Below are 60346 nucleotides of genomic sequence, written 5' to 3' on the forward strand. Positions count from 1 at the left end.
CCAAGCTCAAGTTTGAATGCATGGATGCTATGAGCGTCCCCTGAATAACAGGGCGGTGACAAGTGTGCCATCAGGCTCGATTAAAAAAAAATGTTTGCCTTTTCTCTTCTTTTAGATGCGAAGCAGCTCTTTGACTAGCCTGTGTAACGCTGTCCCTCCGTGCGTCCGTACGAACGCGCCGCAACGCGCTCCCCTCGCCGCAGGTGTTGGAGCTGTGCCAAGTAGGTCACGCCGCAGCTGCGCGTTGACGTCACGCTCCCATCGCAGTGCGGACGTCACTCTCTCCCTCGCCTGCCGCGCGCTCGCCGCAGCGCCCGTAGCTGCCGCCTCTTCCGTTCGCCCGCAACACCTGCCGCTGTACCTCGCTCCCAATCTGCCGAAGGAACAGGTTCAGCGCTGTCTGGAGGAGACGTTGACTGATTGCGGCGAGGCGTGTCGATGCGCGCCTCTTATAGTCGAGTCGAGGGTATAGTGAACTAGAATATACTCTAGTGGCACGACCGGCCGGGCTCCCGCGTCCTCTTTTTACACGAATGCCGCGAGATGGCGCCACTGCTACATTTCCTAGCAGCTTTGACTGCGTTGTCGGGCCGTCGGAGGCCCCTTGGGAGTTGCAGCTGCGGTTAATTCTGACGCGTGTGTTTGCTTTCTGGTTCTTGCAAACATCAAACAGCCAGCTTGCTCACTGCAAGGCTCAGCGGCTTTATTTTGGCCAAGTACACATTTTTTTTTCATATTTACGCACGCGCTCAGAACATTCGCTACACAGCGATCGGATCGAAAATAAAAAAAGGCACCTCTTTAATAATTGTGATGATTAAAAAGATGACTAAAAGATTACAGCTAGGATATATGCAGGAGGAGGTCCCGAAGTCAAAGACTGAAATGGGACATCATTTTCAAAGTATACGTAAAAACTATGCTACAGCAGTGTATATACGCCGAGTACAAAGAACAATAGCTGGTTTTTAGCATGAATAACATAATTAAGGAATATAAAATGTAAAATAATAAAGATACAGGAAGCGTTGCGCGATAGTGAAGATTTATAAACAGTGACATGGAAGTACAAAGGATAACTTGAAAATGCATATGCATGACGCATAAAATACCAGCATAAATCATGTGGCATACATATACTGGAAGGGTCATTTCCATGAAAAGGATTGTAAACAATATAAAGTGTTACAAAACAAACAGGTTAAATCAGACTAGAATAAATTATAGGACACTGAAAGTATAGTGATGACTATATGGGTTACACATTAGTATTGGACAAAAGACATTTTTTTAGCCTAATGGCGTCGGCAGTGAGGTGCAAAAGGGGCACTTGCTTGCCACCCCCCCCCCCCCCCTGCAAGCCACACCAGCCCTTCCCCTCCCCCACCCCGTTACAACACGGGTTTCCACTCCCCATGACAAAATCATTCCGACGTCTATGCTTTTAGGTGTTTCTTGAATTCGTGAATTATAAGTGCTTTGATGTCTACAAGAAATGCGTTCCAGAAAGCGACAGGGGAGAAATGGGTGCTCTGAAGAGAAATGAAGAGATGAGAAATGGACGGATGCGACCGGGAGTGATAACGCGATAGCAACATTATTAGAACTGGCGAAAAGGGTACCTGCGGATCATTGGTGTCAAGAACAGCAAACCGGTCAGCATTATAGATACAGGTTCTAACAATGATTTGTTATACAAACCAGAGTGTAAACGCTGGAATAAGAATAGTGGGCAGATACGTAGTGCGCGCAATGACGGGGAAGTGGTCAGTGATGTCAATTTGTAAAGACTCGTATACGTGAGATGGACAACAAAAGATTAGGCAATGCATGATCGATTACAGTGCTGGAGCGGCCAAGAACTGAGCAAGCAGGGGTATTAATAAGACATTCGTAACTAAAACCATGAAAACAAGATGAATAACTCACAGAGTTCAGGGATGAGTCCATTAACTTATGTATATAACCCATGCTTAAAATATTTTTTTTGTTATCTGAAGATAACCTTGCCGTTATTTATTCGCTAAAAACATAAAAATCTGAACCTGAGGAAGAAATTGATCGGCAGAGGCAACCAAACATGAAATTTCTGTTATCGATGTTGAGAAAGTTAGATTATATAAAATACCAACCAAACTGATTCGCAGTTTTGGATATTTAACGTGAGGTCGCGTCTTTGTTTGAGCGGGATACCTGACAAAATTGACAGCTGCTCCACCATGGTCCGTACGAGAAAATGTAAAGTAATCAAATTGTAGCCGCCGACGAAGTGATTTGCGAGATTCGGGCAGCCGCGCTGTACACGTGCCGCGCGCCCGCTCCACCGCGCCTAGGAAAAGGCGCAGTGGCGCCACGAGAAATCCTAGCGGCCGTCCGTGGCGTTTCGGACCGCCAAGAGAGGCGGCGCGGCCTGCCGGTCGTGCCACTAGAGTATATTCTAGTTCACTATTGGCCTGGTGTGCGACCGATGGCGGCGCTGCGAACGGCGCCTGTATGACGTCAGAGTGGGGATTCGCGCGCTTTCGTCTGCTACGTAGGCCCAGCGCCGTGTTGAAACCACCGTTGTGGTAAATCTCAACAAAAAAGCAGTTCAGTTCCCAGTTGAAAAACCCACCAGAGTGTGTTTGGTGTGTTCTGGTGTGATCTGGTGTTACCACCAGAACACACTGGTGTGTTCTGGTGGATACACCAGCCTGGTGTGCTGTGTTCTGGTGGGAAAACCGACCCGTCGTGGTGTGTTCTGGTGGGACGTGTTCTGGTGGGATGTGTTCTGGTGTGAAAATCGACCCAGTGTGGTGTGTCCTGGTGGGAACGCGGACCCAGTGTGGTGTGTTCTGGTGGGATGTGTTCTGGTGGGAAGACTACACTGGTGTGGTGTGTTCTGGTGGGATGTGTTCTGGTGGGCTCAAGAAATATATTTTGTGCTTGGGGCTTACTTCGACTAAGAATTTTTTTCAAAAAAATGCACTCTGACTCGCACTCCCTCATATTTTCCTCAACCAGACTCACTCGGACTCAAACTCACCGAAATATTACTGAGCCAGACGCACTCACACTCGTGGCTCAGTCTGAGTGAGTCAACTCCTCAGTACGTTCACTTATAATTAGCTTTTCCAACCATGCTGTCAATGCTCTTTAGCTTCTTTGGCATTTAGTGTTAGTATACACACTGGAGCCAGGAATCATGTACAACATATTTTAGTTTAATTTTAAACTTTTTGTCGCCCAGCATCTGCAAGACAACCCCGTAAAAGATCTTATCAAGATGAGATAGCCCAGCTCACTAGATTTGCAAACTGTGCGTCTGGGATGCAACCAACATTGCTGTTGGAGTCATTCGCTGCATGTCGATTCACCCTTCATTGTTTACATGTAACACGTACAACCTACAGCAACCTACACTGTTCTGCAAGAACATCAAGTGTTACTGTCCCCTCGCGACTTGATATGTACGTCACACTGTTTACATATAACGATATTAATATTGAAACCAAAAATGTTTTTTTAGGGAAGCGGTATTAAAATATATTAAATGCGCTCCAAACTATACATTATTTTATTGTTCTTGACACCAGACCTTTTATTAGAAGCAACATTATAAAAACTGCTGAAATTCGTAGTACTCCTTCAACGCCAATATTGAACATAATCTGGCCGTTCCCTCTGTGGTCCCTTCTGATCTCGCACCTTCAAATAAGAGTTATCAGTGCCAATCCAGTAAGCACATTTACATTGAAAGGCAACTCGCATAAGATATTTTCATCAATAACATCCCATGAAAGAGATTTCGGGTTGAGGTCAAAGCAACCCACTTCCGTAACTTATGCTTCTGATCAATAAGACAAGGCGGTTAGACAAGCAAGGTGAAGTTGAAGTTTATTTCAGGAAAAAAGCAAGACAAAGACAGGTACAATTTGCCTAGGGGACCAGCGAAAAGGTATAAAAGCCTGACAAGGCGCCTGCCCCCTGAAAACCTAAAATCCCACCAAAATGACAAAATGCTCAGAGTAAAAAATTAAGTCAATAAGGAAAGAAGCATAAATTAGTTGCTACATGCAAAGAAGATGACTTTTAAGGGCTCGTCTTTTTTTCTTTGTTAGACACAATATCATAGAGAACTAACAGACAATAATGCCAAGGATAGTAAGGGGGTGTTATTTGTAGCAATTAGGATCAAATGTGAAGAAAGTAAAGCGGACGAGATCTTTTCGTCCACTTTACTTTCTTCACATTTTATCCTAATTGCTACAAATAACACCCCCTATACTTTCCTTGGCATTATTGTCTGTTAGTTCTCATTAATACTGCTACATGCAAGTCACATGTGTATAAGAAAACAAATAGATGAGCGAATTGGCCCAGGCAATGACATCAGTAAGGCATATATGTGACCAACAAATGAAACAAAGTTTGAGAACATAAACAAACGTGAATGTGACTTGCATGACGAAACGTAAGATTTCAATACATAACGTTTCAAAAATTGAAAAAAAAGATACTTTAGGGAATACAAAACAATGATTTGATCATGGTGATTATGTTTATGTAGATAGTAAGTGTGAGTGAATCTTCCTTTAAAAAATCCTGTATAAGTCTATATCGTCAATCAGAGTAGTTACATTCAGGTGTCAGATCAAGGTTAAACGAAAAAGATTTCTGCAATAGTCTCTGCCTTACTATCACAAGACCTTCGCCAAGTAATGAGTAATTATTTGACACATAAGGCACTTGAGTAATTAATAAAAAGCAGAAACACTCTGCTGCATGCGGCAGGGGGATTAATAACAAGTGCACTGAAAAAAAGGAGACATGCTCACCAATGAAAGAAAGAAAAGGAAAACTGTACATTCTAACCTATCATATCAACAGTTGTACAAGGTGCACCATATGAACTTTTGGAGAAACACGTCTCGTACACTAGAAAAATATGGCACACATCATTTAGTCACCTTCAAAAACATTCGGCATTTTGCTACAACGAATGTTCCCCCTCGATTTACAAGAACACATGGTGAAGCCATGCTGCTTTCACGCAGCAAACACTGCCCTACATGTGCTGGTGGATGCTCGATGCTGTACATGAAGGGTAAAGAATACTGCTGACAGATAATTTACTGGCATAACAATAATGTGGTCTGAGCGGCTGCACCATACAGTATGGAAACCTCTTGAACAAACCTCTTTAACAATCTCTCAGCAATAAATGTCTCAGACTCCTCGACAGTTTCCTTGAGCAGCATGAAGACACTGTTTGAAAGCAACATGAAATGCCTGATGTATCTCAGGCAGAATGTCATAGAGACATGGGACACTGTAATACAAAAGCCAGAATTTGTATTCCGTTGCCTTCCAAAATGCCCTTTCCGAAACTACAGAGTGTTGCAAGAACATCAAGTGTTGCTGTCCTCACGTGACTTAGACCTACGTCACACTGTGTTTACACGTAACCACCAGCTCGATATGAAAGCCACAAATGTTTTTTTAAGGAAGTGGCATTGAAAATATACTAAATGCGTTCCGAGCAACCCCAACAAACTTGTTAGTGTTCTTGACACCAATTTTATTAAGCGCAAGAATATGGAAACCTCTAAAATCTGAGTCAGTACTCCATCACCAGTATCTCACATAATCGGTGCTTTACACGGAGCCGTTTGATCTCATACCTTCAAATATGAGCTATCAGTGGTTGTAATCCAGTAAGCACATTTTTATTGAAATACGACTCACACAAGCACAAGCCTGCAATCTACTTACAGAGAGGCCAGGAAGCATTACTGCTGAATTTCTTGCCACACAATCAGAGAGGTCAGCATCTGGGTTGTCGACTTCAACATCCTCAGGAGCCCTCAGGATTATGTCGGTGCTTGACTACATTCCGAATTACCATGGACCTTGCTGGCTGTTATAGGAAATTCATCCTGCAGATTTCGTTCATCTTCGAGCCCAACATTATCCTCAGTAAGCTCATCTGAACTTGCCTGCATAGAAAAGAGAAACAAAACAGAAGTGAGACGATATTCAGGAGTTATGCATTCATGTTAGATCATGAAGTATAAAAGCCACATAAGCAATAAGTGACATGATGGAGTTAGCTCTTGCCTAGAAGTTCAATCGCATGAGAGTGACAGCTGTTCAATGCTGCCAGTATGACGGCCGCAAATATGCACCGAAGCTGGCATGACAGGTGCTCTAACAATTTAAGCTTTTTTTTTTTTGCCGTTCGCTCCTTCTGTGTGACAACCAGTAGTATGTTACTGATGTACTATTCCAGCTTGGTGCTACTGACTGGTATCTCCTAGAAATTCTGGGCAATGAGGGACGTATTATAGATTTCTCCAATTGAGCAATCTAGCAAGAGAAATGAGTGATCTGGTCATGCGACCATCCATTTCGTTGCTTGTCACTTTGACATGCCAAATAGCTCCAATGGGATTTCGGCTTCAAGCACTCGCAATATGATGACAGGTACGAAACTGCAATGCTTACAGAAAAGTGGTGCAAGCATAAAGAGATGATAGATGCTGCAATACTGGATAAGTCATAGGAATCATTCATGGTTCTGGCAAGAAAGGCGTATTAATAAATCTCATCTCCCCCAGTTTAATCTCATTACCACCGTCCTTTTGACAGCAGCTCAGCATTTTGAAATTAACAGGCAAGACTGTACGAAATGGTTGATATGGGATTTGTAATTGGGATAGCTTTCTAGATGTGAAGACGTACACAGCAGCCCAAACTGAAACAATGCAGGCCAGGAATCTTTCTTCCTGTCTCTGCTTGCACTACCGAGCACTACTTCATTCATTTCATTGAATCAGGGACATTTACTCAATGTGGATAAAATGCAGTTTGTATTAGTAGCCACTGCATAGCACTAGTGCGTTAATTTTTGTATGAAGACAGGCAGTAACTGATTTTCTTTGTGGAAATGTGAGCCTCATTCAAAACTCATTTCTTTTGTTGCAAACTGCAAGTACATGGGACATTCCTCAAGCACCTTGACACCATTTGGGTCCTAGATTTGCTGTTCATAAATAATACATGTGCCACACGGGCACTTTTGAAAGGCCATGCAGTCGATGGCCATCAAAAAGCCACAACTCTATTGACTCTGCAGTTGTCATGCTGCTGCTACACGGCAGTTTTGAACGACCATTGAGGGTTTGAGGCTTTTCTGGAACAGATTGTGTGGCACTGTGGATCTTCATTTTCATTTTCACGTCACCGAAAGTTCAATAATATAAGTCCTCATAAAAGGACAAACATGTCATTCACTTTTGTTTAAACGATTCAATAAATTGTTTATACGTAGGGCTCCGTGTTTTCGGTTTTATCCGAAAAAATCCGATAAACATTCGCCGGTACAACTTTTGACAATTCGGATTTATCCGATAAACTCCGATTTCAAGGGCCAATATGACCTGGATCCATTCTTTATTGAAAGGGCAAGTTCTAAGTGCTCATTGATACATCTTCTGGTTTGACCGATTTAAAGTTTACTGTGCTTAGCTGTATTAGGCGACGTAGCTGTATTGTGCTCCGACTCAGCTTCCTACATGCAGAAGCTTCACAAGGACATGCAACCCCGAATTCAAGGGATGAAGCCAAGGGAAAGAAGTGTGAGAAGCTCAAGAGTCTTCTTTTACTGCCTGAAGCTGTGCATGACTTGCTCGTTAAGATGAGGTTTCTGAAGACCCATTCGTGTACCTTGCTCTCAATCATTAAGGAACTTGAGGAAGAGAGTACCCTGGTGCACCAAGTTTATCCCATACTGGGGGTTTGTTTGCACGCACTCATCAGTCAGTGGCGTGATGCAACCTAGGTCTTCGCATCAGATGTCACAAGTCTCTTGTACCTCCTTGACGAGACTGACCACTTAACGACTGTCGCAGACTTTCACGGATACTACACTGCTGTCACCGAAAAGTGGAGACAGACATCTGAGAGGAATCTGTGCGATCAACTCCAGTGCACCAAAGAATCGTTTTGGTACTGTGTTCAAATTGTGAATCCAAATGTGAAGAATGAGCTGCCCTGCGCGTTCGAAAGCTATGCGCCTATTTTTCAATTAGTGTTCTTGGAACTGACGTCATGAGCCAGCTCCTGAGTGATTTTGCGAACTATGAAATATGTAACATTGTTGAACCACTGTCGTGTTGGAGAAGTGTCCAGTGGCCAGTGCTTTCTCGCTGCGCGCTGTGTCTTCTGGTGCTTCCTGGGTCTAGCGCTAGCGTTGAAAGGGCATTTTCAAAGCTGAGAGTCGTGAATTGAAAGGAGCAAGCTTCGATCACAGACAGCAACCTCGCAAAGTATGCTTGCGTGTTTTACGATAAGCTTTAAGCATAAGGTTGTTATACGCACAAATACAGGTGCTATATGTTCAAGTATTTTGCTTGTGCGTATATGTTTTTGTGCATTCAGACATTCTAGAAAAAAAAAATGTGCTTCGTGTGTTTTGATGTTTTAGTTTTCAGATATGAATTGATCTAAGATTTTGGGGTTTCAAGAATAATACATAACTCCGAATTTCGGAGAATTGGGGATTTACGAGAAGTAAACTCCGATAAACGCCGAATTTCCGCCAAAAATATAAACTCCGAAAAAAACCCGCCGATTTTCAAGAAATATAAACACCGAAAACACGGAGCTCTATTTATACGTAGTTATGAATGCATATTTAGTGTACCTACTGACAGCCCCCTAAGCATTATTCCCCACCAATCCAACCGCTCCCTCTCCTCTTACATATACAGGCACCTACCACCCCGACCCCGCGTTGTTTTAGCAACCCCCCCCCCCCTCAGTCGCTTCGAAATTATGGGTAAAACACTGGCACCGCGCGCCCCGCTTCTACATCGACGTGAAACAAGTTAAACGAGGACTGCATCGCCCCACGGTGGAAAGCTGTCGTATCAGTCATTTACGGCAAAAGAAGCTGATGCCTCACATAAGCACGAACAGAACGGCTCCATGTGCGAATCGACATTGATAACGCCGGGCTCTGACAGTCATTTCAAAATATCACAACTCACCTGTGAAGCATCTTGAGCAGCAGACGATTCTTTCTTCTGGCTCCACACAATCTGTAGGGGAACTTTGACGATGTAGTCGGTTCCAAATAGAACCGAAAGCGCCGTTTCTGAGGCGGAACCGACCACCACAACGGGCCCATGCGTGCACGGGGGCCCGGGGCCGTCACTTCAACAGCTGCGCTGTAGTGAAAGAACTACGATCTACGATCATCACATTGTAATTCACCACGTCGTACACATGTCGTTGTTAAACCCCGCCGCCGAGCTGCTTTGGTGGCAAGGTCGGTTAGCACTCAGCGCGGAAGTTCGTGGTGTGCGGAACGTCGTGGGTTCGAAACCGCGCATTGTAGCTTTTTTTTTTCGTGTTTTCGTTTCTAGTTTTGAAACATTGCGTCAAGATTAACATGACTTCTCCGAAGGAACCGTAACTTTACTTTTTAAAAGAAAATCAAGCGGAAGGCTGCTGCAGCAGTACACTGCAGCTGCAACCGTACTCAAGACACAATACATTGTTTCATTGCATCGCATATGAACGGGACGCTGACATGACATTTCCGACCACTGATTTATTACGTTGAGAACGCACTCTAGCAATAAACACTTGAAAAAATAGCGACAATCCTGAGTACGCCGTTGATATAGCATGTTTTATAGAAACAGTTTCGGTTTCGATCGAAACCGGGAGTGGTAGTATAAAAGCTGTGATAATATAATAAATTATTAGCAGCGATTTGAGGTTTGTGATCACTTTATTTGTGAATTAGAGCTCCTAAACTTTCAACTAAAGCAACAAAGTTAATGGTTGAAGAAGATATCATGCCACTACGCCTTTAGTTAGCGGCAAAACATTCATTTTGACGCCACTGCTAGCAACACTGGCATTGTTTTTTTTTTTTATTCCGTGGAGGATTTTTCGTGCGTGAACGATGGCCACTTGTGAAAAGTTAGTGCGATGCCGTGTTTCGTCTACGTAAGATACCACTTTCACAAGAACAAGAAGGTTATAAGTGCGAAGAGCGTGCCGTGCGGTCGTTTAACTGCAAGGACGTTGACGACTTCACCCCTGGGGATGTCTTCAGTGCTTACTGGGAGCGGCGATGAGAAGACCAAGTCGGCTCTACGACACCGTGCTTCTGCATATGACAGGTGATGTAAATTCTTCAATTACATGGGGCACACATTCTGTGCGTATGTTTAAAATCTCTTCTTGCACGTGCGGAGTCGAAGAAGAGCCTAAACTTCAATCTGGCGGCGCATGTTCAACTTTTTTCCCCCACACTCGCCTTTGTGCTGAACCACGCCGTTATAACTCCATGTCATGTCCCAGCGCTGGCCGACCGCTATCTAACATGTAGCCTATTTACTATTCTGTAGTATGTAGTACTTTACGCCGAGCTGCCGTCGCCGCGTGGGTGTGTACCAGCGAATGCTATGCCTTGCACAGTGTTGAAATCCTGAGTTACGGCAATATTATAGATTTAACGTTAATTGCCACCGTGGAACCATGATTTGCACAGATTTTTTTAAAATCCACGATGTGAATCTGTGATAGTATACAGGTGACTACCGCAGTTCTTTGCCACGTGGTATTTTCGAAATGCATGGATCTAGACGGGTGCGAGCAAGTGATGCTCTCTTATGCGCTGCAGCATAGTGCTCAGGCTTCAGGAAGAGGTTGAAACAAGCGTGCGGCCTGCGAAGCTCGAAGCTTACCAGCTTATACATTTTTTTAGCGAAATCTTTGTCAACATGGCATTACACCCATCTTCACTAACCAGAGGTCGTGCTCTTGAATTCGTGTATTCTTCATGATGCTGGTTGTATTGCTGTGGGGCCTTGCTCAGTGCTTTAAGATTGGTCTTCAGGGCATAGCTTGACGGTGGTCCTGGTGCAAGCTTTCCCACATGTATTTATGCAAATGTGTGCTAATCATCATAATTACTTTCTGATAAGTGTGACTTAATTGTAATATTGCACTACTGCTAGTTGGAATCATAAGTGTATAAACAAAATTGTTTATTTTTCTGTCACAATTGTCACATAGTGCATGGTTCCCATTGCATGTTTGCATAGTTTTGTGTGACTGTGTTGGCTTGTATTGTCAACTGACTTATTTATCGATTATGACGTGTCACTTTTATTCACAGTCCAAACAAGAAATGGACCAATGTTTCAATGCATACGGAACAAAAAAAAAAAAAAAGATACGCCGACCAGCCCAAACAAACATTTGACGTCTCGGCTTTCAGCACGCAAGCCTTGATCACAATGAATGCATCACCAGAAGTGCTTCGTTTAAATGGGCTTGAGTAAGTCACTGCAAAGGCTGTGCGTAGATGGGGTTTCGATTTCCGTCGTTAAGATTAACTCTCTTGCAAGTGGTCTGTATGATAAGTGATTCTATACGTCGCCGAGATGCTGCCATATTTTCTATTGTGACGATTTTTGCGTTGTCTCAATCAATCTTGTGGTCATTCATCACGGCGTGTTCAGCTAAAGCGTTGTTGTGGACGCTCTTATCTTTTGTCAAGAGTGTGCTGCTGCAGACGCTTCTTGTAGTTTCCTGACACTCCGATGTAAACATTCTTGCAGTCTGCTCAAGGTATCTAGTAAACTACACTGGGGAAACGCCCCTGGGCAGGCAGTCCTTCACTCGCACAAGTTGATGGCACATCTTTTTGGGTGAAATGTGTGTCCACATACATGTCATACTCACGTCGGACATGTGCCAAACATCCGCTTGTTCCAGAAATATGCGGTACAGGGGCTCGCTTCGTGGAAGCGGGGGCCAGCAGGAAGGAGATGTGTCAAGGTGTCATTGTCATGACAGTTGAATTTCACCTCTGCGCACCCCGCTTCCCACAAGAGGGTTGTTGTCAGCACGCTACTGCAGCGTGCCAAAGATTGGGCTCGAAGCCACATGATGCAGGCATGGCAAAGGTACGGGACGACCTCACTCACTGTGATACCCTAGGCACTTTATCAGTGCAATAGACTGTCAACTGTCATAACGGGTACACATTTACGCGCCTGCTTCCTGCTGGCTCCCTCCTCTATGGAGCAAGCCCCTGTACCCTATATTTCTTGAACAAGTGAATGTTTGGTGCATGTCCTACGTGAGTATGACATGCACATGGCACAGATTCCACCCAAAAAATCGCGCCATCAACTTATGAGAGTGAAGGATCGCCTGCCCAGGGAGCATTTCCCCATGGTAGTTTACTATATACCTTGAGCAGAGTGCAAGAGTGTTTACATCGGAGAGTCAGGAAACTACAAGAAGCGTCTGCAGCAGCACACTCTTGACAAAAGATAAGAGCGTCCACAACAACGCTTTAGCTGAACGCGCCGTGATGAATGACCACAAGATTGATTGAGACAACGCAAGGAGCGTCACAACAGAAAATATGACAGCATCTCGGCTACATATGGAATCGCTTATCATACAGACCACTTGTAAAAGAGTTAATCTCAACAACAAAAATCTGAATGTGATCAATGCGAGGTCTTTGTAGCGATTTCTCAAACCTATTTAAATGAACCGCTTCTGCTGATGCATTCATTGTCAACAAGGCTTCCTTGCTGGACGCTGAGACGTGATAAACATTTGTTTGGTCTGGTCGGCATCTCTTTTTTTTTCGAATGCACGGTGCCGGCCACACGGGATTCCTTCATGCTGTCGACTTCCATGTCAACACATAGCGCATGTGCTACACAAATCAAGAAAAAAGAGTGCACAAACTGCAACGGAAGGTGAGGTAATGGGAAAGCTGTATGTTTTTTTTTGCTCAAAAGCTTTTCTGTGTGATTCCACGAGAGATCGAACATGCATGTCCGGTCGATATTTTTGTTTTGTCGGGGTTTTTTATATGTTATGTGGGCATATTCAAAGTGCACGGGACCGAAAATATTATTTCCGAAAAACGTTCCCTGCGCGCTTAAAAATATTTGTAGGTGGCGGCATGGTCGTCCTCTTTTTGCTCACTGCAATATTTTTGGATTTCACGGCCGAATTTAACGCGAGTATAAACGCTGTGACGAAAACTTTTTGCTGCTGGTTTTAATACGCATTACTGTGAATTACATCCATGCTTTTTTTATACCGTCGTCAAAAGGGAAAAAATGTGAAAAAACGACAAACGCAGCCCAAACCAAAAAAGTTTGCTAAGTTTGATGCGCCTTGGCGCCTTTCGTATTTCGCACACGAACTTCAAAACAGTATCATATATAGAAAGGAGCCTTAGAACATTTCTGCGGAAGGTCATTTTCCTACGGGCAGCGCAAAAGAACAAAAAAATATTTAAAAGAGAGAGCTTTTTCAAAAAAGCTCACTTTCAAAAAATAAAATTAAAAAAACTCCGGTCTCAATTTTGACGACAATTTTTTATCGAAGAGTGCTCATGTAAATGAAAAACACAGTTTCATATCATATGTCCTCATTTGCTTTGTTCACGAGATACAACGGGCCAAATGACCCTTGCTGTATGTGCTCACTTCAGTGCGCTTGATGGTTGTTATCAGCTTGCAATGTGCGTAAATCTACAGTTTTAATTATTTTGCTGCAGAAAAACTTTGCTATGGTGGCTTGTTAACAAGAAAAATGTATTCTCAGATTTTATTTGCGTCTAGCATGTGCGGGGGTGGGCTGCTGCCGCTCTCTAAAGGGCTAATGAGTACGCAGTTTGCAGCCCACAACCTCAACTTACCCCGCCATTATTCACTAATCAAGAGCACGTGAGATGCCGTGAGCATATGGTTTAGGTGACTTTGCCAAAACTCGCCTTGCACAGCAAACAAAGCATCTGTATGCATGGACAGGCCAGCTTAATCTGTAACTAAATGCCACAGTCAGCAGGTGCGATGTTATGGAGTTGCTTTCTCACTGCCTGCTTGCTGAGCCGTTTATTTCGCTTCCCGCTATCACATGTTTTCGGTGTCACAGATAACGTCTTCCGCATAGGCGTGCGCAGGGTTCCTCTACAGGGGGGGGGGGGGAAGGTTCTTCGCGGCACCCCCCTCCCTATTAAGTCAATGTATGGGGCAGGCTTTGTGCCCCCATCTGCTTAGGTGACTAGGGAGGCCCCCCCCCCCATGCGCAGGGCTATTCTCTTTCTGTATCATTTTGACCTTTACCTCACCATTTCAGCAGCCAGAAAACATTCGGTGTGGCATAAGTGGCCGAAGCTGCCCAATGTATGAAGTGCTTTTCCACGTTGAGAACAGCAGAGGTCACTGGTGGCGCCAGACGGAGATTAGCCTTAATTTTGACGAGTGTGGCCCACAAATTAATTATGACAGCACAAAGCATTTACACACCCTTGGTCATAAAAATGTGAAAACCGTTAGCAGTTCTGGAAGCTCATTCATGACACCAGCGCAGAAGTGAGAGAATGTGTGCGGCGCTGCTCAGTATACACGCTTCGACTTGGTCTAGCTGCTCTACACGCGATGTGCGCGGCCCATGGCTAGGTTCGTGTATTCTGTGGTGATGATTTACGCATTCACAAAAAGGAAGATTGTTGAGAAAATAATTTTTGTTGCGTCAATTTGTTTTCGTTGCTGTTTTTGTAATTGCCTACCTCCAGAAGCTACTGCCATAGGTTGAGGATATTCGCGACACCTGCGAGGTCTGCTAGAATTGCTTTACGCGCCTAAAGAAAAACCTGTCTACATCAGTGAGAACCGCGATGAGGCAGACCAGGCATTTCTTCAGAAAGAAAAAGCGATTGATATCTTGAACAGGTGCGCCCACTTTCCCTTTGATGCTTGTAGGCGAGGTTGTAGGCTGCAAACTGTGTACACGTTAGCCCTTTAGAGAGCGGCAGCAGCCCACCCCCGCACACGCTCGACACAAATACAATCTGAGAATACATTTTTCTTGATGACAAGCCACCAGAGGAAAGTTTTGCTCCAGCAAAATAATTAAAACTGTAGCTTTTTGAAAATGTCCTTTTTTGAAAAAGCTCGCTTCTTTAACTATTTTTTTCTTTTTTTGCACTGCCCGTAGGAAAACGACCTTCCGCAGAAATGTTGCAAAGGCTCTTTTCTATATTTGACACTGTTTTGAAGTTCCTGTGTGAAATACGAAAGGCACCAAGGCGCATCAAACTTAGCAAACTTTTTTGGTATGGGCCGTGTTTGCCATAAATACACTTTCACAGATGTGCTCCGTGAAAGAGCAGCACGATGGCAGGGCGCAAGCACTGTAACATGGCTTAGTTTTTTCATATTTCATGGGCTTTTTTCTTTGTAGCACAGTAAAATGAATGTAAGAAGTATTATCCAAGAAACAATTCACTCATTGGTTTCTAAAGGTGCTGTACAACTCTGGGATCATACTTTGTGTCTTATTCAATAACTAAGATGTTGAGTATCTAAACATAATGAATGAGTTAATTAAGAGGAAATTAAAAAATCGTCTGAGTAACTAAATATAGGCTAGTGTGAATATATGTGTTCACTTCAATTTAATTCTGATGTGCCTCTCATTTTTAAAGTCTTGGTAAAAGTTACAAAGGACAGGCTGTATATAGGGTCTCTGGATGAAATCAAGGCTTCGACAGACACCTGTCTGGTCGGGAAAAAATCATCTAATAAAAAGACGAGGACGCCGACCACAAGATGATAAACTATGTATTGACGTTTCGGCACCCAGAACGGGAGCCTTGTTCACAATCTCCATTGTGAACAAGGCTCCTGTTCTGGGTGCTGAAACGTCAGTACATAGTTTATCATCTTCATTGTGAACAAGTCTTCCGTTCTGGGTGCTGAAACGTCAGTGTCAGTACATAGTTTATGATCTTCATTGTGAACAAGTCTTCCGTTGTGGGTGCTGAAATGTCAATGCATAGTTTGCCATCTTGTGGTCGACGTCCTCGTCTTTTTATTCAATAGGGTCTGTGGAGTAGTGCAGTAGGTAAGTATGTGTAATAGACCTTTTTCAAACACACGAGCACCACCAACGCGTGTGCAAGCGCTCGTTGTATAGTCTTGTATATATGATATGTATAGTCATGAGCAATATGAGGCGGAACTCTGCAATTACCTACCTTTCAAAGGTCATAGTGGCTAAGCGCAATTGGCAAGCACAAGAGTGTTCATAACACCAAATGCTCTAGTGGAAAGGTATCTCTTGCAATTCAGTACGTCACGTTCATATCAGTACATAAAAAGTAATCATTGAATAAATGTGAATTCGGTGTTCCGGTACATATTGCTCATGATAGTACGTCGTATACAACACAATAACGCATGCCGATACTGTCGTGCCGTACTCTTGTACTGTGCCGCTAAACTGCTACATCTGATATGCATCCACATGGTAATACTTATGCTGACTGTGTTATTCCTTTCACATTTCATGCGTAGAGATACATGCAGGGGTGTTTGGATATATGTAGTATTTATGATTTAAGAATGGTCAACAAGCGGTTGTATGTTCTTTTCGAGTCATGCTCCCACGGCACCAATGAGCAGCGGGCGACCAAACAGCCGACTTGCTAGATGCTTACACACTTTTCCCATAGTGCCTGCGAGGCATTCTGGGATTGCTTGAAAAGGTCTATTGAGCAGCTCTGAAAAATTAATTCAGTGGCCTTCCTGTATCATAACAGCACTTTTTTTTCTGTGTCCATTTGTAGGTGTGAAGTGTCCTTGAACTGTAACATATAAATGGGTGCAGACATCCTATCCTATTGCATGCTTTCACAGTAATGCAGCAGCTTGGTCTTGAAGTAGTGCGTGTGTGCAGCTGTGGCAAAATTTTGTTTTGGTTACAGTTCAGTACCACTAATGATGTGCATATTCGCTGCTCTGACCACTTATGTCACAAGCAGTCTATGCTGTAATGTCTCTGCCAAAGTGGTCATCTTTAACAGTATGCGGCACAGTGCACAGTTATTGAACGTAAATTTGATGTAGAAGTGTTTGAATTCATTCAAAGCTCACTGTCGTGCTTTTTCTTTCATCTCACTTGCCTCAGTCTGGCAAAAGCACGTGTATCAACGGCGCCTAAAGACTCTAAACAAATGTTTGGAACATAGGTACAACACTGAGCAAACATTGGCATCATTATTTTCTGAACAGTTGCTGACGTTGCAAAATATTTTCTTTGCACTCTTACATTTACAGGTATAATAATAACTTTTCTAGCTTACGGAACAGTGGAGCTTGAATTCTAACAGTTTAGCATTTGTTGATTTTGCTCCATGAACAGGTTCAGCACAAAGTGTTGCTACAGCAGCAACAACTGCGCCTGCTACTGAGTCTGCTGCCACCTCATATCCTGCAGCCAGACCAACTAAATGTGCTGCCTCTTCTGGTCCTGCAGCCTTAGCAGTCACACTGCCTTCTGCCTCTGATGCTGACATGTCGCAGTGTTCGTTCAGCAAGGATGAACAGCTAAGATAATCAAGGATCCACAAGGAGTATTATAGGTGCGTAGCCTATCATGACAATAACTAGTAACAAGGGTGCTTATTTGGGCCAGTCTGTACATGTCTATAAGAAACGAGAAACAGCATGAACCACAGGATGACAGGACAGAGATGGACTAAGCGCTGTTCTATTCGGACTACCTTTACGGTGTAAGTATGACAGTGCTAAGTCCCCATATCTATGCTTTTGTCCTGTGGTTCGCGCTGTTGCTTGTTTTCTGTGAGCTAGTAACAAGGTGTGGACTTGAGCTAATTGCTAAATAGCCGCGCGAAGACGTAGGATGTCTTTGCATCTTGTTTCTTTTGCAATAACTAGCCTTGTGCCGTGTTTCTGCTTACCTAACCAAGCAGAAATGAATGTGTGGGTGCAGAGTGTGTTAATTGCCAGTTCTTGCACAGTCAGTCTGCATGTGGCCTGATAATCACGTTGTCTCGACAGAAGCCAAAAAAATAATGCTGTTGTAGGAGCGACAACAATGCTACCATCTATTAAAGCTAAAAAAATTGTAGGAGGTGCTGGTAGTTACCTTTGCTCGCTAGTGCTGCATGAGTTATGCTGATAAACTGTGCCCAGCCTTTACCGAAAGGCATACTTCAGCTTTCAGAAGCTGAACTTACTTTTAGAGGATGGCTTATCTTACTATTCAAAAGGAACATCATGTGAGCTACTGCATTCACAGTGCCTGTGGCGATCTGGGTCAACACAAGCTAGATTGTGCTGCCACTGTGGTCATCATTCACCGTGGTCATAAAGTGATACAGTGCTGAATTGTAGCTTAAAATCTGGCCAGAGGCTTCGATACTCATTCGGTAACTGATCAGCACTTGCTGGAATGCGGGCATTGTGTCATCATTCAAAGTGCAGCTGCAGCACGGCACCCTGAAATATTTCTTAATCCACAGCAGCTTCTGCCACGCTTGTGACGTAGCGTGAACGTTACAAGGAGTCGAAATGAAATTACTGCTCGCCGCAACCGATGCAGACAAACCGCATTGTTGCTATTGACGCACTCATTATGGTGATTACTCTTTGTGAATGCATGCGCCAATAGGTACCGAATAAGAATGAAGCTACTGTTTGCCACAAGAGATGATACTACTTACGCAATTGTAGATGGTCATTACCCAATTTTGAAGACGCGCAGTCTGTACATACAACAGGCATAAAAAATTTTCAGGTGGTGGCCTTCAAACCTCCAAGCAACCCCTGTAAATCCCTTGTTGGGCCAGTGAACGCAGCCGATCATGTTTTCTTTCGTGTATTTTGCCAATTATGAAAGCTGTACTTGTGTTTTTCAAACTTTAACACTTTCCCAATTACATTTATAGATAGCAATTCTGTGAGCCCATTATCACTTCTTAGCAAAAGAAAAGCATTTTTTCCTGTTCCAAAGCTGGCTACAGAAACGGCGAGGCCTTTAGCGATACTGAGTGCATCACTTTGCAGTTTTTATAATTATGTGCTATTTGACAACTTTTAATTGCACAAGCCATTTTGATAATAATTTTCTCACAGCACTTGAAGCACAAAAATCTTAGAATATACCGTATTTATTTGAATCTAAGCTGATGTTTTTTTTCGAAAAAACAATGTGCGAAAGTGGGGGGGTCGGCTTAGGTTCGAGTACAATGACTAAGGCTTTTTTTTTTCTGGCCTTGCGAATTTCGGAGATCGGCTTAGAATCGGGGCCGGCCTAGATTCGAGTAAATACGGTATATACATAATGGGACTGCATATTTTGACTGTTGACTAATATGTATCTTGCCTTCAGTATTCACCAAACACTGAAATGTGCAGTCTGATAAAGTATAAAGTGTACCTCGCAAGACATTGTTAACTGGTGAATTACAATAAAGAGCTGAAACCTGGGAAAATATGCAAGTGAAACTTAAGAAATTATACGATTTAGGAGAACAAATAATAATTATGTGGCTAATGCTGCACTGTTATCATTTACTACTTCCATGTTGACATAGAGGCAGTTTCAATATTATTTTCAAGCTTGTACTTGGCACAGTAAAGCCTCGCTGTTATGTTACTCGCTGCGTTTTCCTGGCTGGTACATCGTTTTCTGCTGGTCCCGGCATAGCTTCCATAGGGTCCAATATACAGTAGACTCTCGATAATTCAAACTTGAGGGGACCTCGGGATTTCATTTGAATTATCAGAAGTTCTCATAAATATGACTCAGGGCAGCACACCAACTAACACTGCGATGTTTATTGTTTCTCAGTGCCGGAGGATTGTCATAGACAGCTCTGCATGATTACCAGTAAAATTTTTAGACACCAGCAATAATACTGGTACTCGTAATTATACAAGGGGTGTACGGGTGTGTAATCAAGGGACGAAATGTGTTGCATCCCAGGACAGTTGCTAGCCCCTTCTAATTCTTAGGAAGCTTTCTCGCATGGCATACTGCGGAGAAAGTGACTTTAAGAAATGTTTGGCACACGATAGATCAAGGCCAGACCGTACCGTCTTTTTTTTTCTCGGTCAGCACGCGATTATTGGTGCGCAAGGTTCGGCTAGTTTGGCCATTTTGAAGGAAGGCAATCAGCTTTATTTGTGCCTGTTAGTAACAGAAAAATGTGAATGTTCAGCTAGAAGCAACAAAGGCAGCAGATATTTCAAGACATGGACAAGCGAAAAGTTTGAATTAACCAAATTTGTGCAGTGAGGTAGTTTGAATTAAGCAGCTTTAAAATACATTGAAAACATAGTGGGCCAACCTCAAATTTAAGATTTGTTTGAATTAACCGAAAGTTTGAATTATCAGAGTTTGAATTATGAAGAGTCTACTGTATTTGGAATCCCATAACATCGCGAAGTACGCTCAGAGCTGGCCGAAAGAGAGCAGCCATGTTAACTTTCCGGACGGCTTGGCTTGGCTTGACCGTAAGATTAGCTAGCTGCATGAGTTGTTGAAGGGACACTCATGAAGTACTTCTGGTTCTCACGACCAAAACAGCCTTTGAAATTCGTACTGCAAAGATGATGTCTGTGACATAATTGGATGTAAACTTGTTTTTGGCGCTCGCGAAAGTGAGGCCTTAGAGCAGGGGTCTCAAACTCATCTCAGCTTGTGGGCCACAGTCCCGAAATTTAGTGCAACAAGGGCCGGAACAGTGAAAAAAGTCGGAGCGGGGAGAGATTTGAGCAAAATGTCACATAGTGTTGCCATTTGGAAGAATGCCTGTCTCATATCTTATGTATGGGTCATATCCACAGGGGATTTGACGTTGGTTGCAAGAAAGATATCAATACTGGTCTGCAGAATGACTAAAATTCTGAAAGAGCTTTTGTTCAATGGTGATATTTCAACATAGTGACCGTATGGGGTGCCTCAGCAAAAAGATGCTTGAGATCAGTCGCGTGTCTGGAACTCCGCCGAACAAAGCATTGTTAATCGCTATACACTCCGTTCACTGTGACTGGTGCGCCACCACGAGGCCGTCAGAGAAGGCAGTTCGTGAGAGCCCGAGCAGAAGCGAACGTTTTCCCGCGCCCGCTAGCACGCAGTTGTAGGTGTTCTGTGACGCAGTCATGAACTGCTGCGTCGTCGGTTGTACGAACAGGTGCACGTCGTGCCCTGCGGGAACAACGTTTCACCGTTTCTCAACTCGTCCGTGCTTATTGGGCAGCGGCAGAAGTGGATCACAGCTGTGCGACGAAAAAGTTCGCTTGGTTCTCGCTCCCTGTGCCATCTCGCATTCTGCAGTTTTGTTTTTCTTTTGCCGCTAGCATCAGTACATTTCAGCCATGACGGAATAAACTAGGAGCCCTCTCGGCACTCGAAGAGATGCAGTGCACATTTCGTTGGGGGTGTGCCGTCCAAGGATGTGTCGTCCCCATCGTAGTGCCAACGATATTTCCTGATGAGTATCGTAAGCGGTCCAAGCTTGCAGAAGATAAGTTGATAGTCAGCACTTGTGTCGTCGTATGTGTTTCTTCTACGTCCCGTGCTTTACGTTCGCGCTGTTCCTGCAGTCATGATTTTAGTGCTGGCGGAAGCGCAGCTGTTCAAGTAGAGATGCGCTAACTGGGAGTCGATCCCCTTCCCCCGAGATGTTGAGGGACAAAAATGTCAGGTGGTCATGGCTCTTTGGAAAGATCCTAGGATTAAAGCAGAAACACGACTGGGGTAGCCCTACGGCACTCGGAAGCTTCGAGAGGTCGTGGTCCCGAAAATGCTAAAATGGATAAAAAAAAGAACAGTGGTAAACACAGGACACAGTGAGAAGAAACGACAGGACACTCACTGTGTCCTTTGTTTAGCGCTGGTTTTTTTAATCGATTTTGACAATGTACCAACTAGGCCAGTCCGCCTTGGTACCGAAAATGTTTGCGCATCTCTGTTCTAGAGCGTAGCTTCGGTTATACCAGAGTTTGTGCAAATTATAAAAGCGTAGTGAGCTCGCGCAGACGAGAGAGCCAAGTGCGCAAGTGGTTGATACTTGTAGTAAACAGCTGACCCTGTAATCATTCGGCGTTGATGAAACGAACAAAGTGTGCAGCATGTAGACAAATGTGCACACGGAACTAAAATCGAGGCTGTTTATTTTCATCTTAGATCTGGCCGTCGTTGCAGTTTTCTGCGAACGCTGTTGCGACGGAAGCGCAATGTTTGTTTCGGAAAGAAGTATAAACAACGAAAGAGGTTGTAGTGAATGAGGGAGACTGATGGTGGCCGAAGTGACCGTGCCGTCGTCGGCGCCACATCCTTTGAAGCGAAAGACAAAGCGGGGCCGATCGTAACACGTTTATTTCTCGCCCGCACCTCAAGCTCTTGGCATCAGCCGCACGATCGGCGAGGTAGAAACGATCCTGATGAGTGATGATGATGCTGCAATAAGGTCGTTGCTACGCGCGACAATTTCAAGCAAAATACTTGGTGGCTGCGAATTGACATGACACGAAGCCGCCAACAAATAACCACGCCGCCCGGCCACTCGCCGAAGTTTCCACGGCGAGTGTCCGTGGATAATTCTAAATGTTCTGAGGAAGTACACGGGTAGCGGGCATGCACCAATAATATTCTAAGCATGAAAGAATGACAGCTTGCTCGATAGCTATGGAGTAAGCCTCTTGTGTGACGCACGCATTTAGCCGTCAGTACTGACGACGCCGTCAGTACTCACGTCAAAAACGTGGCCGCTCTCGTGTAGGTTTTCCCCTTTTTAACGGTGGCATCGCGGAAGAACTATCCCACTACGATATCTTTAAATCAAGCTCGAAGCACTAACGGGCCAGCGACAGGCGCTTGCGCCGCCATAGCTGTCAAAGCAATGAGGCACTGTTGTCTGCTAAGGCTCTCACCGTTGCATGCTCGCCGCACTGCAAGTGGCGCTGCGTGCGTCTTTCAAGGCGCCCTCTATAGGTCCCGAACGGAGTGTATAGGCGAGAAAATATTTTGAATACCATTTAACAAACTCACAAAAGTTTATTATTTGTGAATTCACGGGCCACTAGCACAGCGACATTGACACATCTGGGGACGATCTCACAAAGGTATTGGCAAAAGTGATCGCTTGTGAGGCTTTGGCCATGGTGGCACTAAATTTTTTAGAGGATATGATACTGAAGGTGCTCGAAAAGCTTTTCAGCTTATCTGCAAGGAGTAAATCCAGAAACGCACAGTGTTTTCATGCATAAGAATTCAAATTAAATTCTGTGCAGTTGAGCACTAATTAATTTTTTTTAGTTTTTCCTGTTTTCAGCTCTTAAGTTTATTGCTTAGTACAGTCCCTTCAAAAATGTATCAGCAGATTTCTCTGTATGTGTTGCAGTTCAATGTGTAGTTCAGGCTTTTGAAATTCAGCTCGTCGTTATTGTGATTGGGATGAAATAAACAGTGCTGTTTCCTAAAGAAATAATCTTTTGTTTGTATCTGTGTAGGTTGACCAGCCTAACGGTTGGATGCTCTCAAGGGCCGCCTCAAAAAAGGACTTTCATTTGGTTCAGCGGTCCACCATCGCAATATGGTGGACAGATGCCCGCGTGCATAGGAGCTTCCTGGGAACGAACCATTTTGCAGCAGAAGGTGGCCAGAAGCCTGCACAGCAGCCATTGTCCCCACACAAAGTGGAAGCATAGAGAGGTCAGCGAGAAAGCTTGCACATTTCAGTAGCGTGCATGTTTTCTGTCATGCATGCATGTCGTTTTATAACCCAATACCAGTTCGGCGACTTCGGTGCCCTATTTCTGAGCACAACTGCAAGTTATATTTCTAGCCACAGAATGTACATGCCGAATGGTTGAAATGCTGAAGTACTTGTCCACTTCAAGTAATACTGCAAGTCGGCCTAGTTGGAACATATTCATCTTCACGGATTCGCGCAAGCACATGGAGACAAAGAAGAGATGCCCAACGACGAGCGCAATCTAACAACTTGTTTATTTTTTGAAAACCTTCACTTAACAACCCTCCGATCGGCGCGATCTGGTAAAAAAAGCTTGTCAAAAGCACACATGGCACAGCTCGTGATCACATGCCTTAATGTACAGATGACAACAGCAAAATTTCTTTCTCAAGCAAGGCAACAGAAGGGCGCCAAACACACTTAGGCCTCCACTATCTCCCTCGAAGTTTGATTGCGATGCCTGTATTCACTGGTGGTGCTACTAAAACAAGGCGTGCATGCGCACTCATTGCAATGCTGTGCTAAATGTGTGTTAGGGCGACCTTTCAGAATAGACATATGATCCCCTAGCCTCGTGTTTATACATCTGCCAGTCTGCCCTATGTACACATGACCACACGTCACAGGAATATTGTACACTACATTGTTTACACATTTAACAAACTGGTGCTTCTTGGTACACATTTAACAAACTAGCAGTGATTCTTTACGTACATGGGCTACCTCACAGAATAAAAAAGGTAGCTCGAAATTACGAAGTTAAGGTGGTGTTTTTGGCCAAGACCAAAATCGGAGGTTTGTGTGCTTTGGTTGACCAGACATGTGAGAAACTGAAATGTGTACAGGAAGGACTACTGTGGTGTTAATTGTGCAAACAATGTAGTGTACAATATTCCTTTGACGTGTGGTCAGCTGTACGTAGGGCAGACTGGCAGATGTATAAACACGAGGCTAAGAGAACATATGTCGATTCTGAAAGGTCGCCCTAACACACATTTAGCACTGCATTCCAATGAGTGCGCGTGCACGCCTTGTTTTAGTAGCACCACCATTGAATACAGGCATCACAATCAAACTTTAAAGAAGATAGTGGAGGCCTTATACATTGACAAGCAGAAAGAAAAATGTGCTAGCCACCTTTCCGTTGCTTTGCTTGAGAAAGAAATTTTGCTGTTGTCATCTGTCCGGCGTGTGATTACGAGCTGTGCCATGTGTGCTTTGAGGAGTTCTTTTGGCGAGATCACGCAGATCGGATGGGTTGTCAAGTGAAGGTTTTCGAAAAAATGAACCAGTTGGTAGATTGCGCTCGTCGTTGTGTATCTCTCAAATTCAAATTAGGGAAATCCTGTAATGAATTGTTCTTGCAGTCTCTTCCAGGCACTACAGTGCTGCCCAAAGCCCTTCGGAAGAGGAAGCGAAACAGGCCGCCCAGAACACCAGGCTTTTGGCTGTCCCAGAAGACATCCAAGTTGAGGCGAGGGCAGAAAAAATAAACAGAGAAGTCATTTTCATTTCCAAACTACTGTGCAAAGCCTTGTGTTTTTGCCTGCGGCCATGTAAAGATGCATGTTTTCATTCACAATGCATTTAAGGACATAAAAAGGCGGATTACACCTGTACCCGTCGTGCAAAAACACACCAGCCCGGTTCTTGCCAAAACACGCCAGTCCGGGTCTCAACAAAACACACCAGCCCGGTTCTTGCCAAAACACACCAGTCCGGTTCACACCAAAAACCGGTCGTATACACCAGACCCGGGACACCCGCCAGAAACCGTGTCTGAATTCCCGCTCTGGTGGGAACGGGAAAAACACACCAGACACGGCCTGGTGGATTTTTCGACTGGGTTGGTTATCTTGCGTATGGTGGCTACTGACGCTGTTCCAACAACAGTTGGTCTGCTTTTAACGTTCATTCAGAACTACAGCTCTTTGTTTCGTAGAACTGCGGCCGCTTGTCTCGGCGGCGAGTGCTGCGCAATGGTGAAGTACTGCTCTCAGTGTACTCCGTCCGATCGTGAAAAAGGCGTTAGCTTTCACAACTATCCTAAGGACCCGAAGCTGAAGAAGAAGTGGATAGTCAAGTTCAGAATGGGAAAGCGCCCCACGCCTTCATCGACAGTGTGCAGCAAGCACTTCGCGGACAGTGACTTCTGCTACCCACCGTATACGCCCAACTCTTAGGTAAGCTTGTGACCGCGTTTAAGCGCCTCGCCAATACTTGAGCCGTTTATGGCACGCAGGCTATAAGCATAGGCGACGTACACCAGGTGCGGTGCCGTCCCACAACCTGCCGCGAAGGCCCCTAGAAAAGGAGCCGACGACGCGGCCTTCGAATCGCCTAGCAGGAAAGCGCGCCTCGTGAGCTCAGCTGAGCGTCGCAGGATATGAGACTACGGCTGCATTTGGATGGTGTACATACGTATTTTACTTATGAAGGCAAGCAAGCGCCTAGCGGACTGCTTATCATAAATTCATAAGCGAAACCTGTTGCCGCTGTTTGGTGCACATTCTCTAGAAGTCTTCACCTGAGGCAACACAGACGCTTTTTTAAAAGCGGAGCTCTTTAAGCTTTTCGTTAGGCTGCGTGGCGTGAAACTCGACCCAGTTTGCTTTTGCCACGTTAATATCTGTGGCCCTCTGAGTGGTATAATAAGCGATTAACTATTTGTTATATTCTAATACCCATGTGACAGCCCTGTGCGGTGTTAATATAAACTACGACGTAACATCGTTCTCCCTGAACCAACATTACGGGACAAACTGCGATCATGGGCATCGGCAGTGAGGTGTGCAACAACGCGGCACTTGCGCACTTGTTTGCAAGACGAGAGCTGCGACGGTGATGCGATCTCCGTTGACGGCCTCGACCGCGCATTCAACAACGTGGCCTGCGTCGTACACCGCTTCGCCCTCGATGAGGCACCGCGACCTTTTACAAGCTTTATCTACATACTTGTAGATGCTGGAGAACGGCACGCTTACTGAAATACCGAAAGAAACACTTAAACTAATTAGTATCGTACGGCGGAAACAAGATAACGAGCGAGAACACTCACACATAGTTTCCCTTTCTTACCAGCAATGCGGTCGGTGGCATCGACGCACTACTCGGCCATCCTGGGGATTTCTCGGCCCTGTGGATTGAGCCGCAACCAAAACAAGTTCAAGAATACACTCGAAAACATTCGTTGCAGGCGTTAGTTGACCGTCGCGAGGCTGTTCGTTCGACAAAGTTCTCGCCTGAAGCAGACGATCCGCATACAGGAGCAGCGGCTGCTGCAGCGCGGTTGAGAGCGGAGTCCCCGCTCTGACGTCATTTGCGAGAGGGCGCCACTCCAAGATCTCGAGGCCAATAGTCGAGGAAGATTTCAACGTTGACGTCAGCGGAGGAGGAGGAGAATGGCTCGTCGATGCGTGACGTGCACTCGCTGAAGTGCGTGTCGGCGGAACGGAAACTACCCACCACGATAAGCGGAACGTGCATCGATCTGGTCTTTGCCAACTTCGACGTCGAATGTCTGCAGGAACCTCTCAGCGTGCACTTCACCGATCACAAGGCCGTGGTAGTCAAGGCAAACGCGCGCCAGCTCCGGTCCAGCGCCCGTGTCCACTCTGAAGAAACGACAAGACCTACGCCAGCCATCGCTTCAAACGAATCTTCCAGCGCTCACCGCAGCACCCACGTTAGCACCGTTCAACCCGTGACGCCACCCGTGCGCAACGCTGCTGCTTCGCATCCCATCAGGGTTCCCTTTGGGAAGATGGTGTTAATTTTTTCCTAATGTTGGAATTATGTCTCTACTGCAATTAAATCAATCTTACTACAGGAAAAAAACATAAATTCTCCGCCCACTTCTCTGCCCTTTACGGCAGAATGTCCTTATTTTTCCCAATATTTATTTTTGTCCTTTCCCTCTAATTTTCTGCCACCAGTACTCTAAGCGTCTCTTACTTATTTCTTGGATGGATGGATGCTATGAGCGTCCCATTTATAACGGGGCGTTGACAAGCGTGCCACCAGGCTCGACAAAAAAAATCCCTTTACTCCTCTGTTTCTTAATGTTACCTAGTGTCTCTACTTCAATTAAATCTACCTTACTACAGAAAAAACATCGTTGATCCCTCCGTCATAGGAATCGGAATAACACGAAAGTAAAGCGTGCCCTTACAGAAGTAACTGAATGTTTACTGTACAAGAGAGTTTGCACCATGTATATTGATGTCTGGCAGCTATAGCACTGTTTGACGTTGATGTACCCACTTTGATGATTGGTGGTACATCTCCATCCCGACGACTAACTTCCATGCTAAATGATTAAGCAAACCCTCGAGGTAGCTGTAGTAGTAAACGGTGAAAGCGTAATCAGAGAACGAGGTGTGATAGCCAGAAACGCGTCGCATATTGGAGGCAGAACTTTATCGCCACCCCGCGGCATGTTAAAATGCGACTGAACACCACGGCCGGACCAGAGGGAAACGCAAAGCGCGTCGTGCTGCCCCGGTAGCCCAGCCGCAATTTTTCTCGGGGCGAGCGCGTGAGCGAGGAACGCGGTGTTACAGCCAGGTGAGGCAGGCGCGCGTCGCATAGCTATTTTTGGTTTGGATTAGCGCGATGATATGAGCGAGGCCGACGCTTTTACGATGCTTGGGCTGAGGCCGCCATCTCGCGGTGTGTTAAGGCATTGACAAAATTAAATTCTATTGAAAACGCACCGAATGGGACGGACGTGTAACGCGTTGCAATTGCTAATCGCGGCGGCCACAGTAATGACGAATTAATTTACTTTGCCGCTCCCAGAGGACACCACCACCCCGCCGACTGCGAGAATGGTAGATATAAAAGGCGCGATTGTAAAGCCTCTAGAGTCTGTGACCGTGGCGCAGACAATAAAGAAAAAAATTGGCCACGTATCTGCGTGCTTCGCTGCAAATGTCGTCTAAAGACGATAGAAGAGGCGCTGCGTGAGATATGGACGTCATCTGGCAATACGTCGGGAAACATGAGGGCTGTGTTGCGGGCTGGTAGTCCCGGCGCAGCAGCAGGCGAAGACCGGCGGTGACCAACGCGACCGGCGGGAACGCCAGCCAGCCCGAACACGCGGTTTGGCACGAAGCGCTGAAGCAGAAGAAACTTCCGCACTCAACGAGTACTCTCCACACACTCTTTTATTTACACGTCACCTGGCTAAAACAGGAATGCCAGAGCGGCGCCCCATGGCATTCGTACAGTGCAATACAGAACCGAAACCGAAACACAACAATGAGCTCGTGCAGAGGGCACGGAGAAAGTCAAGTTTAACGCGCAGTCACATTTTCAGCGCAGCTTAAGAAACTAGGGTCTTTAGAATTACGACTGAAGCCGCATTATGACCCACCAGTTGTACCTGTTCCTTAGGTCGCCAGGATGGCTCCTTTTCCGCGGGGGAGTGATTTGTAACATGGTAGGGCGCAGACAAGAACGCCTGCGAAAGAAGAAGACGAAGACGGTTGTTGTTGGCGCTCGCGCTTGCTCGGCTTGGACCGCTGATCGCTTCAGCTGTGGCAATCTTTTAATAAACGCGTTACTGTCTCAACGTTAAACGCATACCATCAAGGTCTTTAAAATTGCGTATCTATGTATTTTCTGTTAAAGGAACACACCGCCTAATACTTACCTAGTGATGTTGCGCCTCAGATATGCGTAATGTTTGCTTTTTGGTCGACAATGTACACAAGTATGAACCTAGTCAGCCGTTCAAGATGGCTGGCCCTTGGGCAAGTGGTTCAACTTTGGCCGAGTGGTTGAATCGAGGGACGTGCCGACAAACAGAAAGACAGACAGACAGAAAGACAGACCAAAATTTCTCCGTTTAGGTATCCCAAGAAAGACTATCGTCTTTAAAAAACCGTGGCTCAGTGGGTAGCGTGCCCGGCCTCTGTTGTTGCGGACTGAGCGGTCGTGGGTTCGAGGAAGTGCACACGGGCTGGCTACCTTCGATGAACATCTCCACGGGAGTTGTATAGCGCTTATGATGATCACAACGATAAAATCAGCAGTTTTTTCACGTCGCTGAAGCGATAGGCCTCGCGCCCGCTTCGAGCAAGCGCCATGTTTGCTATGAAGACGGCCCGCCTTCGACCAGCCAATGAGAGGCGAGCTTGGCGAGCCGGCAGGGCGGCTGCAAAAGTTGAGAACCGCTCTTCGTGACGTCATGGGAGCGGCCGCTCTCGGCCGTTCGTGCGGTGCGGGTGTGCGGTGCGGGTGTGTGGATAGCGCGTATAGTCCCTAAATGGAACACTGAGTAGTATGCGAAGCAGCCATGAGTCGACTTTAAGTTCTGTAAATCTTTTATTTTCTTCATCACTGTTCATGGTCCTTCCATTCGAGGTTCCCCTGATGTTGCTACTCGTCATATATGTGTTTAAGCTCAGGGGAACGTTTCCCCTTGTGTATAACGGCCTTGTGGTCCGTAAAGTATAAAGTTAATGGCTCTTGCTGCAAAGGTTGTAACTTGAAGATTGAGAATACGATGTCAGTGCACGACAAGCCGGGTCAGCTTGTCGACGTGCCCGTGTCGCTGCAGCTTCTCGAGCTCTCAACTCCGGGTCGGCTTCAGGACGCGCCCGTTTCAATTCGGCTTCGCGAGCCCGCCGCTCCGGATCGGTTCGACGACGCTGCCGCGCTGCGGCCGCTTTGCGAGCCCGCGCCGCCACGATGCGATCTTTGTTCGTCGAAGGGCACTCCATGACAGCTGCTGTAGAAGAGAGCGCGCCGGGGGAGAGGATAGCGAGAGGTTTTATCTCTTGAACTACAGCGCCGCTAGCGGTCTACACTCAAACTAGAGCACGCGTCGCAGTGGAGCGAGCGCTCTATCGCACGTCCATATATATATGTGAGACAAGCATTCCTTTCTGCACACCATGCGCGAGCTCTCCTCTCGTGCCAACACTTCGTTCTCTTCTTTCTTCCATACATCTAGTGGCACCGTTCTCTCAGGCAAACATTCCTTTCTGCACACCATGCGCGAGCTTTCCTCTCGTGCCAACACTTCGTTCTCTTCTTTCTTCCATACATCTAGTGGCACGCAGGGCACTGGCTATGCCGACGGGACGTCGGGGGGACAGGCCTCGTTCATAAGCTGCTAGGCATGGAATAAAATCACGTTTTAGTGGTCCGCACCACGTTAGCGCACTTCAAATCACCCGCCTGAAAGCGGTCTTTCTCACGTCACTGTTGCCATGCCCAACGTTGCCCGCCCTTACTGCGCGGCGGCGTGCACTGGCGGCGTGCACCATTCGGGCATCCGGCAACATCACATGCATGCGGCATTTTGTCGAACTTTCTGTCAGAGCGACTTTCACGAGCGCGCAAAACACACGCGGCAGTACACGACACCGAAACTACCACTGAGACGCGACCGCGTGAGCGGAGCAGGGCGCCGGACTAAGCGCAGTTCGGTGAAAACGCAACCTTTGAAGCACGCGCGCCGTTCCCCATGGCAGCGCCAAAGAGATTCTTTTTTCCATGAATCAAACAGAAACGAACAAGCAGCATTTTATTACGCCTGTTGATGCACGGAAGGTTCTTTTATTATGGCAGCTAGTTTGATTACGAGTGATTAATTGTAGTCGGAATCTCACGTCATCGGGATCATTTCCGAAATGTCCCGCTAGTGGCGCTCATCGTGCGATACATTTAGCTTAATGTCTTGGTAAGTAGGGCACTGCTGTTGTTAATATTGCCGTTTTAGTCGTTGTCGTGCATTTTGCTTTCACTCTGACATAAATTGTTGTTTGCCTTTAGTGTCCCTTTAACTTGCACCTCGGCGCTTTATTCGAAGAGTCTGGCCGTGATTCGTAGCACGGCCGGACTGGAACGATGAGCGCGCGCGCTCCGTCTTACGGCCTTCGCAATCGAGTTCAACACGGTGGTAGCGTTTCTTCTCGGTTAGCGCCACTGCACACCGCGAGGGGCGCAGTGACCCTGCCGTAGTTTAAAACCCTTGGGTTTTAGAGACAATGGAAAGCTGAACATACTCGCGATTGAAATAAGTAAGAGGCGGAGAGAGTATCGGTGGCAGAAAATTAGAGATAAAGGACAAAAATAAATATTGGAAAAAATAATATAATAAAAAATCAGAGCATATCCACGGAGTGAATTATAATGAGTGGGCGAAGCTGCGGAGGTTCATCGGTAAACCGTGAATCTTCCGTGAATTCTGCCCAGTACATCATCACCGACGTGAGATCGGGCGCGTTTATACTAAAGGTTCGATGAGAGTTATGACGACTTGCAGCTCACTTTAATTTTACATGTACGCTGTGAATTTTCATTGTTTAATCACGCACAGGAGAAATCGCACACACGCACTACCTTGGAGGTCAAAATCCAGTGCCTATATATACGGGGTGGTCAGTGAACGGTTGTGCAGCGCGAGCGGTCGGTTTTTTCAATCAAGACGCTGCCGCGACGCTGCCTGCGTCGGCGCCGCTGCGCCGCGAGACAAGATGGGGGGGGGGGGGACCGTAGGAGGACCATGAGGCGATGCGAAGCCGGAGCACTTGCACGATCGCGTTCCGTTGGCGTTCGTTGGGCATGCTACCGACCTCGCGTCGTGGAACGCGAAGAGGGACGCTACGTGCGTCGTATCTTTCATTTAGCCTGGCCGTTAATTCTCACAGGGCGAGCGGGGAACGCGGTCGACAGGCGGGCGAGAGGGGGGCAGCGTAGGAGTGGAGAGAGAAGGGGAGGGGACGCGCAATGCGCTCTAGCTCATTGCGGCGTTGCGCAGGAGAGAATTTCGGCATGTCTAGCCCGCGTTTCAGAGGAAGAGTGGAAAGGGGTATGGGAGAGGGGAAGTGGAGAGGGGAGTGGAGAGGGGTAGAGGACATGGGGAATGGTGAGGGGGAGTGGAGAGGAGGTGTGTGAAGAGGGTATGCGCATGCGCAGTAAGGGTGGTCATGCCGCACACCACCACCACCGGACAGATACTGCCGTTTACTGCCGGCTGCCGGGAGATACGCCGGACAACGGAGACGTGCCAAGGTTAGACCAAGGAGGTTAAAAAAAATATGGCTGATCCCTCCGTCATAGGAATCGGTATAACACGAAAGTTAAACGTGTCTTCACAGAAGTAGTGCTTATTGTGTAGTGATATATGAGATCTTGTACAATGTCTATTCGTGTTTGGCAGCTATAGCACCGTTTGACGTGGATGCACCCATGTTGACAGCAGGTCTCTATCGCGACGACTAACGCCCATGATCATTATTAAACCGTTGTGGTAGCTGACGGTGTGAACATATATTTGGACACAGCAAATCGTGAATCCCGCGTAAGGATGATATCAACAAGCTCATAATCAACACTGGTACCGCGGTATGCGCTTCTTCAAAGCATCGTCAATTAAGGAGAGAAACGGCACGGTGTGCGCTTTCTAGTAATGGGTAGCCGACGCCTGTGCTCATGCATGCATAACACACACTGCGCTTCAGCAACACGGGAGGTAGAGGTTCGTAGCCTGAGCCGCAAACCCGTGCGTCCCGCTGGCCTCTGTCTCGCAGGCGCGGCTCTCGCTCCACCAAGGCACGACATTCGCCCGTCGAAATCGCGTCCTTTCTGCAACGCATATTGCAGCAGTTTTGTTAGTCGGTGCTCTCGCAATTGAAGCAGTCGGCCGCGGAGAAATCCCGTTGGTGCACGTGGAAGCTGCACTACTCCGATAAGCCGACGCACGCTAACACGAAGCCAAAGGCAAAGAACGTAACTGCGTCAAGGGTGCCTCGGCGACGCCAGCGCGGCCAGTCTACCTCTCTGGTATCGAGACGCTTTCACCATTACCTCCGATATCGCGTGCAATCTCGGAGGAAGCGCTAGTAAGTGTCGATCGTGAAGCATTAGTTTTTTTCACACCTACAGACGGCGGCACCGTCCCGCTCCGCCCGCCGCGAATGAGAATGTGTGAAAGATATAAGGCGCGTTCGCGCAATGTCTAGCATCTCCCGAGTTAGCTTACTCGGTAGGGCGTCGGGCGCTTGCCGTCGCGGCTGCAACGTCGTGGGGTCGATTCCCAGCGGGGTATCTTTTTCTTTGCTTTTTTTCTTTCTCACCCGTTGGCGTCCATTTTATCAACGTCATATCCGTGACGGATGTACTTGGTGGACCCCGGCATAAAACACTTTCGTGTTAAAAATTCTGGAGTGGAAGCTCCCGCAACGCCTTGCCAGCAGAAATGAAGCCAGCTTTTGCCCACCAAAGAGCTCGAAAACATGCTCTTTTCTGGTTGTGCCTACTTAGAGATCAAGTTGCTTTAATGTGTTTGTGTAAATAGTACGTTAATAGAAAAATAGAAGATCGTTGTTGCCGACAAAAGTAAACCGCCGAACGGAGTATTGGCGATTGATCTCCATTAAAATTTGCCATGACCTTGAGGCTTAGCAACGAAAACTGGTAACACAAAGACACATTTGTAGCAGTATCTCACCCGTAAAAGTTGCCGTGTTGAACTCGTATGGCGTGCTTGGAAAACGCTCGCTTTCCTTCGCCAAACGCCGATGATTTATCGTGCCCCTACTAAGATGGCGGGCGCAGCCGCCATCTTTTGGTGGGCACGGCTTCACTATTGCGCAATACTCGCCACTCCAGCTATTTTTTTAACCACCTTGGGTTAGACTAAGAGGAGCTACGCCCCTAAAAACACTGGGCCAGGAGCGTCCGAGCAGGGACAGCAAGAACTGTACAGGCGCAGGCAGCGTTTTCAGCAGACACAGGCTGGGCGGCTCCAGCTCGTGCCTCGAGCAGAGCTGGGGATGTGGCTGCAGCGCTGGGCATTCCTCTTCGCTACAATCGTCCCCCGTCGAAAAAGGAGCCATCCTGGCGACTCACGGTGAACACAGTACAAGCGGATCGTAGTAGGGCTTCAGGCGCTGTACGTGGACGGTTTCACGACCACGAAAGCGTTGGTCTGTAGCCGGTGTAACCGGTTCGACGACGTAATTTACAGGTGACGTCTGCGCAACGACACGGTAGGGTCCCTGATATTTCGAAGCAAGCTTGGAGGAGAGGCCAGTAGGGACAGCTGGAACCGAGCGCCACACAAGGGATCCTGGAAGAAAGTGAGGATCAGGGCACGGGTGGTCATCGACACGACGAGATTTTTGTTTCCATTGGTCTACGGTTGTAAACGAGCGGGCGAGCTGACGGCACTCCTCGGCGCGGCGGGAAACTTGAGAGATGGGCGTAGATTCGGATGAATCGGGTCGGTATGGCAGAATGGTGTCGAGGGTGGTCGAAGGTTCGCGGCCATATAAGAGGAAAAAAATCACAGCATATCCACGGGGTGAATGATGATGAGTGGGGCGAAGCTACGGAGGGAATCATCTGTAAACCGTGAAACTCTTCCGTGAAATGCGCCCAGTACATAATATAAAGAGTGTGAAACATCGTGTATATATTAAACATCAAACTTTTATTGTACTGTTGGTTTACGTGGTCCCTTCATTATCACTTGTGATCGGTGAAATGCAAGGAAGAAGTCCGCTCCCGAGCGAAAGAGCGCCAAGAGCGACCGCATTCCCCGCTCGCCCTGTGCGAATTAAAGGCAAGGCTAGAGGGAAGACAGGACGCGCGTTCCACGACGCGAGGTCGGTAGCATGCCCAACGAAAGCCAACGGAACGCGATCGTGCAAGTGCTCCGGCTTCGCATCGCCTCATGGTTCCATTTAGCGTCCCAAAACCAAACATATTGCTCAAGGTGTGCCTTGCGTTTTTCGTAGAAATAATTTCTTTATCATGTACATTAAGACGAAAAGTTGAAAGCTCACTAGAGTGTATCGCCCGCAAAGTATGTCTTTTAGTGTGATTTAACTCTCGTACGGCAGGGTCCTCGCGCCGTTGCCGGTCCACCTCGCCCGTTGACGATCGGGCGAGGTGGCTACATGCAACTACTACTACTACACTTTAAGAAAAACATCTGGCGTTCTTTCGTTCTGCTTTTACAAAACATCTGGCGTCTTTCGTTGGTTTATTTCATCAGTCAACGGCGTTTTGAACAAAATTTTTATTGTTTAATCACGCACAGGAGAAATCTCACCAGGCACTACCTTGGAGGTAAACAATGGCTGCTAATGGCAATGAGAGACAGAAGAAGTCGGCTTTTAGCTAACACTTACACTTCTACTTCTACTAACGTTTCCTACTGGAACATGCCAATGGCTGCTAATGGGGAATGAGAGACAGAAGAATTCGGCTTTTAGTTAACGCGCACGCTGCGAATTTTTTATTGTTCAACAACGCACAGGAGAAATCTCCCACCGGCACCACCTTGGAGGTCAAAGCGTAAGACTTGTTACTCACTACTACGACCACGACGACTATGAGGGACGAACGGGTGCCGCCTTAAGGAGCTTCGCCCCTAAAATGGTGAAAAGCCTGTAGTCGCCTGCGGAGCCGTGTTGTAAGTGTACGTCACGAAGGGCAAAATTAGGTCCCAGTCAGGGCGCGTTCACACTGAGACATTCGGCGGCGAGAGCGCGCGGAATCCGCTTGTGCGGCAGCGAGATCCGCCGGAAAATCCCTTTCCGCGTCGATCGGTCCTGGACCGATTTTTGCGGTAGCTGCCGCCGGATTCCCTCACCGCGAACCAATCGGAACACGAGTAGAACATTCGAGAAATGGCGGCGCGCTTGTGATATCGCAGTCGTCGAAGCCCGCAGCAACAGCGAAGTCTTTCGTAATCATCCTGTAGCTCTCGACAACTGCCAAGTGTCGTCGCGATTAGCACCTTTGCAATACATCATCACGATCTCGCAAAACGGGTAGCATTATCTCGGCTCGACCAAGCTTCTCGCGTCTTGCGAATCAGGACGAAGCAACCACAACTGCTTGCGCCGTTTCTTTTGTTCGGTGAATGCATGTTTCTCCTCGTCAGACATCGCCAGAAGGTTGCTTTGCAGCAGGCCCAGCAGTTCGACGACCCTGCTCCTGTTTATGCGCTTCGCCATAACGAAACGCGTACACAACGCAGAGCGCGCCGATGCCAGCGTTCCTTAGCGCGAAGGGACGATGACAACTAGACGCCCTAGTTTCGGCGGTGCGGTTGCTAAGTGGTGTGAACAATGTTGAATTTCGGCGGCGCGCGAACGCCGGTCGCTGTGGCCGGCGGATTCCCCAGTGTGAATGAGCCATCAGAGTGATCAGAGGCAACGTATTTAGAGATCATGTCTCCTAGGGTGCGGTTGAATCTTTCTGTCGAGCCGTTGGTTTGAGGATGGTAGGCGGTAGTAGTGCGATGAACGATATGGCATTCGGCAAGGAGTGCGTTTACAACCTCGGAAAGGAATACTCGTCCTCTATCGCTCAGGAGTTCGCGGGGTGCGCCGTGACGGAGAATGAAGGTCCGCAGGAGGAAAGATGCTACGTCACGGGCTGTGGCAGCAGGCAGAGCGGCTGTTTCTGCGTATCGCGTCAAGTGGTCGACGGCGACGACTACCCAGCGGTTTCCGGAAGCCGTGAAGGGGAGAGGTCCGTACAAGTCAATGCCAATGCGGTCGAAGGGCCTGGCCGGGCACGGTATTGGCTGTAGCGTACCAGAGACGTGCGGAGTAGGAGCTTTGGGTCGTTGGCACTGTGGGCATGACCGAATGTACTTGCGCACAAAGGTGTGCATGCCTCGCCAATAGAACCTCGAGGAAAGTCGGGTGTATGTTTTGAAGACGCCCGCATGTGCACACTGTGGGTCAGCGTGAAAGGCTGAACATATTTTAGCCCTAAGATGTCGAGGTATCACCAGCAACCACTTGCGGCCGTCGGACATGTGGTTCCTGTGATAGAGGAGGCCATCACGGATCTCAAAGTGAGTAGCTTGACGTCGCAAGGCTCTAGGAGCTGAAGGAAAAGTCGACGGGTTGGAAAGGAATCGGAGCAGAGCGCTGATCCAGGCCTCCTTGCGTTGCTCCGACGCTATGTCGCAGTCAGCTGGGAACGAAAGTACTTCGTCCACGGCAGATAGGCAGGCAGTGCTGTCGGTTGATACAGGCGAGCGTGATAGGGCGTCGGCATCGGTGTGGCGGCGGCTCGACCTGTAGACAACGCGCATGTCGAAATCCTGCAACCGCAAAGCCCAGCGAGCTAATCGGCCGGAGGGGTCCTTCAACGTGGATAACCAACAAAGCGCATGATGATCTGTGACTACGTCGAAGGGGCGGCCATACAGATAAGGTCGAAATTTACCAAGAGCCCAAATTATGGCCAAACATTCCTTCTCCGTAACAGAATAATTGGTCTCTGCTTTAGTGAGGGTGCGGCTTGCGTATGCGACGACGTACTCTTGGAATCCAAATTTGCGCTGCGCGAGCACGGCGCCCAGTCCAACACCGCTGACGTCGGTGTGAACCTCAGTCGGAGCAGTAGGGTTGAAATGACGCAGGATTGGCGGTGAGGTGAGCAGACGGCGCAGCTCTTGAAAGGCATCGTCACAAGCGGGCGTCCAAGCGTAACTTTTTGAGTCGCTCCGTAGGAGCTGATTCAAGGGAGCGGTGATGGTCGCAAAATTCCTGATGAAGCGGCGAAAATAGGAACAGAGGCCAAGGAAGCTACGAAGTTCTTTGAGAGTCGCAGGTTTTGGGAAAGTCAGCAACTGCCCGAAGCTTGGCGGTGTCGGGAAGAATACCGTCTTTGGATACAACATGGCCAAGGATGGTGAGCTGCCTTGCGCCAAAGCGGCATTTCTTCAGGTTGAGCTGAAGGCCAGCGTCAGTTAGGCACTGAAGCACTTCCTCTAGCCTGCGGAGGTGCGTAGGAAAATCTGTTGAAAATACAACTACGTCGTCTAGGTAGCAGAGGCATGTTTTCCACTTAGACCTCGCAAAATGTTGTCCATCATGCGCTCAAATGTTGCGGGCGCGTTGCAAAGACCGAACGGCATGACACGGAATTCATAAAGGCCATCGGGTGTGATGAAGGCCGTTTTAGGTTGGTCGTCAGGCGCCACGGGGACTTGCCAATAGCCGCTCCGTAAGTCAATAGAAGAAAAGAACTCTGCGCCTTGAAGGCAGTCGAGGGCGTCGTCAATTCTCGGTAAGGGATAAACGTCTTTTCGAGTGATTTTGTTGAGACGGTGGTAATCAACGCAGAAGCGAATCGACCCATCCTTCTTCCTAACGAGGACAACTGGAGATGCCCAGGGGCTATTCGAAGGCTGGATGACGCCACGCTTCAGCATGTCAGCTACTTGGTCGTCGATTACCTGGCGCTCTGTCGTAGACACACGATACGGTCTTTGTCGCAGTGGCGCGCTGGTACCCGTGTCGATGCGGTGACTCACAGCTGACGTACGACGGAGGGAAGCATGCTGGCAGTCAAAGGACGAACGGAATCTGTCGAGGAGACGTAGGAGCTGGGCGCGTTGAGGAACAGTCAACGTGTCGGCAACGGAGCTGCTCAGGACATCAGGCGTAGGCGTCTGCTGCGAGGAGTCACAGGTCACTCCGACGACTTCGTGTTCGGCGGTGGAAGCAGTTTGCATATCAGTGATGGTCGAAGGGTCGACACCGTGGACACGTCCGACGCACTCTCCGCGAAGCAGTGTAAGAGGCCATTACAAAAGGTTGGAGACAAGCAGTGTGCTGACACCGTCACGGATTTCCAAAAGGGCAAAGGCAGCGGTGAACATTTGCGGCGGACGAAGATAGGAGATGGCGTAAAAAGTGCGCTTGACTTGGCGATACTGTTGCAGGACACCGTGGCAAGGGCAAAGGAGTGCGGCGGTATAGTAACGTCCTCCGCAACAAATAGCTTGTCCTCGGCTTCACGAGCGTCAAATAACGAGGCATCGCAAAGCGCTTCAAATGCCACTTCAGCGCGAGAACAGTCTATGACGGCTTTATTAGCGGATAGAAAGTCCCAGCCCAAAATGACGTCATGTGAACAAGAATGCAGGACTAAAAATTCGACGACGTAGAGGAGATCGTTAATTACGACGCGAGCAGAACATGCAGCGGCCGGCGTGACGCGGTCTGCGCTGGCGGTGCGAAGCGATATGTTGGACAGCGGCGTCGTAACTTTTTTGAGCAAGCGGCAGAGTTTGGCACTGATAACTGAAACTGCTGCACCTGTATCGACAAGGGCGAGTGCAGCGACGCCGTCCACATACACGTCAATAACGTTCGTCGGTGAAGGGAGAGGCCTTGGTCTTTTCGCGGGTGACGCAGTTCCTGCCTCTGGAACTGCGGCAATTAGTTTTCCCGCTCCGGCGTAGAGGGACGACGGCGCATTGGCGATAGCGAGCGGCGTCGAGGCGATGGCGAGCGGCGGTTGGCAGGAGGATGATGGTCGGTATATGAAGACATCTGGCCGGGGTTCCGAGACGCCGAGAACGATGGCCGCGGTGACACATACGGGTCAGGTTCGAAGGTCTGGTGGTAGGGACGTACTCGACGACGGCAATATCGAGCGACGTGGCCAGGTAGCCCACACGCAAAGCATATTGGCCGGTTGTCGAAAGTGCGCCATTGTCCGCTACCCTGCAGGTACATGGCCTGATCGAGGCGGGGTGTTGGTCGCAGTGGCACGGCAGATGGTAATGGGGGAAGGACTGAGGCGGCGACCATGCGGCAACTTCGGCGTAGCTCAGGGGAGCATTAACCTCGGCACAGGCAACAGGGGTCGGCGCCGGTGGAGTGTCGCGGGCAGAAGGCAGAGCCGCGCAAACTTGCTTCTGTATCACCTGGCGTATGTTTGCTGGCAAAGGCGATGGTGGTTGGCCGGCTGTTGATAGCAGCGAAAGCTGACGAGCGACCTCAGCACGGACAAACTCCTTTATCTGGGAGAACAGTGACTCGAAGTGAGGAGCGCTAGCCACGCTCGAGATGGCTTCGTCAGATACGTGTTGGCGGCGCGTGAGAAGACGCTGTCTTCGGAGCTCGTCGAAACTCTGGCAAAGCTCAATGAGTTCAGAGACAGTGCCAGGGTTCTTAGAGAGCAGCATTTGAAAGGCGTCATCGGACATTCTGCCGTATAGGGCAGAGAAACGAGCTGAAAACTTGAGTCTCTTTTTTTCTGGAGTAAGATAGTTTTAAATGAAGTAAAGACACTAGGCCAACACTAAGAAAAAGAAGAGTAAAGGGTTTATTTTCTTTTGTCGAGCCTGGTGGCACACTTGTCACCGCCCCGTTGTAAAGGGGACGCTCATAGCATCCATCCATCCATCCTATGGGCGTTTTTGCTTGCTGCTTGCAGGGAACATGAAGGCAAAAAAAAAAAGAAAACAAAAACGCGAGCGCACGCGTAGTCGCGAACGCAACGGCAAGGTCGCAGCGACAACACGGTGGTGCGGCGGGAGGTGGAAATGCTTGGTGCTTGCAGGGAACATGAAGGCAAAGAAAAGGGGAAAAAATACGGCAGATCCCACGCACTGTGGGAATCGATGTAATGCGAAGCAGCCGGCAGAGAGCTGCTACATCGCCTTATTTGTCTTGGAGACAAGTGAAGTCGATCATGCCATGACATCTAGTTCACTATATCTCGCATCTTTGACATGCATGTATGCATGTACAATCCGGTATATGTCATGCTAATGAAACGTATATTCTGGAATATACAATGCATGGGTGCTATGCAGGATGGCCCGAGCTTCTCGGGCACACGAGTTTGCTCCGAGCTCGCATTACGGCGGTCATGACAGGAAGACAGTGCGGAGCACGCGATAGCAGCGTTGATAAAAACGGCTACAAGAACGAGCATGGCGTCACATGCGCATGTGCGACATTTGCGGCGGTTTTCAAAGGAACGCCGCGTGCGACCGCGTCAGCGCCGCCACTCAGCCAACATTTTGACGGTGTAGCGACGTCAGCGTGATTGTCGTGCTATCTTTTTGCCAACTGATCATCGCGCCTCCCATGGGCGTGTTCGTGGGCGTTTGTCCTCTTTCGGAGAATTCTTTCGTTCCACCTGCAGCATGGCAATTTCCACTATCGAAGGCAACAAGGGCGCACACGCAGCACTCTGGTGCAGCTCGTTTCGCTTCTCTGGAATATTACAGATAAATAAATGGACAGGTTACTGCTATACTTGCATTACACGTCTGAAGATTTTTCTGTAGTAACGAATCGGTAGAAACAATGTCTCCACAAACAAGTAAATATTAACATTTCTCGCCGCAAATCCCACCACGGGCGCTTGCTTCGTGGCTGTGAGTGGTACATCGTGAGCGCGGTGAAGTTGAATGCGAGATATCGTAGCCACGTGATGATATAGCCTTTAGTTCTTCGTGCGTGTGTGCATAGTCTGTGCGATTAAGCTGATACATTAATCGTGCCGCTCGCTGGCGTTGCGCCGTGAGCACTGCTCCTCCGCAAGAGCAAACGCGGTGGGCGGACCCGATCTTCGCCGCGGGAATCTGTCAATCAAAGTGATTGACGTGCGAACTCGGGCACAAACTCGTTGATTCTGAAAAGGCCCCAGTTCAACTCGGGACTGTCATAGTGACGGTGTGCCTGTCAAGTATTTCATGCAGTGGACGCTACTCAGCAGCTTCTTTGCATATAAAATAATTTGGTCAGCTTGCACTGCTTGCGCAAGGCTTGGGCCATCGGAGGAGTTTGTGGTCACCTAGCTTCTTCGAGCTTATTACGTGGCTCGTCTACTCAGTATGCTTGGCCTGCTTCAGTGTAATGACCGCGTCAGTTTCGTCTCAATATTCGTGCTATTGATTAGCTAGGCCGTAATTAACATGGCAGTGAATAGTTATGTCTTAATTCGTAGTGTTTAACTAACACGGCATTAATTAATCAGATTTCATTATCAAGGACCTCATTAGCACGAATGTACTTAACATAGTGCTAATTAGAGTGATCATATTAACCGCGTACGTGGCGAGGAAGTTCCTAATTAGCTTGGTATGAAATGGCGTGCTCCTAATTAGCGTCGTGTAATTAGCATGGCCCTAATTAGCTTAGTCTTAACTAGCATGATACTGAATAGTCCTGTCTTGATTGTTAATGTTTGAATCACCAGAACATTATTAACTCAGGTTTAATTCGCAAGGCCCTGAATAGTACGGAGGTAATTAGCATAATCCTAATTAGCAATATATTAATTACCACGCTATTGGTGAGTAAAGTCTTGATTATCTTGGTTTTAATTACAAGCTCCTAATTAGCGTCGTGTTAATTAGCATGACCCTAATTAGTTTGCTCTTAGCTTAACGCGGTTTATTACCATGTCTTAGTAAGACGTGGCCTAATTAGCTCAGTCTTAGTATGATTTGGCTTAATCAGCTTCGTCGTAGCATGTCCTGACTTAGCTAGGTATACCGCCCAGCCAATTAGCTAATCGGCCAGCCGCACATGCTCGGGGAGCGAGCAGACGATTAATAAGAGGACGAAGAGGGCGCGCACCGGCCGAGCAACGCGCTAGAATGTAGACGCCGACCATGGTGATTATACACGTGGCCTCGGTGATTAGCTCTAGCCGCAGTGTTGGGCGCTCGGTCGGAACTAATCTCGGAGGCCACGGTGCTGATTATTCTAAAGGATACCTAGTGCAGACATTAAACGCTTGAAAATGGATTCAAACGGCCCGCGAACACATAAAAATATAGCTAGTAGAACTTTCTGTCACTTCTCTTGCATGGGTGCACTTCTGCACGCAGTGGAACGACAAACAAATGAAAGAAGGTGCCTCTAGTTTGAAGACACCACCCAACTTTCTCGACCGCCCATGAGGTGACGCCGCATTCCATCGTAACCAATGGAAGGGAGCGCGCGCTGAGGGATGGATTTCACCTTCTCGTACTGTTAGCTCGTTCAAAAGGGGGTGTCGCCAGAGCTCGGAAATATCCCGAGTTTCGCCAAACTCGGGCCATCCTGCATAGCACCCCATGACCTGTCATTTATGTTCATGCGCACTAGTGTCATGCCATACCAATTTTGGTGTATATCCAGTTAACAAAACGGCCGGAAGCGCACCATGACAGTGTCATGTGAATCATGTCGTACATGACATGCATGTCATGATATTCATGTTACCACCTCTCATTTATGTTCGCCATACAGTCTCGTCGCGCAATACCAATTTTGGTGTATATTCAGCGAGCGAAATGGCCGCGAGGGCACCATGAGCGTGGCATGTAAATTATGTCGTACATGACTCGCCTGTCATGATTTTCAAGTTTCCACCTCTCATTTACGTTCATCATACAGTCGCGTCGCGCAATACCAATTTTGATGCATATCACGCGAGCTAAACGGCAACGATCGAACAATGAGCGTGGCATGTAAATCATGTCGTACATGACTTGCATGTCATGATTTTCACGTTATCACTTCTGGTTTACGTTCATCATACAGTCTCGTCGCGCAATACCAATTTTGGTGTATATCAAGCGAGCGAAATAGCCGCGAAGGCACCATGAGCGTAGCATGTAAATCATGTCGTACATGACTTGCATGTCATGATTTTCATGTTACTATGTGTCAGTTATGTTCGTCATACAGAAATGCCTCATCATACCGGTTTTGGTATGTATCCATTCATTTAAGCGGCCACCATGAGCGTAGCACGTAAATCATGTCGTACATGACTTGCATGTCATGATTTTCATGTTACCATGTGTCAGTTATGTTCTTCCTACAGAAATGTCTCATCATACCAGTTTTGCTATGTGCCCATTCACTTAAACGGCCACGAGCGCCCCGAGACCATATAATGTAAATCATGCTGTACATGATATGCTTGTCATGATTTGCACATTAGGACTTGTCACTTGTGTTTGTCATACACTGTTGTCACGCCATACGAATTTTGGTATATATAAATTTGATGAAACGGCCGCAAGAGCCCAAGACCGTGGAATGTAAATCATGCTGTTCATGACATGCATATCATGATTTTCATGTTATCACCTGGCATTTATGTTCGTAATACGGTCATGTTATGTCATACCAATTTTGGTATACATCCCATTAACGAAACGTCCAGGAGAGCTCAAAGTCGTAGGCGGCTAGATAGATAGATAGATAGATAGATAGATAGATAGATAGATAGATAGATAGATAGATAGATAGATAGATAGATAGATAGATAGATAGATAGATAGATAGATAGATACCCTCAAAGTCGCAGAAGTTTTAAAATCCGCGAGCGCACGCGCAGTCACGAACGCAACGGCTAGAGTGCCTCGATGTCCTCCTCCCCCACGAGGCACTCTAGCAACGGAGGGTCGCAGCGACAACACGGTGGTGCGGCGGGAGGTAAAAATAGACGCATTGCGAAGGCCGTAAGAGGGAACGCGCGTGCGTCTTTCCAGTCCGGCCGTAATTCGTAGCTGATGGCAGGGTTGCCAACGGTGGCTACTTTTCGCCAAATTGGCGAATTTGAGAGGCCCGTGGCGATCTAATATTATGAATGGCGACATGGCGAATTTTTGGCGATTTTCGGCTTGGGTCTCCACTGAGTTATGCATCCTAAGCTCAGTGTCTTCCCAACGAATGAGCGGCAACATTCTCTGTATTTTTCTTGGTTTTAGACCCACGGGTAGAATGTGCACATTACGCGTCGTTCGGTATGTCCGTCGTGTAATTCGTGTCTATCTCCTCAATTCATCTAGATGCAAGAGGTATTGGAACGTCCCCCAGCGACACTCTATAGCAAAATGTAATTCAGCGGACTTCCTTCCTTACCGTGAGGGGGCAGTGCTTGACTATAAGTACTGATTGAATGTGGCGATATTCACCCAGGTATACGTGTGGGCACGAGTCTACATGAAGCCTTGGGTTTTAGGGACAACAATGGAAAGCTGCACACGTCCGCGATAGAAATAAGTAAGAGACGGTTAGAGTATTGGTGGCAGAAAAGTAGAGATAAAGAACAAAAATAAATAATGGGGGAAAAATAAGGTCATTCTGCCATAAGAGGCAGAGAGATGGGCCGTGAATTTATATTTTTTTGGTATAATAACATAGATTTAATCAATGTAGATAAGGTATTAGGCCAACATGAAACAAAAAAGCTTTTTTTTTTTTTTCTTCGAGCCTGGTGGCAGACATGTCACCGCCCCGTTTTAAAGGGGACGCTCATAGCATCCATCCTTCGAAATAAGGAGGGAAAGGTTTTATGATAATTCAAGGGGAAGCGGTTTACTGTTTGAAGCAAGGTCGGGCTACCTTAGAACGCGTATTTATAAAGCGAGATTCAGTAACGAAGAAGAACAATGTACATGCTGCGGGGGAACTAAGGAAACGATGGAACATGTACTGATTGAATGTGGCGATATTCACCCAGGTATACGTGTGGGCACGAGTCTACATGAAGCCTTGGGTTTTAGGGACAACAATGGAAAGCTGAACACGTCCGCGATAGAAATAAGTAAGAGACGGTTAGAGTATTGGTGGCAGAAAAGTAGAGATAAAGAACAAAAATAAATAATGGGGGGAAAATAAGGTCATTCTGCCTTAAGAGGCAGAGAGATGGACCGTGAATTTATATTTTTTTGGTATAATAACATAGATTTAATCAATGTAGGTAAGGTATTAGGCCAACATGAAACAAGGAAGCTTTCTTTTTTTTTCTTCGAGCCTGGTGGCAGACATGTCACCGCCCCGTTATAAAGGGGACGCTCATAGCATCCATCCATCCATTTATGGCTTTAGGTGCTTTAAGTTTCTCTAAAGTATGGCGCTCCTGAAGGGGCTAGACGACGGGTTGGCCGCGTGTTCCGATTATTTGTTCCGCCAAAGCTCCAACTGTTCTGAATGGCTTAGTGACTTATTCACTGTTGCAGTACCGCCAATTTATCTCGTAAAGACAGTTTTGGAACAGCGAAGAGAGGCGGATACGCGGCTATTTATGCAATAAAAAATATTTATTGAGGTATTTTCCACTGTTCTCGGGGAGCGTGTGCAATGAAAACAATTGCTATATAACATTTTACATTGTCTATCTGTTCATTAATAACTCTTGGGATTGGGACGTGTAGATATAGGTGACTATAAGAAAGGGTCGGTGGCGTCCTTTATCATATTAGTTCACACTTAAAAGGTGTAAGACTCACTGATGATCGGTTCCTGCGAGAATTTTGTCGTGTTACCTTCAATAAACCTTTTAATCCTTTTAATTCATATGAGGGCACGTAAAGCTGTCTACAAACAACGCTTTCACGGTTTTCGCCCAAGGTTTACCACACTTTTACCTTTGAAACGAGCGGACAGGGATGGAGGGATATCATGAGCGTTTCATTCATTCACATTTGCGCCACCACGCACATCTTGCGGCTAGTCGGAGAAGCAGCACCATGCACTCCCATGGTGAAGCGGGCGATGCGACTGGCATTGAGAAACGTCAATATAATTTAAGGGTCTTGGATGGTACTGTATTCTACGGGGCTATACGTGACTGGAAAATTTTATTACTAGGTATACGCCGCACATATCTAGAATGGCGACGTTTTTGGCGAAATTTGTTAAGAAATGGCGACTTTTGGCGTCTTTTTGCTCGTCGTTTGGCGACATTTACTCGAAAGTCAGTGGCAACCCTGGCTGATGGCGCGTCGGCGACCGCGTGGAACAGTTTTCATGCACGGTGATTTGCCACTGCTCGGTTTTTTAATCAAAACGCGCAACGAGCGCTTTCATGCGTAAGATCTATAGTATAGGCGTCGCTTAGTGCCGGCTGTGGGGCACGAACATTTAGGCTTCGCTTTACGACCGGTGTATCGGTCGACGGCCGTTTCGCTGTGCGACTGGCAGGCTTCCTTTTTTTTGCTAAAAAATAAAACTGGCCTCTGTACGTCCGGCTCTTCGTTTACGTGAACACATTGCTTACGCTGCGCGGTGCCTGAAGCATGCAGTGTGTGGTGGCAGGCGCTTTACGCGAGTCGCTGAGCGGTGCGGGGGAATCGCAGTTCTGTGTATTATCGGGAGTTCATCAACGGCAATGGCCTTCGATATGAAAGAAAAGAGAATAGGCCAACGCGGGCATTACTGATACTGTGGTTGCGCGCGTCGAGAGGCGTTATTCCCCCCCCCCCCCCCCCCCACCCCCAAACCATTCCGTTTTTGAGCTGCTTCTTGCTGAAGAAAAAAGTTGGGGGTGCTGCGGCACTCTGGAACAGCCGTTGGTGTTCCCCAAGGCCAAAATGTTTGCGAACCCCTGCTCTAGCGGTTTTGCACGAGGAGGCGGCAGCGGACTGATGCGAAGCGCGTCTGTGTACAGACGCGCTTCGTAAAAGCGTACAGTACGCTTGCAACGACGCTACTCTTGCAGTACCATACGCCCGCGTTTGACGGATAGTCAGTGCCAGGGCTGGGCAAAGATACTTTAAAATTGTATCGCGATACGATACAAGATACTCAGGCAAGAAGTATTGGAGATACAGATACAAGATACTGTCGCAATAATTGTATCCGATACGATACTCGGGAATAGTATCTTAAGATACTTCGATGCATTCTCAAATTTGTTATTATAGATCCATATAATGTAACAGCAAACGCCTATGCACGAAAATGTCTGCTTGAAAATTTCTAAACTGTGACCTATTTTGTTTCATTTGAATGAAATGTCTGTTAGTATCTCAAAAGTTTTGCCCTTCTTGCTCAAAGTACATTAGTTTCCTTCTCCAAAACAACTTATTGCGGTTTGTTTTAGCTTCTTCCCAGGACAACTCTTTATACACTTCGCTGACAGTGGTTCTTGCTTGTCATTTTTGCAATTGGTGGGAGTCGCTGTTCAGCTTGCCGACCAACTAGCGGGTTGCCATACAATTACAATAAATTCAATAACAAGCCTTCGCACGACGCCGCAAATACCGGTGTGGACTTTTACCTTGTCCGTGAAAGACAGTTTGCGCAATACCGCATATATGGACAGGTGTACATCAGCAACAACGCTGGTAGCAACATTTCTTTTATGAGGGGGGTGGGGGGGGCATGGTGTATTCTAGGGGTTTGAGACCTTTTGCTACCGGCCCGGCCCGCACACATGACCGTCTTCGTCCCATTTGTTCTAGTTTTCTTAATAAGTATGTTCGTGGGCTACACAGCGTGACTGGTCTTAAGCATTCCTTTCGTGAGGAACGGTGGTCATCATGTGCTGAAACATAACCGTGGAACAAAAACAAAACTCTATATTTCAGAATCCACATCCAGATTTCACTTGTTGTGTACATCGGTGTCGATGTTTCTCGAATGTTGACTCCAAATCCCCTTCAGAAATGACCTATATATGAGACATGGGAAAGACGTCCTTTCAAATTGCGACGTCATTTTGTTCAAGCTCTCTCCGACCCCCGATCCCACCATCTTCACTGTCCCGGCCATTGGACTAAATTTCGCGACTGCGGCCCGCTGGCTAAAAGCTGAGTTTGAGACCCCTGGTGTATACGTAGATGACGTAAAACTGCCATGAATTTTCATATTCTACTTATCCGCTGGCGTAAAGGATTCTTTGTTGATATACTCTCTAACGTGCAATTTTTTAGCTATTTTTCTTCAACGAGAGAACGTGTGCAACGCAGAAACGTCTCAGAAGTCTTTGTACAGTTGCACAAAGCGTCATAGGACACCGCCGCTATTCGCGCAATTGCTGCTTATAGCTCCCATTACGTGGCGATTAGTAATACAAAAAGCCCCGCCACGGTGGTCTAGTGATTATGGCGCTCGACTGCTGACCCGAAGGTCGCGGGATCGAATCCCGGCCGCGGCGGCTGCATTTTCGATGGAGGCGAAAATGTTTGAGGCCCGTGTACTTAGATTTAGGTGCACGTTAAAGAACTCCAGGTGGTCGAAATTTCCGGAGCCCTCCACTACGGCGTCCCTCATAATCATATCGTGGCTTTGGGACGTTAAACCCCAGATATTATAATTCAATAAAAAATACTTAGGAAGGCCTAAAACAGGAAAACAAATATAAGTAAAATAGAGCGGTGGTTCTGTATCAAACATTCACATTGAATGAGTGCAGGAACACAATACAGACGGCGCCCTTAATAGCTATGAGCATGAAGTATCGTCAACCTACCTGTTGAGACAATAGAAAATTCAGTGCCTATGGAAAATTGGCTGAAACGGCTCGTTGGGACGCTCACGAGTGAAACGGAGCATTCGGTATAACAACGTTTCTTGAATACCCTTCCTAACATTTTTAAGGCACGCCCACATAACTATATATTTGTTTTCAAAATCGTTTCGGCAACATGTAAATGTGTAAGCAGTAGTGCAAATAAAGCAGGCAGTTAGAAGAATAAAGCAGAGATGTTATTTTGGTAGCGCGTTACAAAAAACATACTTCAGTGACCAGAACAAAAAACACTACGGAGACCTAGGTAATGCACGGGATGCAAAATGACAGCTAAGTAAGCACTTGTGCTAATAATCAAATTAGGATTTCACAAATTATTTGAATAAATGTAACAGGAATTGAAAAATGCGGTAAGCCAAGATATTTTCTGTTAGGTAAACGCTTGCTCTGTTAGATCTAGCATCAGCACCAGTGGTGCTAAAATTGTTAGAATCTTATTTGCATATAAGTTAATTTATTGCATGCAGTCAAACTTACATCCACGAGATTCTTCAAATCGCTGATATGTAAAATCCACAAAACGCAAAGCAAACCCATTCTCTCACGCATCACATTTCGTTACGAATCAAGACGCAAGGAAATCTTCAATAACGACACTGTAGCAACATCAGAATTTGCGCGATAGACGCCACACGCTGGGGAGTACGCGGCGCAGGACAGTGACTGAGAGCAAGTGTCGCGGCATCGGCGCAACCAAAAAGAAAAAAAAATCGAGAAAACAAAAAATACGTGGGCTCGGCGTACACGTCCGCGCGCTTGTCTTCCTCGTATTCTGCCCTCACTGGATGACTGTCGTAAAAATTAAATAATGTCACTGCCCTTAGACTTATTCAGAAGGCTTAGTGGCACCAGTACCGGCTTGAGAAGCGGAGCTTGGCCAGCGATTGCTGTTTCGCACGGTTGTGTTACGATAGAAGTATCTTGTATCTTAAGATACACGATACATTATTGAATGTATCGGAAATACAGATACAGATACTCGTTTTTCGGGACGTATCGCGATACAGATACAAGATACCCATAAAGTATCTAAGATAGTATCTAAGATACATGTATCTTCGATACTGCCCAGCACTGGTCAGTGCGGCGAGGTTTTTTGGCGCCCCCTCCGCACTCTTGAAAGTGGTCCCGCACGAGGTGGCTGCGAACGGCGGTGCAGCGCGCTTTTGTCTGTTAAAAGCGTGCAGTACACTTGACGCTATGCCAACCGCGCAGCGGAGCAGATAGCAAAAGGCATTTATTGTATGTTCTCCTGACAAAGAGTAACACTGTCTTACAGGACGCTCTTGGGAAGCTTGAAAAGCTAAATGAGCAGACGTACAAAAAGCCAAAGTAGTAATATGCTAAATCATATCACTGATCTTAAGCAGAGGCCTACTGCTATGTAACTTCAATTTTTGTGCAATCAAAGTTTTTTTTAAATTTTAACACGAAAGTGTTTTATGCCGGGGTCCACCACAGCTCCACTGACGCATTTCCATCACGGATATGATGTTGTAAAATTTAAAGACTAACATATGGCAAAGAAAAAGTACAAAAAAAATTGGCCGCGTATCTGCGTGCTTCGCTGCAAATGTCGTGTAAAGACGATAGAAGAGGCGCTGTGTGAGATATGGACGCCATCTGGCAATACGTCGGGAAACATGAGTGCTGTGTTGCGTGCTGGTAGTCCCGGCGCAGCAGCAGGCGAAGACCGGCGGGGACGCCAGCCAGCCCGAAAACGCGGTTTGGCGCGAAGCGCTGAAGCAGAGAAACGTCCGCACTCAACGAGTACTCTCCACACACTCTTTTATTTACACGTCGCCTGAGTAAAACAGGAACGCCAGAGCGGCGCCCACAACCGGCAGCCTGAAGGCCGCCCACAACGCTGCTTTTTCATTTTTTAAATATTTTTTTTCACCTTCTTGGCCTTCTCAAAACTAAAGTTTTTCAACACCAACCCATGGCATTCGTACAGTGCAATACAGAACCGAAACCGAAACACAACAATGAGCTCGTGCGAAGGGCACGGAGGAAGGTAAATTTCAGCGCAGTCGCTAGTTTCTTAAGCTGCGCTGAAAATGCATAAGAATGGAAGCTTGAGCGAGTTGGTATGCGTTCCTCTTTGTTGAAACAGCGCTCACTAGACGACGACGAAGTAAAAGAAGGCACAGGACAGGCAGCGCCTGTCTAGGGTCCTTAAAATTACGTATGTATGCATTTTCTATTAAAGGAACACGCCACCTAATACTTACCTAGTGATGTTGCACCTCAGATATGCATGATATTTACTTTTTGATCGACAACGTTCACAAGTATGAACAGCCGTACCAGTTCAAGACGGCTGGCCCTTGGGCAAGTGGTTCAACTTTGGCTGAGTGGCTGAATCGAGGGACGTGCCGACAAACAGAAAGACAGACAGACAGAAAGACAGACCAAAATTTCTGCGTTTAAGTTCCCCAAGCAAGACTATCGTCTTTAAAAAAAGTTCCGTCACCAGGAGTCGAACTTACGACCCCTCGATCCCCAGCGCGCAGAGCGAAACGACTCCGCCACAGACGGCTTTTTTCTTTATTGCCTTACATAAGTATTTTCACACGCTAATCGTAAACCAGGGAACAGTACAATGATACACCATCAGCTGTTAGCTGACTACATGTTAAAACTTTGGCATGTCTAACAACGACTCCGCTCTGGAAACCCGTTCCGGTACATCCATCTGCACTTTCTGCATTTCGACAAAACGAGACACACATTCGCGAAAGTAATCGCGAACAGGTCTGACTTCCACATTGGCATTGTGAAAGGCCGTGCGGGTTTGCCATATACTATGCAGGCCCAGGAGCATAATAAGGTCGTAAGGTACGCCATCTTCATTTTGAACGGAGACAAACCGAATTCCATGTGAATTTAACGGTAACTTCTTTTTTAGAATTCTGTGTAATATGTCCCAGAAAATAAATTGCACTCCGCCAGAGACGGCACGCTCATCGTTATACTAACAACGTGCTATTTATATACACCATTTGCCGGTGGCGGTACTCAGAGATTCGTGGTACATCAGCGTGTTTTCGTTATCACTAGCGAGATGACGCGAAGGGCTCGAGAAAAGTGAGAGAAAAGCGCGTATTAAAGGTCGTCGCCGCACGCGTCGAAATGAGCGTGCGCCTCTACAGGGCGTGGTCGCTCGTGCGCGCGCACTTATCTTGTACGTCTTGCGCTCTCACCGCAAGTTTCGATTCAAGTTACAGAGAGCACGAAGGTCACTTCGCTCACTGCAGCAGCCGCTTTTGCGAAGGGAGCGCGCTGCTCACAAACAAATAAGTTACAACTGTGACAGTTCGCGCACATCCTGTGTATACTTGTGCGTTCGTTTCATGCGTCCTCCTTTGTATTTGACCAGCGCGCTTTAACTGTCGAACTGTGACAGTTGTTAGTTCGCGCTCATCCTTTGTATGTTCGTTCCGCGCGTCCTTTCTGCTTGAGCAGCTCGTTGCAAGTTTCGAGCTGCTTGCCGTTCTTCGCGTGACATTACAACTTGTTGCTATAGCATTCATTCCTTCGCCCTCGGGGCGGAACAATGCACAACGAACGCTCAACTACGTCTGTGAAGACACGTTTTACTTTCGTGTTATACCGATTCCTATGACAGAGGGATCATCCATGTCTTTTTGATAAGTGTGATGCTTTCTTGTTTTTTTTTAAATGTTTGATGTGAACCTAGGTTACAGAACCTTTCTTCAATTAATTCATACGTTTGTTACACGGGCTAGATAAGCTGCGGGGTATGTAAAAAGGTAGTGTAGTTCATGGTTGGCGATAATCTGTTAAAAAACTTTCTCCAAAGGCTATATCAGTGTTAGGTGTATATTCTAAGCCAATTAAAATATGTACTTGTACGCCCGAAGTTGCTAAATTTTTTTTTCCAGCTCCTAGCACGACATATTAAATGCCGCTGACTGCTCCAAATCAAGATTCTTCTGCTCCAAATTGGAAATTTTTCTGCTCCAAAAACTGCTCACAATTCAGTTTCCGCCGTCTCACCCCTGGTAGCATCATACCATCTCGATTGTGACGCCGGCAGCTTGTGAAAGCGAACTTTGATAAGTTGTACGGCACTGTCTGACGACGCACACGGTTGGCATAGCGAGGGCTAAGCCACCCAAAACACGCCGTAAAACACAACCTAACGTAAACAGGAAGAAGAAAGTGGGACGCTGCACTGTGCGAGCGAAGGCAAGAATACACACATGACGGAGCCCGGACGTACTCACTTGAAAGCGGAAGCAAGCAGATCAAGTGCTGTACTTGCACAGTGTACAACTCAGAGCGCAAAAGTTGCTTTGTTATTTGTTTCTTTTCTAGGTTCCTATAAATCTATTATTTTAGAGCAAAAGAAAGCTAACGCTGTGTTTATAACTTCCCTTAGCGTGACGTCACACGTTAGTGCCTATGGCGGCCGGTAATGCCACGTAGTCGTTTAGGAGCCCAAGAAAACTGCGATTTTAAACGGGCGCCATTAATTATAGACTGAATATAGCGCCGAAATATTTCGGAATCGGCGTGTCTAATCCTTGTTGAAGCAGAGAAAATTACAACCGGGCAGCTTCATTTTCTTGTCACGACCCCTTTAATACCTCTCAACAGAAGTAGCCGTATCAATAACGTTCGGTTATTTCCCATGCAGCGATATCACGTCGTTGTTCAGTGAAGTGCTCTGCAGCCACGCCTGTGACGTTGTGTGGGTTTCAGTAGTGGTGAGCGTAGCCGCCGTACGACTTTCCGACGTGGTGCCTGGCGCCCCACTTGAAGTTTCCGTCGTAATCGGTCTTTACGTACGTGTGTACCGGACCAACGACGCCGTAGCCGCCTCTCCTGACTCGGCGGCGAACAGATGTCACTGGGTCCTCTGTGAAGGGCGCAAGAAGCAAAGAGCGTCATTTTACGAGGCAAGCTGCCGAGAAAACTCGCTGGGATCCCTTATGCGGTTTCCCAGGAGACGTAAAGGCCTTAGGACGTAGCTTATGTACCCGGTTGAAGACACTTTGTTTTACCATGTTAAGTCTTTATTTGGAAGGTCGTATTTACTTTCATATACGCTTTATGTCGCATAGTTCTTAATCCACCATAATGTATGTATAATTAACTTTGTATGAATTAGATTTAATTAAGGTCTATTTAGCATACGGCAAATGTAACTTCTAATTGCCCTGTACATCATTAATTATGTCTTATGCAGGGTGCCCCAGCTATCTATAGCCAGAGTTTTAAAATATGCAGACGCGATCTATGTCGACGCGACAAAATGCATGTTGCTGACTATTGCCTGGAGTATGTCAGCTATTTTTGTGTACCTCTTAATTGCCTAATTAGGCATGTTTAATTAACCAATTTTCGAAACGACGAAGCTGGGCAGAAAATTCCAATGAGAAATCTGTAGATCAGGTTGCAAAACGTCTGATTAGACAGTTTCTAACTGTCTATCTATTAAGTATTAATGTTTTTCTGCTTACTACAGATGCCCGAGAAGTACAAAAGAAATACCACGTGACATGACCGCGATTAGCTCCGGCCACGCGCCGTCGTGCGTTGCCCATCGTTATTCATCATATGAGGTGCCCCATTTGAGTAGAACATGGATCATTACCGACTTAACACTCTCGCAATCACATCTGTTCCCCTTTATGCTTCCTCATCGCTCCTCTGTGTTACCAATGTGGATCAACTAAAACGCGTTCTTGGGCTAGTTGGTGCATGGTCTGACAAAAATTTGGAGGCACAAAGGAACAAGGACAAGAAATGACAGGACTGGTGCCAAACTAACAACTGTTGACAGTTGTTAAGTTAACAACTTAACAACTGTCAAGAAATTGAAAGGCATGCGAAAAAGGGCGGAACCCAATCAGCATAAGGAAAGGCCGGAAATTATACCCTATATTCATAAGGTCGCCCACAACCTGAAGAAGGTTGTGGGCAGACACGATGTTCCCGTGGTGTTTTCCGCCCCTAACAAGCTCTCGCGGCTATGCGCCCGTGTGTCTGAGAAAAACAATAAGGCCGCCTGTGACATACAGCATGTAAAACCGTATTGCCCATGCGTAGTTGGGGTGGTTTACGAAATACCCCTCAGTTGTGGTAGGACATACATCGGCCAGACTGGTCGATGTTTAAATGTTCGATTAAAGGAACATGAAGCCTCCCTTAACAGTGTATCTGGTTTACACTTGCCTTCGCACTGCAAGTCCTGCGCATGCGCGCCCCGGTTTTTTGAAACCAGGGTGCTTGGAAAAAGTCGAAACCAGGTGGCCAGAGAATTGTTGGAGGCTTTTTGCATAAATAAGAAGGGTGCCCAATGTGTTAGTGTGCCTTCCTTGAACTTATATCGCAACGAATTGCACTTTTTAGACAAGGTTTGATAACCCGAATTAGGTTGTCATTCTGTTACTGTGATTGTCAATGTGACTCGCGCATGCGCGTGAAGCTACCTGGAATGCAATGTTCTTTCCAATAAAACAGTTGTTAGTTTGGCACCAGTCCTGTCATTTCTTGTCCTTGTTCCTTTGTGCCTCCAAATTTTTGTCAGACAATGTGGATCAGCCGAGCGGGCTCACCGATGGAGCGCCTCTTGCGATGAAGCACCACCGTTGGCCCCATGATTGTCTCTGGGGGTGCATACAAGGACTGCATGGCCGTTTCGTCGTATGCGCCGCCGTCTCCGAAGCCACCTCCGAAACTCCCGCCGAAGCCATCGCCGTCGTCCAAGTCGCCATCGCCATCGTAATCGCCGCCAACTTGGGCCCAGACCGTTACCACCAGGGCACCGGGAAACAGCAGTGCCAACTACGCCCACGGAGCGTCACAGGTCAACGACGTCGTCAAGATGAACGCGGCCTTCTCACGGCGAGTTCGACCGGAATTCAGCGGCGCCAATCTTGAGAAGTTCACCTTGCATATTCACTTAGCAGGGTTCGTTTTATTTAGAAATAGAGTCGACTCTTTGCTACACTTCGTTATTCAGGGTAGCTTCACACGGGCGCTGAAAAGTCGACTAGTTCCCAAAAAGACTTTCGCCCGCAGACACACCACAGTGAACGATCTCCATTTCAGAAGTGATCTTTCCTGGAAACATAGTTGATCGATCGCTTTTACGGTCGAGTAGCCTCGAAACCAGTGGGCGCCAGTATTTACCAAGTCGTGGAAAAGATAAGCGAATGCGTATTGTTCTATCGCCTGGGCTCATCATAAAGACGTACGTCTTACTCTGAAGAGCAGGTTGAATAGGTAATTGGGCATATCACGTGACGACGCTTCACGTGCAGCACGGAGGAAAGAAACGACACGCATTGTGAACAGGGCGGTACCCAGGAATATTTTTCGGGGGGGTGCTTGTGTGTAGAATGACTAACTTTGACAACTGGTGGTCGCTGGGAAGGCGTGCAAGTATTTTAGTGTTAAAAAGTTAAAGCACGAAAAGTTAAAGCACGAAAAAATTTCGGGAGGTGTCAGAACCCGGCCAACCCCCTCAGTTACGGCCCTGATTGGGAACATTTGAGAATACTGAGTTGTAAAATTTATTTTAAAGAAAATGTAATACGATAAGCTTTTACACTACACTTTGAGATAAATTAGCCTATTTTGACAAATTCTGTTTCGAACACGATAAGGAAGGAAACACGGAAGGTCCGACCCTCTTTTAGGCATGTTCGTTCGTGTATGTGTGTGTGCTGGCACATATAGACACAGCAAACGTAAAAATTTCGAGGGGTTTGAACCCCCCCCATCCACTACATCAGTGGCGTCCGGGCCCGCGCCCCCCCCCCCCCCCCACATGAAATTTTTTTCTCCCATGGGATACAGCCCACAAAATGATACTCGACCGCACTTACCTGCCGTGATCCCATGTCGGATCAAGGGAGTGCCCCCCTCTCACCTCCCCCCCCCCCCCTCCCCGAAACAAATTTCTGCCTATGCTACTGCACCATATTGGGTAGGCCGCTTCTATAAGCTGCATTGTGAGCGGGTTTTTGTTGCTTTGGTTTTCGTGCCACTTCTTGACATTGTGCTTTCCTTGCGTGTCGCATTTCGATTCACCATTCACAACGCAGAAGCGTCTACTCTTTGTCTGTCCCAAAAACTGTCGAAATAAAGTATAATTTCCATATACATTTAACGACGTCACCTTTCCTTCTGCGTAACTCAGCACAAATATTTCGGAGGTATTCACACGGGAAGTTTTCCGCGGGGTTTAAGAGAGATAGTCGATATCTGCGCCAACATGTTTCCTATTGAAACCTTTGGTGTAACTACTGTTATGCATAATGGCTCGAGGTAATCGCTACGAATGACCAGAAGTAATGTTGGCTCCGATGTAAAGCTGATATGACGACAGCTTGAGGGAAACGAAAGTGGCCTAAATTGTTTCCGTGAGCACTGCACAAAATTAAAAAAAAAATTGTTCTTACCATCCAGTGGGAAGCCATTCGAAGGCTGCTTGTAACAATCCTCAGCTGAGTTTGCTCCCTGGTATATATACACGGGAGAAGTGCCTCTTTTTCTTCTCTCGCACTTGTACCTTCGTGACAGGCACCGGATTCGCTTGGCGCTTTTCGGGCGCCTCGCTCCTTCTCTGTGACATCGTGTGAGGCAAACAGTGGTGCCATTTGCAACGCTACAAGAGCCATCGTTTTCCGCAAGTTCCGCTTCACTGCAAAGAGGACGATTCCTTTTTGTAGGCGCTACGCCGCACCGAGAAAAGCGTGCAGATCGACAGAGGATCGTTAATCCTCTGTACATGTTAGATGTGCTAATCGCTCACCCTCTTCTGTAAAGTAACAGACCTCACTGCCAGTATCCTCACTGCCGAACTTATACTTTTCAGCTAGTCCACTGCAGGACGAAGGCTTCTCGATCCCAATTATCTCCAGTTTACCCTATAGCTGAGTGCATTTTATTTATTTCCGTCGCTCCAGCTAACTCGCTGCCTTCCTCGATTGCGTTTCCTATCCCATGGTAACCATTCTGTTGCTCTAATTGACCACTGGTAGGCGATAAGTTAGAACGGTGTAATACGCGCAACAATGCCAGGTCGAAGGACGGCAGAATGGGACAGGGGACAAACAGCGGATATTCTAATTGACAACGAGCGAAAGAAAAGAACCTCAGCGGGACAGGCAGCCGGTGGCCAGTTAGAGCAAGGTGCTTTTTTAGACAATACAATTTTTTACAAAATTGCTATGACAGTCAGGCCCCTGTCGTCTTCGCAAAAAAACTCTATGCCGAGGCGAAAAACATTGCCGAGCCCAAAGTTTCATTGAAATGAGTAATTAAGAAAAACTCGTCAATTAACTTTTTAATTATTAATTTGAGGGCAGTTGTTTATATTGCAAAGTTGTAGGACGTGACAATTTATGACATATTCGTTTTTTTTTAAATCCCAAAGAACACACGTGATTTGAGATATTGATGATCGAAATTCAAGGCCCCGATCCAGGCGATATCGAAACTGAGAGCAGGAAATGCGACAGCTGTGTTACGTCAAGCCGCAAGCTCACGTGAGAAACACTGAAAAAAATTGGCGCAGGTCAAGGTTTGGTCACGACAGAGCTGGTGGGCACCTAGCTGGTCCTGGCTTGGCTTGGCTCTTACCCTTTCCCTTTTCAACCCCTTGCTAATCTGTGGCTATGCGTGCTTTCTTTTTTCCCCATCTTTTTCGTGTCTGTTTCTTCCTATCTCTTTCTCTCTGTCTATTTCTTTTACTGGGTGTGTCCAGATAAGATGCAACGTGAAGTCCCGGTCACCATTCACGATTTTGATGAAAAAAATAATTTGAGATGTATATAGTGTGAAATAATGTGTACAGCTGGCGACATATTTGCAAAAAAGTTTGTTTTTGCACATGTTTGGTCGTAAATTTAGTATTGAGGTGGTCCTAGTAAAAATATGTTAAATAACGCATTAACTAGTAAGCTTCATTGGCTACTGATTGAGAAAGTTTTATAAGATAATTCTTTGTTTTAAGCGAGAAAAATATTTTTGAAGTTGTGTTCTGCCACTCTGTGTGTGCTTGCGCGTGTTCATACCTCGTAGCAATGCGTCCTAGTGGCAAGTACAAGCAGCACGGACATGCGGAAGATTTAGCCATAATAAGCAGCATTTTCCGTGCTTATTTCAATGATCTACTAATGCGTCTTAGCCTGAGCCAACGAGAAAGTCGAACCGTACTAAAGGGCATGTGGTCGCCACATGCAGCTCTCCGCTGACGGCCCCAATAGTGTGCTTTTACAGCACCGGGAAGTAATACCGATGTGTGGAACACCCCGTTACCTATGCGCTAAGATTTAGAAGTGGGAAGGGCACTACGATTAGGAAAAAGATCTTATAAAGATAAAAAACAGGATAAGATGCAGTCATGAACCGACACATTCATATTTAAGTGACCATGTTTTACCGTTGACCATGTGTTGGTTCATAACTGCAACTTATTCACCATGCAACGTATCTTTTTTTAAATGCGAAGCATTTCTTAGCGAACCTTTGGCACTCTGAGCGTTTCTATCTACGTATCTATCTATCCATCTATCTAGCCGCCTACGTCTGGGTGCACGGGAGGGTACGAGCATTTGACGAATATGATTGTCCGGTCATGACATGAATAACGTGAAAATCCTGTCGCGTACGTCGTCAAACCCTTTCCACTAGGCA

At 46.8% G+C, this 60346-nt stretch overlaps 1 protein-coding gene across 4 annotated transcripts; it reads left to right on the forward strand.

Moving 5' to 3' along the window:
- The first annotated feature begins 9916 nt into the window (after positions 1-9916).
- LOC119397062 (uncharacterized) lies at positions 9917-25130 on the forward strand. 4 transcript variants are annotated; one of them, XR_005184539.2, is made up of 4 exons: positions 9917-10178; positions 17248-17467; positions 23367-23568; positions 24979-25130. XR_005184539.2 is itself a non-coding variant. In XM_037664494.2 (3 exons), exons 1-3 carry the CDS (start codon positions 12586-12588, stop codon positions 25102-25104), a joined length of 528 nt encoding a protein of 175 aa, XP_037520422.1. In that variant the 5' UTR covers positions 12417-12585; the 3' UTR covers positions 25105-25130. The 4 variants fall into 4 exon arrangements, 1 of the variants encoding a protein (XP_037520422.1); XR_005184538.2 differs by lacking the exon at positions 9917-10178 and adding an exon at positions 12415-12785; XM_037664494.2 differs by lacking the exons at positions 9917-10178; positions 17248-17467 and adding an exon at positions 12417-12785.
- The last annotated feature ends 35216 nt before the right edge of the window (positions 25131-60346 follow it).

This window comes from Rhipicephalus sanguineus, chromosome 6 (genome assembly GCF_013339695.2).
Source record: "Rhipicephalus sanguineus isolate Rsan-2018 chromosome 6, BIME_Rsan_1.4, whole genome shotgun sequence".
Lineage (NCBI taxonomy): Eukaryota > Metazoa > Arthropoda > Arachnida > Ixodida > Ixodidae > Rhipicephalus > Rhipicephalus sanguineus.

What these genes read in the sequence shown, in the direction of transcription:
- LOC119397062 (XM_037664494.2), top strand. Translation starts at nt 12,586, where the DNA reads ATGCATTCATTGTCAACAAGGCTTCCTTGCTGGACGCTGAGACGTGAT. An exon ending in TGCACAAACTGCAACGGAAG is followed by an intron (nt 12,786 to 23,366) that starts GTGAGGTAATGG and finishes GTATCTGTGTAG; the next exon opens with GTTGACCAGCCTAACGGTTG. An exon ending in CAAAGTGGAAGCATAGAGAG is followed by an intron (nt 23,569 to 24,978) that starts GTCAGCGAGAAA and finishes TTGTTCTTGCAG; the next exon opens with TCTCTTCCAGGCACTACAGT.